This window comes from Monodelphis domestica, chromosome 4 (assembly GCF_027887165.1).
Source record: "Monodelphis domestica isolate mMonDom1 chromosome 4, mMonDom1.pri, whole genome shotgun sequence".
NCBI lineage: Eukaryota > Metazoa > Chordata > Mammalia > Didelphimorphia > Didelphidae > Monodelphis > Monodelphis domestica.
The window spans coordinates 393,384,859-393,455,704 of NC_077230.1; the positions used below are offsets into that span (position 1 = coordinate 393,384,859).

General features: G+C 45.4%; 2 protein-coding genes across 8 annotated transcripts; one reads left to right on the forward strand and one right to left on the reverse strand.

Moving 5' to 3' along the window:
* Positions 1–643: 643 nt before the first annotated feature.
* FAM131C (family with sequence similarity 131 member C) lies at positions 644–28,474 on the forward strand. Its single transcript, XM_007491657.2, has 7 exons — positions 644–1,819; positions 14,997–15,112; positions 16,765–16,800; positions 17,065–17,158; positions 20,131–20,313; positions 21,443–21,553; positions 27,185–28,474. The coding sequence occupies exons 1-7, from the start codon at positions 1,798–1,800 to the stop codon at positions 27,496–27,498; spliced, it is 876 nt and encodes a 291-aa protein (XP_007491719.2). The 5' UTR covers positions 644–1,797; the 3' UTR covers positions 27,499–28,474.
* Positions 28,475–29,709: 1,235 nt separating this feature from the next.
* Positions 29,710–59,746, reverse strand: CLCNKB (chloride voltage-gated channel Kb). 7 transcript variants are annotated; one of them, XM_056795726.1, is made up of 20 exons: positions 59,426–59,733; positions 57,818–57,929; positions 54,593–54,721; positions 51,565–51,693; positions 50,313–50,452; positions 50,109–50,186; positions 49,386–49,464; positions 47,991–48,116; positions 46,924–47,008; positions 46,708–46,809; positions 46,018–46,102; positions 44,118–44,291; positions 43,415–43,484; positions 41,850–41,963; positions 41,025–41,238; positions 34,519–34,652; positions 32,355–32,443; positions 31,412–31,495; positions 30,365–30,451; positions 29,710–30,105 (listed from the first exon to the last, which is right to left on the reverse strand). In XM_056795726.1, exons 2-20 carry the CDS (start codon positions 57,915–57,917, stop codon positions 30,058–30,060), a joined length of 2,067 nt encoding a protein of 688 aa, XP_056651704.1. In that variant the 5' UTR covers positions 57,918–57,929; positions 59,426–59,733; the 3' UTR covers positions 29,710–30,057. The 7 variants fall into 7 exon arrangements, with proteins under 7 accessions (XP_056651704.1, XP_056651707.1, XP_056651701.1 ...); XM_056795729.1 differs by lacking the exon at positions 51,565–51,693 and having other exon boundaries at positions 59,426–59,734; XM_056795723.1 differs by lacking the exon at positions 29,710–30,105 and having other exon boundaries at positions 30,112–30,451; positions 59,426–59,741.
* Between the last annotated feature and the right edge of the window lie 11,100 nt (positions 59,747–70,846).

Genomic DNA, 70,846 nt, shown 5'->3' on the forward strand with positions numbered 1-70,846 from the left:
CTCAGGCACTTAATAACTAGGTGACCCTGGGCAAGTCACTTCACCCGGTTTGCCTCTGAGTCCTCATCTCTAAAGTGAGCTGGAGAAGGAAATGACAAACCACTCCAGTATCTTTGCCAAGAAAACCCCAAATGGGGTCACAAAAGTTGTTGAAACACTTCCACAACGACAACATGTGCCAGGCACTCTGCTGGATACTGGGGATACACAGATGAAAATGAGAGCAGTCCCTGCCCTTGAGATGTTCCCAGACTAAATATACTTCAGAACTTTATGGCTCTGTAATGTCCTCAGGGCGGATATTCTCTCCAGAAGTACAGATTTCAGCTCCTCTGGAAAGCAGGAGATGGTCCTCAAGAGTTGCTGCTTCAGATGAAAAATTCATCACCCTCTGGCCAGCGTCTGGCCCTCAGACTTCCTCCCAGAGCCTTTGGAGCCTGATAGGACCTGCCAGCCCATAAACTCCCCAGGCATTGCCTGGGATAGCATAGTGAGGCATCAGAGCAGGACTTTAATGAAGGAAGAAATAAATGAAATGCCCGTAAATCTAATATGAATTAGCCTAGGAGAGATGCTATAAACAGAGCTTTAAGTGCTCCAAGGTCACATGAGGGAGGCATGGCTTTTGAGCTAGCAGCATCGGAGAAAGCGACTTGGAAGAGGTGACCTTCAAACTGGACCTCCATGGTGATGGGAGGAAGGGAGTTCATTCCTGCCGCAGGGAACTCATCCTCTCTTTCCGTTCAGCTGCGGGCAGAGAGTGCCTAGGCACCCCAAGCCCTATTCCTCATCCAGTTCCTGGATGAAAGGAGGCTCGCCATTCTTGACTCCCAAGCTGCTGGCCTTCCCAGTCTAAAGCAACAGGTGTAAGGGAGCTCAGTCCTCCTCCGCCTCCTCCTCCTCCGCTGCATCTGGGAGCTAGCTAGGCTGGGGCGGAGCCCTAGCTTTCTCCTCCAGGGAGCCCTCAGGGCTTTGCCCTGGTCCCCCAGGAGCGGTCCAAATCCCACCCGAAATGCTAGCAAAAGAGGAGGGATTCAGAGAGAGCGGCAAAGAGAAGGAAGAGAAGTGGGATAGAAAAAGGAGGGAGGAAATAGCAAGTAGAAAGTGAGACAGAGCAGGGAACGAAGCAGCGCAGGGAGGGCACAGAGGAGAGGGGAACAGATTAGGGAGGGTCAGAGAGCAAAGAGGGGCAGCCAGATCGGAGAGGGACAGACCGAGCAGAGGGGTCAGACAGAAGGGAGGGGCACACAGTAGGGAGGGCACAGAGCGGAGGAAGAGGGGCATAGATCGCTGAGGGGCACACCAAGCGTAGAGAGCACAGCGTGGAGAGGGAGCGAGGCAGGGCTGCGGAGAGGGATAGAGATAGGAGAGAAGGAGGAGGGGACGTGGCTACAGCGGGCGAATCCTCCGAGGCTTCCTGCCTGGCAGGAACCGGAGGCGCTAGCCGGGCTCCCCGTGTCCTCCGCCTCCTGCTGCTGCTGCCGCCGCCGCCGCCACTGCTACTCTTCGGCGTTCCCCTTTCACCGCCCGCGCGGCTCGTGCGCCCCAGTCCCAGCCCCCGGCCTCAAACTTCCGCGGGCCCCCCAGGGAACCCGCGAGAGCGCTGAGGGAGCCCGGGGCGCGGGCGGGGTCTTGCGCCTGAGCCTGGCCCCGTTGCTCGGGCCGCCGGGCCGCCCGGAGCCGGGGCCGGGGCCAGGGCCGCGGTGGCGGTGGGGTGGCGCTGCCCGGCCCGGGAGACATGAGCGGGCATCCCTGTCCCAGACGGAAGGAGAACGGCCGTTCACCGCTCGGCCCGTGATGGGCTCCTGCGTCTCCCGAGGTGAGGGCGCTCTGAGGCTGGGGGGCTGGGGTCCGAGAAGACCTGGGCGAGTGGGGAGGGGGCAGGGGCGTAGTGACCCTCGTCGCGTCTCTTTGGGGGAAGATCTCCCGCTTCCTCTCCGCCCACCCACGGACGGGGACTTATTTCTCTCGGGCCACTAAGCACGGGGTAGCTGCCCCCTAGAGTGCCAGGATGCCTCCCTCTTCCCTTGAGCTTTCCAGGTGACAATCGGCGACTGCCACCCGGGAGCGACTGTCCAGCCTTGGAGCTGCAGCTCCCTGAGGTCCGGAGTCCCAAGGGCCTTGGCGCCCCAGGCTGGGGGAGGGCTCCAGGGAAGTCGGCATGGTGCCCGACGCAGCGGGAGTTCTCGGAGGAGAAAAGCTGAGGTCACCCCCTGCCTACAGCGGTGGGACCTCGGGGACCCACGCTGGCAGCAGTACCCAGGGCTAGTTCCCTCTGAGAAGCTTGTTTTCCCCACCCCCACCTCTTTCTGCCTCTCCCTCCTGCTCTATACACACACACACACACACACACACACACACACACACACACACACACACACACACACACACACACACACACCACACACCACACACACACCACACACACACACACCCTAAGCCCCAGTCCCTCAGTTGACCCCTTTTTCCTGGGAGTGGAGAGTACTACAAGCCTGAAAAGCTTCTTGTTCCAGCCCTTCCTCTAGGGCATGGAGGACAGCCAGGGGTAGCACGGGGTCCACTTAAGATACGGTAGTTGTGGATTCTGGTTCAGCATCTTGTCCCCGACCCCGTTGTCCCCTCTCTGATCCATCCTCCTCAAATATTCCCAAAAGTCTGATTCCCTTCCTCTTAATTCCACCTTGGAATGGTTGATCAAGGGTTAAATTGAGGACTCTCACCCAGTTCCTTCCTAGACCTCCAGTTGTCAGAAAGAAGGCAGCAGCCCTTCTCCCTCCTCTCCAACCTTAAGTCATTGGGTTTGTCTTCCTAAAAGCTCCCTTCCCTCTCTTCAAAAACACAAAAGCAGCTCCGCTCCCCCCCCCCCCAACCATTTTAGTAGCCGCTTTTGTGGCCGTCTGTGAACCCAAGAATAAGGGGAGAGGGAGGCAAGATCAAGGGACCTGGCTTGTCACAAAGCACAAAGATTGGATTTGCTGCCCCCATCCTCATGACCACATCAAAGAATCAGGGGCTTATTCTCTGGAAGCAGCCTCCAGAAGAGGGTGGGGGTGGGGGTGGGGGAGGAGAGAGAAATCTTTCCCTAAGAGCTCAAAGAGGCCCAAGCTGACTGCTGAAAGATAAGTGGAGTCCTCCACAGAGACACTGGAGGCAGTGAGATGGAGGAGATGACCTCCAAAGATCCTCGCAGCCTCTAGGAGTCTTCAAATGAGGCTCTCTTTCCCCACCTCCATTTTTTGAGCTTCCCACAGTCCAGCTGAACCAGTCATCAACTTAGTCAGTTATCAATCAATGGCAAATCACCCAGAGCAGATTAGTCTAATGCCTGCATTGTCCGGAAGGTGTTATTGCTTGGGATTGTCATCCCTGGGGTTCTGGTCAGTATAGGAGCTTCTCTAGCTTCCAGTGACCCTCCTCTCTTTCTCCTCTGCTCCTCTCCTACTCCCTTCTCTTCTCCTTCCCTCTTTTCCTCCTCACTTTCCTTCTCTCCCCCCTTCTTTTTTCTCTTCCCTTCTCCATTTTCTTCTCTTCACCATCCTCCCTTCTCCTTGCTTTCCTTTCCTCTCTCTTCCCTCTCCTTCCATTCCCATCCCTTTCCTTCCCTCTCCTCTCCTCTCCTCTCCTCTCCTCCAATTCCCTCCCCTCCCCCTCCCCACCCCTTTCCTTTGAAGCAAGGTAACAACAAGGTTTCCAGGGTAACCACATTATTGGACCAATTTCTCAGGGCCAGCTTCTGGAACCATCTTACCCTGCCCCACCCCAAACCCCACTCCTATTCTACTTATAGGTACCTTAGAAACAGATCTTTGGGGGGGCTACCATGAGGCAACAGATTCTGGAGTTGCCTCTTGGTACCTGTTCGATTCCCCCAGGGCCATTCCTAGGATATAAGATTGTTGAAGACCACTCCATGAACTCCCTTTTTTGCCATGATGTTCTTCCCAGCAAAATCTGGTTATGGTGAACAGCCTGAAGGGGCTGAAAGTCTTGTTTAAGAAGAGTGACACCTGCTTAAATCCTAAATTATATGATCTAGTCATTTTCACTTCCCTGTGCCTCAGTTTCCTCATGCATACAAAGAGGTTACTAAGACTTGTACTTATCTACCTCACCAAGCTATTAAGAGACTCAAGTGAGATGAATGCCAAGAAGCACTTTGCAAGCTTTGAAATATAAGTTGTTTTTATTTAATGATGCATCCTACAGGGCCCTGGGGATGACTCTAAAGGCAGACCAATAATTGGCTAAAGATGGACCTAGACTCACTTTTACTGACAATTGATTGACAGACTGACAATTGACACCCTCTGACAATGGAAGGACCTTCACTAAGACCTTATTGTCTGACAGACTCCTAGCCAATGAGGGAGCTAATGAGTCACTTACTGCCTCTTGGCACTAGATTGAGAACCATGAGACCTGATTTCAATTCCTGTCTCTTTCACTCACTACTGGGAGCAAATCTTTTACCACTCTGGTTTCCCTTCAGGTCCAGGTTCCACTCTAGCCTTATATATTTTGGAATGTGGCCTTGGCTTGCATTTGGCCCTTTTTTAAACAAACCCTCTCTTTCTGTCTTAGTAACAACTCTAAGACAGAAGGGCAAGGACTAGGCAGAGTTAAGTGACTTGCCCAGGGTCACGTAACTAGGAAGTGTCTTGATGCCAGATTTGAATCCAGGTACTCCTGACTTAAGACCTGGTACTCCATCCACTGTACCACCTAGCTGCCCCGACAAATCAAGTTTTTATCCTAGGTCTTCTCCCCTCAGCAAGCTCATTGCAGTTAATAACAGCCAGTTCCAGGACTGAACTAGCTGTTACCTTCTAGTTCTAACAGTCTAGGGATTATCCACACATTTCTATAGCTCCCAAATTCTCATATAAAGGATAATTGTCAAAGGAAGGCTCATTTAAGCTGACTTTCTCTTTTTACAAAGGGAGAAACTGAGGCCCGGGGAGTGGGGGAAGTGACTTGGCCAATATTACACAATGACAGTAGAATCAAGAACTCGAATGTAGGCTTTTCAAGCCCCAGTTCAATGATGTGGTTTGCCCTGTACCTCATTGCCAATCCCGTGTAAATTACTTCACCTGGGTGGGACAGGAGAGCTCTCTTTGTCCCATCCTGCTCCCCACTGTGAGTCATCTGTAAAGATGATGTGGACCTCTTCTCACAGAATGAAGTTCTTGGGCAGAACCAAGTCTAGGGATTTCTCGCACCAGATGCTGGACTTTCTGGAGGACCTGTGGCACTAGGACATTTTTGCTTTCATTTGTAGCGCAGAAACCCTACTTCCCTCTTTCTGGATGATCCACAGGGATGAGCTGCACAACCTTTTCTCTGGCTCTCTCACTCCTCTCAATGACCCCCCCCATCTTCTCACTAGCTTCCCTGTCCTCACTGAACCAGCATCCCCATATGGATCTCTCCATCCTCTCTATTGAGCCCTCATCCTCCTGACCTCCCTTCACTGACCTCTCCATTCTCCTGACTGACTACCATTACTTTCCCTATTCTTCACTGAGACCCTAAGAAAGCCCCAGGACAGGAGCTATTTTACACTGCTGTCACATTCATGGAAGGCTCAACCCAAAACCTCCTCACACACTTCAAAAGGCCTCAGGCCTGGGATTATTGAGCATCTGCATTGAACTAAAGTTTATCTCATCCCAAGTCACCCACCAGAGGCCACATACCTGCTACTGCCTGAGAAATAGGGCTGTCGGTTACCCTTCTCTGTTACCTGGGCAGAGATTCCATCCTGCCTCGAGGGTCCTCCACCCTGTGGCTGGGGGCCTTCTTTCTCCTGCTAAGACAGTTCAGGCCAAGCTTCCATGGAAGGTTCCCTGGTCTCTGGGTTACATGCTATATAGCATCGTACCATCTGCTCATAGGATGGATGCCGATGAAAGACTCTGGACCAAAAGCAAAAGCAGAGATGATTATCCAATTGTCTAACTGTGTGCCTGGATGAATGCTTGAAGTGTTGAAGGGTGTTTCCAGATACAGTTTTGTATCCCATGATAGAGAGGGCAGATGTCATGGACAATCAAAAAGCTCATAGCACATAGCTCTCTGGGAATACAAAAGTAATATTTAGTCTTGGAACACACTCTATAGTAAAAACTCTTTGATTCAGACTCCCATGATTAACATCGAATCACAGAATGCTAGCGATGAGAAGGGACTTAGAGCATCAAATGTCAGAGCTGGGAGAGGTCTTAGAACATTAAATGCCAAAACTGGGAGAATTCTTAGAACATGGAATGCCAATGGAAATAGGTCTTGATAATTGACATGTATAAAACCCAGTGGAATTGCTCGTTGGCTATGGGAGAGGGGGGTGGGAGGAAGGGAGGGAAAGAACATGAATCATGTAACCATAGAAAAATATTCTAAATTAATTAATTAAATAGATCATGGAATGCCAGATCCAGGCCTTAGAACATAGGATTTAAAAGTTGGGAGAGATCTTGGAACATGGAATGCCAGACCCAGGCCATAGAACACAGGATATCAGAGTTGGGAGAGATCTTAGAACATGGAATGCCAGACCTAGATTTTAGAACATAGGATATAAGAGTTGGGAGAGATCTTAGAACATGGAATGCCAGACCCAGGCCATAGAACACAGGATATCAGAGTTGGGAGAGATCTTAGAACATGGAATGCCAGACCTAGATTTTAGAACATAGGATATAAGAGTTGGGAGAGATCTTAGAACATGGAATGCCAGACCCAGGCCATAGAACACAGGATATCAGAGTTGGGAGAGATCTTAGAACATGGAATGCCAGATTTTAGAACATAGGATATAAGAGTTGGGAGAGATCATGGAACATGGAAAGCCAGACCCAGGCCATAGAACACAGGATATCAGAGTTGGGAGAGATCTTAGAACATGGAATGCCAGATTTTAGAACATAGGATATAAGAGTTGGGAGAGATCATGGAACATGGAAAGCCAGACCCAGGCCATAGAACACAGGATATCAGAGTTGGGAGAGATCTTAGAACATGGAATGCCAGATTTTAGAACATAAGATATAAGAGTTGGGAGAGATCTTAGAACATGGAATGCCAGACCTAGATTTTAGAACATAGATATAAGAGTTGGGAGAGATCTTAGAACATGGAATGCCAGACCCAGGCCATAGAACACAGGATATCAGAGTTGGGAGAGATCTTAGAACATGGAATGCCAGACCCAGGCCATAGAACACAGGATAAGAGTTGGGAGAGATCTTAGAACATGGAATGCCAGATTTTAGAACATAGGATATAAGAGTTGGGAGAGATCATGGAACATGGAAAGCCAGACCCAGGCCATAGAACACAGGATATCAGAGTTGGGAGAGATCTTAGAACATGGAATGCCAGATTTTAGAACATAAGATATAAGAGTTGGGAGAGATCTTAGAACATGGAATGCCAGACCTAGATTTTAGAACATAGATATAAGAGTTGGGAGAGATCTTAGAACATGGAATGCCAGACCTAAGCTTTAGAACACATGATATTGGAGTTGAAAGAGATCTTAGAATCCATCATATCAGAACTGAAAGGGTCCTTACAACCCAGAATTTCAGAGCTGAGAGGGTCCTTAAGGACACAGAATGTCAGAGGTGAGAGGGTCCTTAGAACACAGAAGGTTAAGGCTGCAAGGGCTTTAAGGATAAAGAATATCAGAACTGTGAGGGTCCTTGGGATACAGAATGTTAAAGCCAAAAGGTTCCTTAAAGCACAAAAATCAAAAGTAGAACGGAATCTTAGAATGTCAGAAACAGAAGAAACTTTAGAACGTAGAATGTCAGAATTGGGAGGGGTGGCTCTTAAAGCATGTCAGAGCTGTGAGGACTCTTAGAACCCAGAATGTTAAGGCTGGAGGGGCCTTAGGACAGAGAACATAAGGGGTGGAATAGCTCTTGGAAAACACTGTTAAAGTTGAAAGGGACTTAGAATGTCAGACCTGGGAAGACCCTGAGAACACAGAATGTGAGAGCTAGGAGGACTCTTAGAACATAGAACATCAGATTTGGGATGGATTCTAGAACATAGAATTTCAGAGATGAAAGAGGTCTTAGTGTTCCTCTCATTTTAAACAGGCCTCAAGAGCTGAAATGACTGGATAAGAATCCAGGTCTCTGATTTTGAGAATCTAGACCAGGGATGGAAATGGACTCTGGGAATGAAATAGTTTCACTATGATCAAGGGCAAGGAAATAACAGTGAGGAGGAAGGAGAAAAGAAAGAGGTATTTGCCAAACAGATGTGCAGCGTGTACGTATGACTTGGGTTGAGATCGAATGCATTTAGCTTAAGAGAATTGCCCATTCGTGAATGCTTTGGAAGCACATCCCAGCTCCAAGTCCCTCAGATGTATGGCCATTTAATCAGGTCACCTCAGGAGCTCTCCTCATCCGTATTTAATCAGCCTGCAAGGACTTCCTTTTCCCCAAGTAATCAATAATTCAGATTTGTCACAGATTCTGATTGGCTTCCCTGCCATTTCCAATTCTTTGTCCCCAGTTACTTCCAATTAGGGATTAGTGAAGAGTTCTATGAGACTTCCATTTCCCTAAAGTGAGAGGTTTGGCCTAGATCAGGGGTCAGCAAATTTCAGCCTGGAGGCTCAATCTAGCCCAGCCTATTTTTGTGTGACCAGAAGCTAAGAATGATTTTTACATTTGGAAATAAAGTTTTATTTACTTAAAAGTACAAAATACCTTGAATGTGTATATATATATACATGTGGAATTTTAAAATATTAAAATATTCCTGGATCTTCAGGAGGTACAAAAACAGACAGTGGTCAGGATTTGGTTCCTAGGCAATTGGGGGGCCCACTAGACTAGAAAATCCAATGAGCAAGACTCACCCTGCCCTTAAAGAATGTTCATCTGATGGGAGAAACCCAGTTCCTGACCTCAGGGCAGTCCTGATTTTAGCTGGGGAAACTGGACATAACGTGTACACTCTAAGAAATGCCAACAAGAACAGGGATAAACCAGTCGGGTTCTAAGTACAATTCTTTGTAACACAGACTGAATCTTCAAGGGTTGTTATGAGAGCCTTAATTCAGATTAGTCCAAGGAGACTTCTTGGGGAGGTAAATTTAAAGTGGTGTTTTAAAGGAGGTGACAGGCAGGCAAGACATCATGGAGAAGGGGGCAGAAAGGATTATGTTGTTGTTCAGTTGTTCAGGCCTGTTGGACCCTATGTGACCCAATAGTCATTGTCCATGGGGTTTTCTTGTCAACGATATTAGGATTTGTGATTTCCTTCTCCAGGGTGTCCCCAGTTGAAGAGCTGAGGCAAATATGGGGTAAGTGGCTTGCCTAGAGTCACATAGCTAGCAAGTATCTGAGGTCAGATTTGAACCCAGGTCTTCCTGACTCCAGGCCCATTGCTTTACCCATTGCACCACCAAGCTGTCTCAGAATGGGTTCTAAAAGGAGCCAAAAATAAGCTGGTGCTAACACATTAATACGTGACATTTCTATAGTTTTAAGGTCTACAAGGTGACACGCAGACAGGCATCTCTTTGGTTCTCACAGCAATGCTGTGGGGGTCAATGCTTTGGGCATTATTATCCCCATTGTATAGATGAAAAGACTGAGTGAGGCTCAGAGATGTGGCATGATTCCTCCAAGGTCATGGAGCTAGTCAGTGTGAGAAGCCAGACTTGAATGGGGATCTCTAAAAACCTAACCGATTTAGAGGGGAGGGGGTGTTAGGGAGGGGAAACGGAGGGATGGGCAGCTGCTGCTGCAGAGCACTGAGCCAAGGGTTCTGAAAAGCCATAGGAACTGCTGGTGAGCAGCACAATCCCTCTATAAATATCTCTTCTCCAGGGCTAGGGAAGATTGGTAACACCCAGGCTGTTCTCAGCCAAGCCTCCACGCCAGGCTGGGTCTCTGCACCTGTGGCAGTGACTCACCAGGCAGAGGGAGGAGGCAGGCAGCAGCCACTCTGTCTCACGTGGGGGGCTGGGGGAAGAGGAGGGCAGAGATTGGCCCCATTGAGCAGAAAGGGAGACTGAGGGCTGAGAGACAGGACTGTGATGCTGACTGGAGCTCATGGGAATGACAGAAAGGCTCATGGCCCCATTTCCCATCTGGAAAGTGGAAGTGTGGCTCTCCTTTCTTAGGATGGATGTCCTAGGAGCCATCCTGTGAGAATAATCAACATCAGAGAGCATGAGTGACCCTGAGCTTCTGGGAGGAAACAGAAAATACAGTGTAGGGGAAAGGGGCTGGCTAGGAGTGAAAAGACCAGAGTTTGGATCCTGCCTTTAGCATCTTCTCAGCACCCAGACTAATGCCTTCACTTGAGAGCTTGTTGAGTTCAATGTTCATAGTGTGACCTTGGGAAAATTACTGAACCTTTCTTGTGCCTCAGGTTACTCATTGGGAAAATCAGAGGGTAGGATGGCATGTTCCATTCAAACTGGGCTGTTTTGTGAGAGACCTGAAGGGAGGTGGGAAGGAAGATTCTCTTCATATTGTGTGACTTGGGGGATGTTTATTCTCTCTGACCCTGTGATGAGAGAGAGACAGACAGACAGACAGATAGAGAGAGACAGAGAGAGAGAGAGACAGAGGAGAAAGGGAGGAAAGAGGGGGAGAGAAGAGAGAGAGGAGAAAGGGAGAGAGAAGAGAGAGAGAGAGACAGAGAGAGAGGGAGGGAGGGAGAGAAGAGGGAGGGGAGGGAGAGAGGTGGGGGAAGAGAGAGAGAGAAGAAGGGAGAGAGAGAGAAGGGAGGGAGAGACAGAGACAGAGGGAGGGAGGGAGAGAAAGAGGCAGAGTCTAGCCAGTGACACTCCATCTCACTGACCATTCAAGAAGAGAAGGAGGCTGAAGGCACCAAAGGAAGGTTTTATCTTTGACACAGAGCAAGAAAATGTGAGGCTAGACACAAGGAGGACGTCCCCAGATGAAGGAGTCAGTATATAGTGCAACAAATACACTGAGGAAATGAATAGGGTCTCTCTTCTCTGTTTCCTTTGAAATGGAAACTGCCCACTGGGGTGCAGGGGGACCTCTGAAAGGCAGGACCTCTAAATGCTCCCAACCCATTCTCAAGACTGAATGCAATTTTTCTTCTGACTTCTTTTTTTTTTTGAGGGAAGAAAGGACAGTTATTTATTCAGTTGATGAAATTTTTTAAAAGTGCCTACTATGTGCCTGACATACTACTAAGTGTTGAGGATACAAAGAAAGGCAAGAAGCAGGCAGGAGTCCAGGAAGGGGGTCTGTTACTGAGTTAGATCTGCCAAGGAAGTCAGAGGACATGAGTTCACTACTAATACTCTGAATGACCTTACACAAGTCACTGCCCTGCTCTGGACCTCAGGTTCTTCATCAGCTAAAGAAACTGGAGGCTAAGACACCCCCCCCTTACCTTCTGTTTTAGAATCAATAGTAACTATCAATTTCAAGGCAGAAGAACAGGGGCTAGGTCATTGGGGTTAAGTGACTTGTCCAGGTCACCTAGCTAGGAAGTATCTGAGATCAAATTTGAACCCAGGACCTGCCATCTCCAGACCTGGCTCTCTAGCCACTGAGTCACCCAACTGCCCCCCAGAGCCCTTTTCATCCTAAAAGTTCAGAGCAGCCTGGAGGAGAGAATGCAGGAGGGGCTCCCTGTCTCCCAGGGGCCAGAGCAGGCCAACCCAGGGGGAGATGGCCCTGAGCTAGGCTGCTGCCCCAGTCCCCTCTCTTCATCCCTCTCAGGCTGTGTTTTTCCAATGGCCAGTGACGTGGTTCCACTTGGTCCCAGCTGGGGAAGGAGGAGCCTGTGGCTCCGCCCAAGACTGGTTCATTACCTGATGTCTCTATGGCAACCACGAGTGACATCACCAGGGCTCAAGTCCTGAGGGGGAGAGGGAGGCAGGAGGCAACCAGCTGTAGCTTGGACCCTGGAGAGGAGACACAGGACTGGGGAGGGACCAGGAAAGGCAGCAGGCTAGAAAAAGCCTGGTGGGAAGGACTGAACACTCGGCTGGCAGGCAGAGGACCTGGGGTCTCACTCTGCTAGCACCTCACTGGCTTGTGGGCAGGCTATTCCTCCTCCTGGAGCCTCAGTTTTTCCATCATTCAAATGGAACCAACCCAGGTGGCTCCTCGGATCCTTTCCTCTCCTCTCTCCCTGCTCCCCCTTCAGCACTAGGAGGCAGGGAAGAGTGTTGTCACAGGACTAACAAGGGCCCTACTTAAGAGGATTGCAGCCATTGGAGCATCTTTCAGAAGGCCTGTGCAGGGCTCATCAATATTCCTTTCATCTTTAGAGATCAGCCTCTGTGAAAGTGAGATCATAGACTAGGAGAGCCTGGAGGGCCCTTAGGACATCAAGTGCTAAAAACACGGAAGGTCAGAGCTGAGAAGAGCCTCAGAACATGGAATGTGAGACTGAGAAGAGCTTAAGAACAGGAAAAGTCAGAACCGGGAGGGATCTTAAAGTCCAGAATGCCAAAACAGAAGGGCCCTTAGAACATCCAACTGGGAGAACCCTCAGAACCCAAAATGTCAGAGCTGGGAGAACACTTAAAACATAGAACATCAAACTGGAAAGACCCTCAGAACCCAGAATGTCAGAGCTAGGAGAACACTTAGAACATGGAACATCCAACTGGAAGGATCCTCAGAACCCAGAATATCAGAGCTTGGAGAATACTTAGAACATAGAACATTCAACTGGGAGAACCCTCAGAACCCAGAATGTCTGAGCTAGGAGAGCACTTAGAACATGGAATATCCAACTGGAAGGACCCTCAGAATCCAGAAGGTCAGAGCTGGTAGAATACTTAGAATCAAGAATGTCAGAGCTGGGAAGAGCCTCAAAACACAGAATGTTAGAGCTGGGAGAGACCTTAGGGAAGAATGCTTGATTAGAGATTGTTAGATTAAAGATATGAACCTGCCACTTACCATATCACCTTTGTGTTCTTGGGCAAGTCACTAAACCTCTGGGCCTCAGTTTCCCCCTCTCTAGACTCTACCAAATGACTAAATTCCCTTTCTAGTTCTCAGTGGAGTCAGACAATCTTTTCATTTTACAAAGCAAGCAATGAAGGCCAAGAGAGGAAAAGTGACTTGCCCAGAAGATTTGAATCTGGGTCTTCTGGGTCCCATTCTAGTGGAACCTCCCCTCTTCCATACCACACTTTCTCCTGTTCAAACAAAATAAACCTATGAAGGATCTAAAGGTAGTCCCTAGTACATAGAGGCTATTTAATATATACTTGTTCCCTTCCCTAAAAGCAGCAACCTTCTAGGCTGCAGCTGACTTCTCCAAGCCAGCTGTTTCTGGCTTGTCTCTACCTCTGGCAAGCCTTCATCTCCTTCTGTTTTTCTCAGCCCCTTCATGATTCCAATCCCTGTGGTGGAGAATTTGGAGGAAATTTGATCCAGCTTAGGAAAAAAATGCATGTTGGGCTCTGCCCTGGGGCATCTAGATTGACCCTGGGGAAGGAAGACATAGCTAGATTCTGGCATGAGTCTCTCTAAGAAACCTCCTCCCTGTTCTCCCATTTGGGCATCTGTCTCGCTGTGCCCATCACTGCCCTGGGGAGCACTGGAGTGGCTCTGAGTTGAGTCCCTCCTAATGGAAGATCTTTCTGCACATTGTCAGATTTCACCTTCTTTGAATAGTAAAAAAGTAAACTGAAGTCCAGGCCTGTTGCCATATTTTCCCGTCTCAAGACGAGTCAACAGCCCAGAGAGCTGATGTGAACTTAGCTGGAATGCAGAGAAGCTTAGTGTCCAGAATGGAGGAGGTCATGGTTCTGTTCTCTTCACTGGCCAGACCAGTCTGGGATATTTTGATCTGGACATAAGGCTGTAGGAAGAACACTGGTAGCTGGAGAGCAGCAGTCCAGAGCAGGGCCACTAGGATGGGGAAGGGAAGAGAGATGATGCCAAGCCAAGACTGGTGGAAGGCACTGAGGATATTTACCCTGGAGAAGAGAACACTTAGGGGGCACTTCTCCACTCAAGGAGTTGAAATGTTGTCATGAAGAGGAAGGATTAGCTGTTTTCTTCTTGACCCAGCTGGTAGAACTAGGAACAGTTGGGTAGATGTTGCCAACAGGCATTTTGTAGCTTGATAAAGTAAGGAATTTTTTTATCTGACTTTTAGAGATTCCCAAAGGTGGAACTGACTGTGGACAGGGGGTTTCATCACATTGGAGCTCTTTAAAAAGAGATTGGATGGGGTGCAGCTAGGTTGCTCAGTGGATTGAGAGCCAGGCCTAGAGATGGGAGGTCCTGGTTTCACCTCTGGCCTCAGACACTTCCCAGCTGTGTGACCCTGGGCAAGTCACTTGACCCCCATTGCCTAGCCCTTACCATTCTTCTGCCTTGGAGCCAATTGACTCCAGTATGGAAGGTAAGGGTTATTAAAAAAATAAAATAAAAAGAGATTGGATGAGGGGCAGCTAGGTGGATTGAGAGTCAGGCCCAGAGACAGAAGGTCCTGGATGTTAATCTGGCTTCAGATACTTCCTAGCTGTGTCACTTAACCCCCATTGCCTAGTCTTTATTGATCTTCTCCTTTGGAAACAATATATAGTATTGATTCTAAGGCTGAAGGTGAGGGTTTTTTTTTTTTAGAGAGAGAGCATTTGGATAGCTATGTCAAGGATGTTGAAGCGGGGACTTCTATTCCTGCAGGGGGAGGGAGGAGAGCTCCATGATGGTGGAAGACCTTGCCCAATCCAAGATTCCATGAGTCTCTCTCCTTGAGCCTTGTCTTCTCTTTGGATGGAAATGCCACAGCAAGGTCAGGCTTCCCTGAATTCCCAGGGCAGCATTCAATGGCTCAAACCTCCTTCAAGGAAAGGTACTAAAGGAGCAGGAAGCCAGATGGGGAATTCAGACACCACCATGGGCTGCATCCCCCACCACACACATAGACACCTCTTTCTCTGCCTATAGATGCTGCCTTCCTCCGCCTCAGTCTGTTCCTTTAACTCATGCTCTTTCTCCTTCCAGAATTGTTCACAAGTGCCCACAAGGACTGCCCTTTGCCCAGGGGCATAGATTGCCCAGCCCCAGGCCTCCCTTCTGGCTGCCTTCCCTCTGATGCTCCAGACCATGTCACCAGTAAGGTAAATGACACTTCAGTGTTCTTCTATCACATACCCCAATTTGCCTATACTCCCAGGCTACACCCCAATCCCCCTTAAGGGGGACACCATTCAGAGTATGTCTGGCTCTGATCCTCTGCCAACCTTGATAATTCTGCCATTTTAGACTTCTTACATCTATGATTGAGTAATGTGCTGAAACAGCTCAAGGATCTGAGTCTGAATCCTGTTTCTGCTATGGACTTGCTTTGAGATCCGGATATCCTTATCTATAAAATGAAGTTCTGAAAAAGTTCCTGGTATGAGGAAAATACTGTACACAGTAACAGTAATATTGAGGGATGATCAACTGGGACAGATTTAGCTACTCAGTAATACAATGGTCCAAGACAATTATTTTTTTAATTAATTAATTACTTAATTAAGAATATTTTTCCATGGTTACATGATTCATGTTCTTTCCCTCCCCTCTTCCCCCCTCCCATAGCCTACATGTAATTCCACTGGGTTTTACATGTGTCATTGATCAAAAACTATTTCCGTATTATTGATATTTGTACTAGGGTGATTGCTTAGAGTCTACGTCCCCAATCATATCCCCATCAACCCATGTGATCAAGCAGCTGTTTTTTTTTCTGTGTTTTTGCTCCCACAGTTCTTTCTCTGGATGTGGATAGTTTTCTTTCTCATAAGTCCCTCAGGATTGTCCTGGATCATTGTATTGCTGCTAGTAGAGAAGTCCATTACATTCAATTGTGCCACAGTGTATCAGTCTCTGTGTAAAATGTTCTCCTTCTCCTTTCACTCTGCATTGATTCCTGGAGGTCATTCCAGTTCACATGGAATCCCTCCAGTTCATTATTCCTTTGAGCACAATAGTATTCCATCATCAACAGATACCACAATTTGTTCAGCCATTCCCCAATTGAAGGGCATCCCCTCATTTTCCATTTTTTTTTGTCACAACAAAGAGCGCAGCTATGAATATTCTTGTACAAGTCTTTTTCCTTATTATCTCTTTGGGGTACAACCCAGCAGTGGTATTGGGTCCAGGACAATTCTAAGGGACTTATGAAAAAGAATGCTTTCCACCTCCAGAGAAAGAACTGTTGGAGTCAGAATGCAGATGAAAGCAGATGATTTTTTCTTTGTTTATTTGAGTTTATGTTTTGTGTCTTGGATTTTATAAGATTACTTACTTGCAAAAATGATCAATATGGAAATATATTTTGTGTGATAATACATGTCTAATCCAGATCTAATTACCTGCCAGCACTGGGAGGGGGGGGGAGGGAGGGAGGGAGATAATTTGATCATATAAAGAGAGAAGAGACGAGATGGGACGGGACGGGACGGGACGGGAAGGGAAGGGAAGGGAAGGGAGGAGAGGAGAGGACAGGAGAGGACAGGAGAGGACAGGAGAGGACAGGAGAAGACAGGAGAGGAGAGGAGGGAGGAGAGGGGAAAGAGAGAGGAGAGAGAGAGGGAGGGAGGGAAGGTGGGAGAGAGAGAGAGAGAGAGAGAGAGAGAGAGAGAGAGAGAGCAGATGAAGGAAGAATATAAAAAGGGAGTGCACCAGGAGCTTAGGGGGACCAGGAGAAAGTGGGACTTGAGTTGTTTGATTCTCTTTTGGAATGCAGATCTACCTGAATCCTTTCTTCATCTCATTTTAGGAAAAACAAATGGATTTCTGTTGGGATCCCTGGCAGGTCAGTTGACTTGCACTGATCTCCTCCCATCAAGCCCTTGTCCCACATCTGGCCCCTTGGCATGCTGTCACCCTTCACATGGTCCCCTTTGGGTCCTGTGGGAAAATTTGGCGCATAGGGGACCTTGACCCACCAGTCCTGGGATATTCCCTCCTGGGCATCTCTCACTCTATGGCCCTGGTCCATTGGCATAGGAGAAGGCAAAGATGTGGTAGGACTAGGAGGGGTCTGCCCACTGACCCTCCTTTTCTCTTCTTCCTTCAGAAATGCTTCCGAACTCCCAATGGCTTCCTCTCTGAGTCCAAGGCTTGTTCGAGTAACTACAATGTGGCCGCCCTAGCCACCTCATCCCTGGTGGGTAAGTGACTTGAAAATTTCAGCACCTAGGACAGATGCCACAAGACTGAGTTCACCCCACCAAGGCAGACACTTACTACATGAGTAGGGAAGGGGGTGCATTGTGGAGCTGGGCTAGAAAGGAGTTTACTGGTAGACACTGTCACAGGAAGGCAATTTCCTATTTTACCTAATTATTTTTTTTACATAGGTACTAAACTCAGCTGTTTCAATTATCCTGGGAGAAAGCTACACTGAGTGTTAAACTCAACTTTTTCTGGCTCCCTCTAAATTTTGTTGCCTAGACCAAAGGTCCAGATGACCCACCCTATGGATGGTTCTGTACAGACTCTTGAGTAGATCTGCTGCTTTCCCTCCTCCTCCACCAGATACCCTAGAAGGTCCAGGAAGCTGGCCCTCCAAGAATCAAGTCAACAGTAATTTATCAAATCTCTACAATGTGCCAGGCACTGTGCTAAGAGGGTAAAGGAAAAGGATATGGGCATTTCATGCAGAGGCAAAGACAGGGAGGCATATATGAACCACTTTTTAGCTTTGGGGAGGAAGAAGAGGAGCTGGGCCCACCAGGACACAGATCACATGCCTAGGAGTCCTGAGAGACAGTCTTCCATCTTTCCAAAACATGAACCAGACTCATTCCTGCTGCTATCCTTTGCTCATGCCATTTTCTCTGCCTGGGATGTCCTCTTCATTATCCTTTATCTATCTATTCTTAAAGGCTAAGTTTAAGCTCTGCCTCAACTCCCTTCAACACCAGAAATTTCTCCCTTTTCTAAAAGAAAATGTGGTATGATATAAAGGACCTTGGATGGAAGAGCTAGACTGGAATCCAAGCCATTCTTCCTCCTACCTATGTAACCTTGGGCAAATCACTCTACCCATCATGAACTTCAATTTTGCATCTTTAAAATGGAGCAATTGGACTTAATAATTTCTAAGGTCCCTTCCAGTCTTAAGTCTATAAATCCATACAGAACTAGCTGTCTATTGTGTTCAAAAAATTGCATGAGGGTCCATTGATAGGCACTGTGGCCAATTATGCAATAAACTATGATAAAAACTCACTTATTATGCATAAAGCATGAACTCACTGCATAGAACATCAGTGAGTCTCAAGCTATAGTTTCAGTAACATTTTTTTAAAAATTATTTTTTATTTTTTTAAAATATTTTTCCATGGTTACATAATTCATTTTCTCTCCCTCCCCTCTTCTCTTCCCCCACCCAGAGCCAACAAGCAATTCCACTGAGTTATACAAATGTTATCATTTGATACCTGTTTCCATATTATTCATTTTTGTAATAGAGCAATCTTTTACAACCAAACTTCCAAATCCTATACCCATATAAGCAAGTGATGCCATATGTTTTTCTTCTGTATTTCTGCTCCCACAGTTCATTACCTTGATGTGGAGAGCATTCTTTCTCATTAGTCCTTCGGGAATTTCCTGGATTATTGCATTGTTACTAGTAGTAAAGTTCATTACATTGGATAGTTCCACAGTGTTTCACTTTCTGTGTACAATGTTCACTTAGTTCTTCTCATTTCACTCTTCATCAGTTCATGGAGATTCTTCCAGTTCATATAGAAATCCTCCAGTTTATCATTCCTTATAACACAATAGTATTCCATCACCATTATATACCACAATTTGTTCAGCTTTTCCCCAACTGAGGGACACCCCCTCATTTCCAATTTTTTTGCCACCACAAAGAGTGCGGTTATGAATATTTTGTACAATTCTTTTTTATTATCTCTTTGGGGTACAAACCTAGTAGTGGTATTGCTGTACCAAAAGACATGCATTATTTTTAAATCCTTTGAGCATAATTCCAAATTGCCTTCCAGAATGGTTGGATCAATTCATAACTTGACCAACAGTGTAATAGTGTTGCAATTTTACCACCTCCTCTATAGTAGGATTCTGGTTTTTAATCCATTCTGCTATCCGATTCCATTTTATGGATGAATTCATCCCATTCCCATTCAGAGTTATGATTACTAACTGTTTATTGCCCTCCATCTTATTTTCCCCTTTTGGTCCCCTTTCATTCTGTTCCTCCTTGCCAGTGTTTTGCTTTTTATCACACACACCCACTTCCCCCCTCCCTCCAATTAACTCCCTCTGCCCTTTTCTTAGTCCCCTTCTACTTCTCTGTAGGGTAAGATATAATTCTATACCCTGATGAGTATATTTGTTTTTCCTCTCTGAGTCAGTTATGATGAGAGTAAGGTTTAAGCACAGCTTCTCTGCTTTACTCAGTCATCTTGGCTTCACCCCCAAAACTTCCTCATCAGTTTCAGTAACCTTCTACGGGGTCTATTGTCCATTGTTGGGGACAATAGAATTTCGAAAAGTAAATAAGGGAAGATGATAATTTACAGACAAAAGAACAGATGGCAGATGGGTAAGACTCATCAGGTAAAACAAAACATTAGCCAGTGAACACCAGACCTGTAGCTGATATTTCAAGCTGTAAATCTGCAGACAGGCAAGGCAGGAACTAACCAGATAATAGTAGGGCTACAATTGGTGTCTCAGCTTGATTTTACAAACTCTAGCTATTTCTGTGACCTACTCATCTTAATTAAATGGTGGACGAAAGTTAAGCCAGAAATTCTCTTATTACACTACTCTACCTGGTCTAGTATTACACACACAACATTTTTGGCATTTTTTGATGGTGGTACAAGGAATATTGCCATATAGAATCAAGAACTCTGGTTATGAGGGTAGGAAACCTGGGTTTAAATTCTACTTCTGGTGCTTACAACCTCTATATGACTTGGAATAAATCGTCTCCTCTCCCTGGATCTCAATTTCCTCATTTGTTAAATGAGGGGCTGGGACTACATAGCCTTTGAGATCTTTGTAATTTCACACCTGTGATCCATGATCAAGTGGGCATCAATGGACATAGGTGAGTATAGGAGGGAGGGAGACAACTGACTCAACTTTTCTACATGTCCAGGTGTGGTACAAAGCATCAAGGACCACATCACGAAGCCAACAGCCATGGCCAGGGGCCGAGTGGCCCACCTGATCGAGTGGAAGGGCTGGAATGCCCAGCAGTCTGGCTGGGACCCATCTCCAGCAGAGGAGGAACATTATAGCTACCTACCTGATGAGCTGAGGGAGGCCCGATTTGCTGCAGGTCAGTGGAAACAGGGCAAGGAGGCTGAAGCCAAGGGGCAAAGGACTTGAATGAGGACTAGTACCAGGTCAAGGCTCTATGAAGCCTGAGATGGCATTGTTATTCAGTTTTTTCAGTTGTACCTGACTCTTTGTGCCCCATTTGGATTGTTGTTGTTGTTGTTGTTTTTGCAGAGATACTAGAGTAGTTTGCCATTTCCTTCTCCAGCTCATTTTATAGATGAGGAAACTAAAACCAACAAGGTTAAGTGACTTGTTCAGGGTCACATAGATAGGAAGTATGTGAGGCTAGATTTGAATTCAGGAAGGCGAGTCTTCCTGAGTATAGTCCTGGCATTCAATGCCCTGGATAAGATCAAATGACCTGTATTCAAATCCTGCCTCTCTCATCTGCTTTGATCTTGACACTTCACTTTCATCAGCCTTGCTTTTCTTATCTACCAAATGAGAATAATTATAACTAAGCTACTAATCTTACAGTATTGTTGGGAAGCAAATGCTTTGTAAATTTTACACTACAGAAATGTCAGTGATTATTATTTGGTGATACTAGATCATTAGATAGACTACAGATCATTTGATGGATGTAAGTTTTTGTATGGGCATAGGATGGACATCCTTAAGATGAAAAGTAGACCATCAGATGCACATAGTATCTTTGGGTGAGTGAGTACTAGTCCACTGAATGAGCATAATATCATCAAGTGGGCATTGAACAACTATAAGGACACAAGATCATCATGTAGGCATAGGGTTGTTAGGTGGGCATTGAACCATGAGTATGGTTGGAATAGGAATTTTTCTAAGTACTAAATCATTGAATCAGAGTAACATCATTAGATGGCCATAGGTGGGCATTGCACCATGGGTGTAATTTCAATAGGATTTTTGCTGGACACTGGATCATTGAATCATTGGGTGGGCATTGGATCATGGGGTAGATATAGGATTGCTAAGTGGGCATTGGACCATTGAGTGGGCTTAGGATCATTTGACAGGCAGGGGAAAGAATCTAGGGAGATAGCTGTCTACTATTCTCCCTCCATTGAACCTCCCCATTGCAGGTACCAGGGGAACCTGGGACAGCATCTACCACCACCACCAATTCTGGTCTCTCTTTCTCAATACAGGGGTTGCTGAACAGTTTGCCATCACAGAAGCCACATTGAGTGCCTGGTCCTCAATAGAAGATGAGGAGATGTGCCAGGGAGAGAGTTCCCAGGATGTCATCCCACTGCAGGGTATGTTCCCCTGGGTGGGGGAGAGGGAACCAAAGAAGAGAAGATGGATGATTACTTTGATTTAATTCAGAAAGGATTGATTAAGTGCCTTCTATGTGCCAGGCACTGGGCTAAGTCATGACCAGACAAAAATGAGACAGCCTTTGTCCTCAAGGAGCTCACATTCTACTGGAGGATGGGGGGTTGGGGGGGTGGAAATGATATGTACATAGACAAGTAAATATAAAATACATAACAGATGGTATGGAATAATTTTAACCCCTATTATCTTCCCTCTTAGAATCAGTACTATATATTGGTTCTAAAGCAGAAGAGTGGAAAGGGCTAAGCAATGGGGATTCAGTGACTTGCCCAGGATAGAAACTAGAGACGAGAAAGTGTCTGAAAACAAATTTTAACCCAGGACCTCCCATCTCTGAGACTGGCTCTATATCCACTGAGCTACCTAGCTGCCCCCTGCGGAATCATTTTGTGATGGAGAGATCATAGTTATGGGGTTCAGAACAGTATGTGGCTTTTGAGCTGCCCCCAGACTGGGATGAAACCTGTGCAAATTCTTAGGAGATGGCAATGGCATATCCTGCTGCTGATACACCTTGCCCATACTGTGTGCATGCTAATTTGCATGAGGATAACTTGGTCAGTTCAGATGGAATGGAGGGAGCATGCCAGGAAACAATGTGTAGACAGCCTGGAAAGGGAAGTTAGAGCCAAATTGTGGAGGGCATTAAATGCCCAGGAGTCCGAGGAGTTAATATTTTTCATCTGGACGGAATACAGGGCCATTGAAGCTTCTTTCTTTTTCTTTTTCTTTTTAAATTTTATTCAATTGATTAAGAAAGTTTTTCCATGGTTACATGATTCATGTTCCTTCCCTCCCCTCCTCCCACCCCCCTCCTGTAGCCAACAAACAATTCCACTGGGTTTTACATGTGTTATTCACCAAGACCTATTTCCATATTATTGATATTTGTACCAGGGTGATCGCTTGGAGTCTACATCCCCAGTCATATCCCCACCGACCCATGTGATCAAGCAGTTGTTTTTCTTCTCTGTTTCTGCTCCCTCAGTTCTTCCTCTGGATGGGGATAGTGTTCTTTCTTATAAGTCCCTCAGAATTGTCCTGGGTCATTGAATTGCTGCTAGTAGAGAAGTCCATTACATTCAATTGTGCCACAGTGTATCAGTCTCTGTGTACAATGTTCTCCTGCTTCTGCTCTTTTCACTCTGCATCAATTCCTGGAGGTCGTTCCAATTCACATGGAATTCTTCCAGTTCATTATTCCTTTGGGCACAATAGTATTCCATCACCAACACATACCACAATTTGTTCAGCCATTCCCCAATTGAAGGGCATCCCCTCATTTTCCAATTTTTTTTTGCCACAACAAAGAGTGCAACTATGAATATTCTTGTACAAGTCTTTTTCATTATTATCTCTTTGGGGTACAAACCCAGCAGTGCTATGGCAGTCTTTTAGCACCCTTTGGGCATAGTTCCAAATTGCCCTCCAGAATGGTTGTATCAATTCACAACTCCACCAGCAATGCATTAGTGTCCCAATTTTGCCACATCCCCTCTAATATTTATTACTTTCCTTTGCCATCATGATAGCCAATCTTCTAGGTGTAAGGTGGTACCGCAGATTTGTTTTGATTTGAATTTCTCTAATTATAAGAGATTTAGAACACTTCTTCATGTGCTTATTGATAGTTTTTATTTACCTGAAAATTGTCTATTCATGTCCCTTGCCCATTTATCAATTTGGGAATGGCTTGCTTTTTTTGTACAATTGATTTAGCTCCCAATATATTTGAGTAATTAGACCTTTGTCAGAGATTTTTGTTATAAAGATTTTCCCCCAATTTGTTGCTTCCTTTTTAAATTTGGTTGCATTGGTTTTGTTTGTACGACACTTCTTAAATTTAATATAATCAAAATTATTTATTTTACATTTTGTAATTTTTTCTCTCTTGCGTGGTCTTAAAATCCTTTGCCAAAGATCTGACAGATATACTATTCTGTGTTCACCTGATTTACTTAGTTTCCTTCTTTATATTCGTCATTCACCCATTCTGAATTTATCTTGGTGTAGGGTGTGAGATGTCAATCTAAACCTAATCTCTCCCATACTGTTTTCCAATTTTCCCAGCAGTTTTTGTCAAATAGTGGATTTTTGTCCCTAAAACTGGAATCTTTGAGTTCATCATAGACTGTCTTGCTGAGGTCATTTACTCCAAGTCTATTCCACTGATCCTCCCTTCTGTCTCTTAGCCAGCACCATATTATTTTGATGACCACTGCTTTATAGTACTGTTTAAATCTAGTACTTCCCCCCTCCTTCACATTTTTTCCTATTATTTCCCTTGATATTCTTGATCTCTTGTTCTTCCAAATGAACTTTGTTGTAGTTTTTTCTATGTCAGGAAAAAAGTTTCTTGGTAGTTTGATAGGTATGGCACTAAATAAGTAAATTAATTTGGGTAGGATGGTCATTTTATTATATTAGCTCATCCTACCCATGAGCATTTAATGTTTTTCCATTTGTTTATATCTAGTTTTAATTATATGGAAAGTGTTTTGTAGTTGTGTTTATATAATTCCTGTGTTTCTCTTGGCAAATAGATTCTTGAGTATTTTTTATTGGCTAGGGTGCATTGAAGCTTCTTCAGACCATATGAAGTGGTGAAAAGAGTATTGGCCTTGGATCCAGAAGGGTCTGGATTCAAATCCTGGTCTAGGCACCTACTAACTGTGTGATCTTTCTCTGAGACTCAGTTTTCTCATCTGTGAAATGGAAATAATAATGACTCCTATCCCAGTGAGGTTCTGTCAGGACCTGGTGAGATACCATGTAAAGTATTTTGCCAGCTATTGAATGTTAGCTATTGAGAGAAATCATGGGACTATGGATCATGGATTTGAAGTCAGTAGATCTGAGTTTAAATCCTGGCTCTGCTACCTACTATCTGTACAAGTTTGGGTAAATCAGTTGCCCTCCTGGGACATCAATTTTCTTATGTGTAAAACTAAGGGATTAGCCTAGCCCTTCCTTTGTCAGTGACTCAATTTCCTCAAAGATGAAATGGGAACAATATCTTGTTGGTGACTCACTATCCTCATCTATGAAATGAGAACAATAGACCATGACCCAAACACTTTACAGGATAACAGTTAGGTAGCACAGTGGATGGACTATTGGACTTGGAATTGGGAGATCTCGAATTCAGAAGTCAAACAAGGCATCAGATACTTACTCTGTGACCCTGAGCAAGCCACTTAACCTCTGTTTGCTTATTTCCTCGTCTGTAAAATGGGGGTGATGCTAATCCATCCCTCACAGGGCTGTTGTGAGAATCTAACATGCATAAAGTGGTTTGCAAGCCTTAAAACGTGATTATAATTAGTAATAATAATGAAACATGTGATAGTTAATGTGAAAAACCCATCAAACACTCAGGGAATGAATGCCCAGGCGCCTTCTTCTACGTGAAGGCTTAGAGGTCTTGTCAGAGCCTACATCCTGGTAACTACCCAGACAGATTCTCATAGTCCCTTCCCCAAGCCCCAAGCCCTGATAGACAGACAGTCTCTGGGAGTCACTCACTGGGTCTTAAAAACCCCATCCCCCCAGGGCCAGCCCTCTGGTGACCAGCAGCTCTGGGCTGAGTGGACTCTCCCATGTTTGACGTGGTGCCAACTTGCTAAACCCTGCCAAGTCCACAGTCCACTGGCACAGCCTTGGCGAGCCCAGGGTCCCCTCCATGCCACCCTGAGGCATCAGGAGGATGACTGAAGATGATGGCAGGATGAGATTGTTGACAAGGATTTTGTCTTTAACTCTGATGTGTGTCCTCCAGCCTAATTGTCTGTGGACCTCCTCAGTAGAAGGCCCCCTTTAGGAATGGACCAGGGAGTTGGGAGAAGAAAGCTGCAGGGAGGGGCAAGACCAGCCTCAGGGCTGCTCCCTTTCATCCAGGTGCCAGTCACCAGGCAACATGGGGTCAGAAATTGCCATGAGCCACAAGCAAAGACCCTCTAGGGTTGGAGGACCAGGGCTGGTTGGGATCAGGGTGGAGAAGAGCAGAGGGGGCCTAAGTAAAGAGAGGGAGGGTGGGAGCATGGGAACATGGCCTGGGAAATGCTTTGGGACCTTCAGAATTCTTACTGACCCAGCATTACCCACCATCCCACTGCCCCTCCAGCTCCATGCTAGCAAGCAAAGCTGGGTTAGTAATAGAGCCTAGCCTCAGTCTACCTATACAGGGCATACTCTTCATGCACTCATCAGTCCAACCAAACTGGCCTCACATAGGGTCAGGGGTATTGTGAGGCTCAGAGGAGATCATGAATGTCAAATACTTTATAAACCATAACGTGCTCATTTCTTAGTATTAGTATTATACTCTCAGCTTATTATTATATTACCAGCTAGATGCGGCTCAGGGAATAGAATGCTGGATCTTGAGTCAGGAAAACCCAAGTTCAAATTTGATCTCAGACAAATTAGCTGGGTGACCTTGGACAAGTCATTTTTTACCTCTGTCTGGAAATCTCAAAACAAGACGTCATCCTGATTCAGAGGGTTTCTGGGGTGTCAATGAAAATTTCACAATGGGTCTATTGAGTTAGAGCTCGCTCCTGCCCTGGGATGGCTCAGTTTCCCTGTGTGATGCTGAGGATTCAGTTTGGATTAGGTGAGTCCAGTTTTACTGGATTCTGAAGCTTAGCATTTTTTAAATCCTTGCCTTCCATCTTAGAATCAATACCTGTATTGGTTCCCAGGCAGAAGATTCAGTAAGGGCTAGGCAATCAGGGGTAAGTGACTTGCTCAGGGTCACACAGCTAGGAAGTGTCTGAGGTCAGATTTGGACCCAGGACCTCCCATCTCCAAATCTGGCTCTCATTCCACTAAACCATATTGCTAACCCTTTAAGCTTAGGAAGTGAATGATGAAGGTAATAACTCTGTGTTAGAGAAAAGGTTCCACTCCCTCCCTATCCCTGGACAAGAAGATGTTTGCTAGAGTAATAACATCCCTCCAAGTGTAAGGAGCCCCTGATCTGCTGGCCTGGGCACCACTCCTAGAGCTGGGCACCCACACTCTGCCTCTGCTGCAGCCTCCAAAGATGAGGGATTTCCCTGGATCATCCAGGATATGTGTGTGGTGTATCTCCTTCCCTCCTCACATCACTCGATTCAGAGCCTCAGCATTTCTTCAGGGGGAGGTTCTGGGCTACCAGCCTCAAGGACAAAGGCAAACACAAGACAGCCCCTGCCCTCCAAGAGCTTCTAATGCCCTGAGATGGATAAAGCACAAGGCTATTTAAGTAGACTAAAATGTAAACTGAGGCAGGTGATAGCACATACATCTGAGAGACTGAGGGATGGCTTCATAGAGGAGTGGTACCCAAGACCAGTCTTGAAGGAGGACAAGGATTCTGAACGGTGCTGATTAGGAGGGAACGGATGTACGGGGAAAGGGGGCAATAAATAGTAGACTGCTAGTTTGAGGAGACTGGAGGAAAGGGAGGGGATCCCAGCTGAGAAATAGGGAGGCTGTGTTGGGAAAGGGGGAGCAGGGTCAGAAAGTCGAGCCCCAATGCTAATCTTCTTCCCTTTGGCTTCTAGACCTTGGGAGCATGTACCTGCAGGACAGCCTCCTGAGTGGGCCCTTGCTGGACAGCAGCCTCCAGGCCTTCTCCTCCTCACTCTCTTCATCCCTTCCTGCTCCTGGCCAGCCTGCTGAGAATTGGGACTCACCTGAGGAGCCATCCACAGTGGAGCCATGGCCTCCCAGTCCTCAAAAGCAGCAGCTGCTGCTAGAAGTGGAACCAGAAGCTGTTGAAGATCAAACCCAAGCAGAGCCCAAGACCCAGCTCCACAGTTCTCTGCGCTATGTGGACAGCAGCTCCCTGTCAGAGGATGAGGTCTTCTATAACTGAGGCTGGGCCCTAGGCTGGCACTGGGGTGGCCCAGAGAAAGACACCAGGAGAAGGAAGGAGGATAAGGGGCCCCTCCTTTCTTCACTGACCCCATTGACCTCCCTGCCCTGATGCTCATACCATACCAAGGGGTGCCAACAGGGGCCTGCTTGTCCCTATCAGCTATGGCTTGGAACCCATGGTGCATCAGAGTTCCCAATGTCTAGAGTTGAGGGCTGTAGTGCTGGACCTATGGCTCTCTTTGGGTCCTTTGACATCTTGATGGGATGAGCAAGTTAGGAAGTGGGTAGGCATGGGGCCATGGTGGAGTCACAAAGGAAGACTCCTTAGGAAACCAATTGGTGCCTCAGTTTACCCCCCTGTTCAATGGGAGCCATATCTTCCTGCCCTTTCCCTTTCCCTTTCAATTTGGGGGGTAAGACTGGACAGAAGCTGGCTCAGGGGTCTCCTCTATGCCCCCCATTCCCACTGCCTCTGACCTTCCTTAGCCTCTCCTTAGGGCCCAGCAGGATACTGAGCTCTGTGACATCAAGAGTTGTACCTGAGAAATCTTCCATGGAGGCATGGAGGGCACTTGAAGATAGCAAGTGATTGAATGGGGGGAGGGTCTGAAGCCCTGGATTTCACTCTCAGTTTCCCCCCACACCTCACACTTCTATCTGGGATAAGCTGTCTAACCCCTCCCTCCCTCAATGCTTCTTCCTGCCCCCTTCCGCCAGCCCTCCTGCTACAAGGTGGGAAACCCCTCCCCTGGCAGCTAAAGGTCCCCTCTCGTCACTGTGAGTGTCTGTCCATTCTCACACCATAGCACTTCCTGGACACCCCAGGGATTGGTTCCCAAGTTGCTGGAGAACCTTCCCTGAAGTCTCCCAACAGGGCCCCCTTGGTGGACAGTCGTCCTCTCTTTCCACTCTATCCCTCCTCTCCCCTTCCCGCCATGTTCTTGAAGACATTAAAGTGGTGGATTTGTCCTGTAGCTAGCCAGCTTGATCTCTTGGGGGTGGGGGTGGATGGGGATAATTCTTGTGTCCCTGACTCCATCAGAGAACCTCCCTGTAGACATTACAGACACCAAGTCTGAGAGCCAGTCATGGCCAGAGCTATAGCTTGTAAGGATAACTGATCAGCTGAGGCTTTATTTCCTTGTGTAAGGACACTGACCTTCTTAGCTCCATTTTAGTGTTGCCAGGTGGGACCAGCAGCAGGATAGGGGGCAAAGACTTCCTAATACCTGAGGACAACCCTTATGCTGAGAAAGAGAATAAATAAGGTTCCATCTGCCAAGGCCAGAAATCTATATGAAGGAAGCTAGGAACCCAGAATTTCAGCTTCATTTTCCTTAGCCACAGAACTTGGGGGAGGGCAGTTGGGTGTGTGAGGGGTGAGGAAAGACTTTATTATTATTATTTATTATTTTTTAACCCTTGCCTTCCACCTTAGAATCAATACTGTGGATTGATCCCAAGGCAGAAGAATGATAAGGACTAGGCAATGGGGGTTAAGTGACTTGTCCAGGGTCACCCAGCTGGGAAGTGTCTGAGGCTAAATTTGAACCCAGGACCTCTTATCTCCAGGCCTAGATATCACTCTACTGAGCCAACTAGCTGCCCCCTAGGACTGGTCTTTTTTACAAGGTAGGTAAGGAGGCACAAGCTGCTGAGCCTCACCTTTGGCTCCTCTCCCTGGTGACAGTGCCAGAAGTATACAATGGACAGAGGCTCTTGGTTCTGACTCCAAGTATCCTGGAGTCCTCCCTTGAACCATGTTGGTAAACCTATGGCACATGTGCCAGAGGTGGCTGCTCCCCTCCCCTTCTCCACATGCACCTGAAGACATTTCTCTCATCACTGCCCTGTATCCAGTAGCCTAATGGGAGTACTTCCTTCCTCCCCTGCCTGGGGTAAGGGAGCCACTCATGTGCTGTGTGAGGGTACAGTTTGGGTACTCAGGCTCTAAAGAGTTCCCCATCACTGCTCTAGAACATGTCCTATCCTGGAGGGACCAGTGCAGCTAGTGGAATGAGACAGTATCAGCTCTAGCAAGAAAACAAAAAAGCATTTGCTAAAGCTGCAGAGGGAGCAGGGTGATTGTGATAGGGTGAAAAGAAGTCAGGGGATCTAGATTCAAATCTTGGTCTCTGCTACCTCCCACCTTGCATGACTCTGGTCAAATGACTTAATTTCAGTTTCACAAATTTGGACAATAAGGGTGTTCCATTTAATTCATCAAGAATTTATTAGGCATGTACAAAGCATAGTGCTAGAAACAGGGACTCTACAAACAAAAGAGAAAATGATTCTACTCTTAAGGAGCTTACAGCCTACTAAAATGGGTGAGATCACCTCTGAGGGCTTTAGCAACTCTAGATCCTATGACCCAGTGGAGATGGGACTAGGCTAGGGATGGGGCTCGTGTCAGGGAACTGAGTGTGCTATGATGAGCCCAGGGGCTATTGGGAACAACATAGGGGGTGGTAGTAGAAGCAATAACATAGATCTTTGATCAAGACAACAGGATGGTGCTGGGGAACTCCACACCTTTCTCCTCCACCATGCCACCTTATTTAGGAGCTGGGGGGTTTGCCAGCTCAGCAATGGCCTTCTTCAGCTAGAGGAGAAGAGAAGAAGATTGGTATGCGGTGTTTGGGGATGGAGGACATTACCCAAAGACCAAATAATGGCGCCTCTCTGTCCCCAACTTCTTTTTTTCTCTTAACTTGGCCTGGGACCTAGAACCAAATCTTGGAATTGAATTCTTCCTGGGAACCCCTGAGACCTGAGCTGTCCCTTGAACTGACCCACTCTAGTTCCTTCAAATCACTGTCCACTGTCTTCTGTCTAGTTCCTCCCTTCCCCTTCCCTGGTACCTCCACCCAGGAGATGAAACCCACAACTCGACCCATTGATGTCACCAAAATCCTCTCCATTTTCAAGATTTCAAAAAGGTGGTGGACCTGAGGGAAGAGAGAGAAGTTCAATATTGCACAGGGTGGGAGATGGCAGGGATCCTGGAAGGACGAGTCTAGCAAAGCCCCATGGGAGAGCTGAACAACTATAAGAGAAAGGACTCTTAGGGCCCCTTGAACAAGTCGCTCATTCACACTGTTCCTTGATTTCCCCAGCTTGAAGAGTTGAGGATAGGGGTGAAGGAATGAGACATTATCCTATAGTTCCCAAACTGGCCACCAGAGGGCAACCTGCTCCCGCATAAGAACCATCCCAGATGTAGGCAATTGGGAGGCTGGGAATTGGACCCAGGGTAGAGAGAGGAAAGGGACCTTAGAAGAATGTCTAGCCCAACCTGCCCCCCCCCCCCCAATTTTACAGAGGTGGAAAGAGAGCCAGAAAGCTGAGATGACTTGCCCAAAGACTAAAGTGTACAAACGTGAGGAGGTCCTTACTTCTGACCTAGGACAGGTCCTTGACTCCATGCCAGCAAGCATTTATTGAGTACCTACTGTGTGCCAGATGCTATGCAAAACACTGTGGGTACAAAGAAAGGGAAACACCTTCCCTGCCCTTGAGGTCCTCACTCTCTAATGGGGAGACAACATGTAAATATGGAGTTATAAGATAGTAGCCAGTAGATAACAATCTCTCCAGGGGAGAGGGAGGTGGAGGTACTATATGCCAGGCACTGTGCTATATGCTTTATAGTCCTCTTATCTGATCTTTACAAAAATTCATGGAGGTAGATACTATTATTCCCAATTTACAGCTGAGGAAACTGAGGCAAAAAGTGTTAAATGACTTTCCCAGGGTCACACAGCTAAGGAAGAGACTGCTCCTGAATCCAGGTTCTCTTGAGACTCTAGATACACACACCTTCAATTAGTTCTGACCCTCATCAGAAAGCACCTTCCTCCTATCACACTGCTCTCTTGGTTACCCCTACCACATGTCCATTTACTTACCTGGTATAGAGAGGTCTGGGGTGACAGCTGGAGGGTCACAGGCTCGACAGGGCAACCCCCAGCCAGGACCTCATGGAGATGCCACTGGCAGGGTGGGGAAATGGGTGGTGAGGGAGCAGCAGCCAAAATGCCCTACTCACCCCACCCACAATCAGACTAAACTAGATAGAAAGGACATGATAGAGTTTCCTCCCTCCATCCTTCCTTTCCTCCCTCCCTCCCTCTTTCTTTCTCTTCCTTCTTCCCTCCCTCTCTCCTTTCCTTCCTCCTTTGTTTCCTCCCTCCTTCTCTCCCTCCCTCCCTCCATTCCTCCCTCTCTTTCTTCCTTCCTTCCTCTCATTCTTTCTTTTCCTCCCTCCCTCCCTCCCTCTCTTTCTCTCTCTTCCTTCCTTCCTTCCTTCCTTCCTTCCTTCCCTCCCTCCCTCCCTCCCTCCCTCTCTCTCCCTCTCTCTCTCTCTCTCTCTCTCTCTTTCTTTCTTTCCCTGTGATTTCATCATCTAGTAGATCCTCATAGAGAATGCAGAGCTTATACATTCTTTGCAACTTATAGTCAATCTAGGCAATGAAGAGATCATGACTTGCCCAGTCACATAATCCATATTTTCTCAGAAGTTGGATTCAAATCCAAGTCTTCCTGACTCCACTGAGAGCTCTGGGTATATTATGCCACACTGCCCTACCCATAGTGGAACTTTTGGACAGGTTGCAAGTTAGGGATGGTGGGGAGGTCCCCTGCTCCTCCATATCTCAGTCCATCCTTCCCTCCACACCTTCTGGAGTCTGCCAGCCCAGGCCCTCAAGCCCCACCCTGGTCTCAGTCTTTTCTCTCCACATTTTACTTCCTCCATTGGAAGCCTAACTTAGATATGTTCTCCCACCATCCCCACCTTGGGTAGCATTGAGTCTTGCCACCTTGCGTATTGCCTCCAGCACTTTCACCTACCTGGTGTTTGGGTCCTTGGATAGCTGGCTCTGCTTGGAGGAAGGGCAACAGTTGGGCCTTATGTATTATGCCCACCAAGAGCTGGGATTCTGGAGCAGGAAAGAGAAAGGGGTGGAGGAGAGAGGAGCATTGGGTTGGGGTTAATTGTCAATGAAACTGAGTGGAAGAACAAGTCAAAGCGATGTGTCAGGAGAACCACCGGAGCTGTTAGGCAGTAGGAGGAGATAGGATAGTCCATTAAGAAGGGAGATAGAGAATTAAGGGGAGGGGACGTTTGTGGAAAGACCCAGCATGCTTTCCTTTCAGGTTCTTACCAGCCTTACTAGCCCTGGTTTTGAATTATAGAATATCAGAGCCAGAAAGGAGCTTGTGATCATCTAGTCCACTTATGTCAAACTCAAATAGAAATGGAGGCCTTGACACATAAAGATCCCTGAAGATACATCTTGACTTAGAAACGCACATATTTACATCATGTGCATTCTATTGCGTTTTTGTTTTGTTGGATATTTTCCTAGCACATTTGAATCTAATTTGGTCCTGGACAGTAATGTTTAGTGCTTGCTACCTTTGATCTAGTCCAATCTCATCTAATGGTAAATGAAACAAACTGGATGAATGTCCATCTAATGGTAAATGAAAAACTGAGAGATATGTGGATTTTCCATAGGCACACAACTGGAATAGAATTCACCAGAACCTCTTTAATTGACTTTCCTGCCTCCCATCTATCCCCTTTCTAATCTGTCCCTCAGCCCACTGTTCAAATATTCTTTCTAGTCCTCTGTAAACCTGGAAGTAGAACATAAAATGTTAGCTATTGAAGAGAGAGAATGGAACAGTGAAACAAATGTTGAATTTGGTGCTATGAATCTGTTTTCAAATCCTGATTCTGTCCCTTGTATCTCAACCTGTGAAAATCTGGTCAAGTTATTCATCTTTCCTTGGCCTCAGATTAGTTCTTCATCATTCAGAAACTGGGCAAGACATCCTAATTGTTTTCAAATCACTCTCTTGACCATCATAAGATAAACAGAAGCTCCTGGCTCAGGTATCTATGTGCTAAATTTTAGGGAGCTAATTTTTTATCTTCTCCCTTGAACATCCCCAAACATCTCTAATTGACAATCAGATAATTCAAAGATGGTCTGTCAGGCCCTCAGCCCTTCCCCAATATGATAGGTGAGATTTTGCACTCACACCAGAAAAGTATCATTGTAGAACTTTCCTGTTAGCCAGAGTTTGCAAAAAGACCACAATTCTCAAAACAAAGATAATTCAAAAATCTACAGACTCAGAAATTCTCCCTAATATACAGGAACTGATTTGGGGACTTTTTGATCCAGGACTATGATATAGAAATAATACAAGATATGAAAAATAAATTCTGATACTACCCATTGCTCCTACCTGCCATTGCCCTCAGAGATGAGGAAGAGTAAGGCTAATCTGGGCTAGGCCATGACCACACTGGAATGAAGTTCCCATCTCCATCTGTGGAAATGCTTCCCTTCTTTCAGGAGTCAAATCAGGTACCAGGGACTCCTCCATGAAGGCTTCCCTGACTAGCCTTCTTCTCTACCAGGAGAAAGGTAATTTCTCCCTCTTCAAATTCCTTATTACATAATTAAGCCCAAAGGGTCATAACACCAGTCATTGTAGATATAGAGACAAAAATGGTCCCCAGAAGTCACCTAATTTAATACCTCCTAATTTTATAAAGGAGGAATCTGAGGCCCAAGAAGTTTTAGTGATTTAGAACCATAGGCTCATAGATGCAGAGGTAGGAAGCCATCAAGTCTCACTCCTTTTCACAGAGGAAGAAATGGAAGCTTAAATGACTCAATGAAGTCACCAATGTATTTGGCATCTCCAGGTGAGATTTGAATTCAGGTCCTCTGACAAAACTTACTATAATATTTGGACCTCTTAATTTCACTCTCCTTATATCCTAGTTATGTGTGTATTTATCCTTCTCTCCTCATGAGCAAATTCAGTGCTGTATCTATCCTGGTAGCCTGATGTTACCATGGTGCCTTGTATACAATAGGCACCTAATAAAGGTCTCTCCTCCTTCCATCCCCAACATGCTCTCCTCCAGGGTAGGGGAATAGAGGGAAAATAAAGAGAGTACCCTACCCACCCTCTCCCTCCCACAGATCACCTTCACTCTCCACCAGTGGGTACTCAACAGCTCCTGTAGAGGTCACGGTCTTGACTACCTCATCCAAGGTGGAGTCTTTGGCCAGAGTGGTGATATTTGGGTTCATGAAAAGTTCAGCAGTCACCTGGTCAGAACTGAGGGCAAAGGAGAACCAGTCAGGGAAATAGCAAGGACTGACCCTCTAGACAGAAATACAATCTTTTTGTGGCCATTGGAATCTGGGAGAGGAGGATACCATGTCCATAGAGGAAAAAGACTTCCTTTGGTATAGGCCAAAGATGGAAGATGTAGGGATCACCAGAGCTGTGTCAGGATGATTAAAACTGGAAGAGCATTTAGAACAGACTGTCAGAGCTGGGGGGCGGACCTTTGAACACAGAGTATCAGAGATAGGGAAGCCCTTAGAAGATAGACTATTGAGGTGGAGCCAAGATGGTGGACTAGAAGCAGGGAAAGCTTGAACCACCATGAGAATTCTTTCCAATAAAACTTAAAGTAATGCCATAACACAAATATTGGAGTGAAAGAACCAATAACTTTCATGAAGAGAACAACTTGAAAGGTAGGCAAAGAACATCTGGTTCACTGGATGAGAGGGGAGCACATGCAGAAGAAGGCTACAACAAGGAATAAAGGGAAAGCCAACAGCAAGCCCCACCCCCACCCTACCTTTATTGTTCCAGGTTCAGAACTTGGACCAAGCCAACATCTAGACCCTGAGTCCCTTCCTAAGTCCACAGCAGTGCAACCCAATGCACAGCATGTAACATTCCAAGCAAGCCTGCATTAAGGTCAGGAATTCCAGTGTGAGGGAGGCTATGCTTTGTGTCTTATCTATGTAAGGCAGAGCAAGGCCAGGAGCCCCAGCTCAAGACTATAGTGAGGACCTGAGTTACAGTTTGAGGCAAATTGTGCAGCACTCTGTGTTGGTATAAACTCAGAGCTAGCCCTGATCCCCAGCAAAGACAGTCTCCAGGGTCATAGCCTGTAGGAGCCCACTTATCAGGCTTTTACCAAAGCCCAAGGTGGAGCCTCAGGGCAAGGCAGTCCACAATGTGCCTGACATGATCAAGTCAGAGTGAGGCCAAAATCCCTCACTAAAGGTTGAGGCTAGGCTTTGAGTCCCAGCACAGGGTAACTCACAGAGCTCTGAGCACTACAAGCCATCAGCAGTCTCAGGGTGTGATTGAATCAGCAATGAGAATGGCTTTCAGAGCTCCCAACCCACAGGACATTATACCTCCTTGGAAGAACTGAAACTTGTAAAAATCTAGAAATAAGATTAAGGGTAGCATCAAGGAAGAAATAAGTTTCAGAGAGTACCCTTTCCTCCATGAGAAAAGAGCCTACCTTTAAAATAAAAGTGAAAGTCAAGAAAAAGTCTGGTAAAAATGAAGAAAAAAATCCTAACCATAGAAAAATTTTATGGTGACAAAGAGCAAGGCACAGACACAGGAGGGGACAGTGAAAGCAAAGCAAACACATGCAAAAAATATGAATTGGTTTCAGATTATGGACGAGTTCAAAAGAATAAAAATATAGAAGAAAATATGAAATATCTCATTGAAAAACATCTGACATAGAAAATAAATCCAGAAGAAACAATTTAAGAATTATTGGAGGGGCAGCTGGGTGGCTCAGTGGATTGAGAGCTAGGCCTAGAGATGGGAGGTCCTAGGTTCAAATCTGGCCTCAGACACTTCCCAGTTGTGTGACCCTGGGCAAGTCACTTGACCCCCATTGCCTAGCCCTTACCACTCTTCTGCCTTGGAGCCAATATACAATATTGACTCCAAGACGGAAGATAAGGGTTTAAAAAAAAAAAAAAGAATTATTGGACTACCTGAAAGCCATGATCAAGAAAAAAAACTGGACATCATAATTCAAGAAATTATCAAAGGAAACTGTTCTAATAATCTTGAACAAGAGAGTAAAATAGAAACTGAAAGAATCTACAGATCTCCTCCAGAAAGAAATCTCCAAATGACAACTACCAGGAGTATTATAGCTAAAATCAAGAGTTCCTAAGCCAAAGAGAAAATACTACAAGCAGTCATAAAGAAACAACTCAAATATGATGCAACTCCAGTCAGGATTAGATAGGACTTAGCAGCCACCACATTAAAGGATTGGAAGATGTGGAATATGATATTCTGAAAAGTGAAAAATTTAGGTTTACATCCCAGAATCACCTATCCAGCAAAACTGAGTATTTTCTTTCAGGGGTGACATGGTCATTCAATAAAAATAGAAGACTTCCAAGCATTCTTGATGAAAAGACCAGACCTAAACAGAAAACTTGATGTCTAAACACAAGACCCAAGAGAAGCCTAAAAGGGTAAATTAGAAAGAGAAAATTTAAAGGACTCAGTAAGTTCAAACTGTATGTATTTCTGCATGGAAAGAAGATACTTATAATTCTTTAAAAATTTATCAGTGGTAGAGCAGTTAGAAGGAGTATAAATAGACAGAAGGTGTAGAAGTAAGGTGATTAGGGTGACATGATATGCAAAAATAATCAAAGAATGAAAAAGAGGTTTATACTGAGAGAAAGGGGAAGGGAGAGATGGAATGGCATAAATTATCTCACCTAAAGAAAAATGAAAAACTATTAGAGTGAAGGGGAGGATGAGGGTGGTGATGGACAATGCTTAAACCTCACTCTCATCATAACTGTCTCAGAGAGGGAATAACAACCATACTCATTGGGGTAGAGAATCCTTTCTTATACTATAGAGAAGTAGGAGGAGACTAAGACAAGAGTGGAAGGGGATTGTGGTAATAGAAGGAAGAGGGAAGTGGGGGGGTTGATAAAAAGCAAAACACTGGTGAGGAGGGACAGAGTGAAAGAAAAAAGAACTGGATTAAAAGGGGGAAATAAGATGGAGAGGAATACGCAGTTGATAATCATAACTGTGAATGTGAATGGGATGAACTCACCTATAAAACAAAGGCAGATAGTAGAGTAGATTAAAAACCAGAATCCTACTATATGATATTTACAAGAAACATATTTGACAGAATGACACAGACAGGGTAAAGATAAGGAGTTAGAAAGAATTTATTGTGCATTATCTAAAGAAAGAAAAGAAGTAGTAATCATGATCTCAGACAAAGCTAAAGCATAAATAGATCTGATTAAAAGAGATAAGGAAGGAAATGACATCTTGCTAAAAGGTACTATAAACAATGAAGAAATGTTATTACTAAATATATATGCAACAAATGATATAACTTCTAAATTTTTAAAGGAGAAATTAAATTAACTTCAGGAAGAAATAGACAGTAAAACTATACAATGTGGGGGACCTCAGCTTCCCCTTTTCAGAACAATATAAATCAAATAAAAAAACAAGAAAGAAGGAAAGAAAGTGAATTAAATCTTGGGAAAATAGAACTAATAGATCTCTGGAGAGAATGGGAATAGAAAAGAGTATATCTTCTTTTCAGCAGGACATGTCTCCTACACAAAAATTGATCATGCATTAGGGCTGTATTGGCAAAGAGGTGGCACACATGCCCTGGCATGCTAGAGGAGGCTACTCCATTGCCCCTCTCCATAGTGCCTGAAGACATTTTTCACATGCCCTGCCCCTCCACTCAGTAGCCCAATGAGAGCACTTCCTCCCCCCACCCCAATCTGGGGTAATGTGGGGAGCTCATAGGCATATTGAAGCTAAAAGGTTTGCCAACACTGTAACCAAATGTAGAAAAGCAAAAATAATAAATTAATCCTTTTCATATCATAACCCAATAAAAATTATAATCAATAAAGCTCCATGGAAAGAAACATAAAAAATTAACTGAAAACTAAATAATTGAATGCTAAAAAGGGGGCAATTCAAAGAACAAATTACAGAAACAATCAATAATTTTATTAATGAGAACAACAAGGAGGAGACAACATATCAAATTTATGTGATACAGCCAAAGCAGTACTTGGGAGAAAATTTACATCTCTAAATGCTTACATCAATAAAATAGAGAAAAATGCAGATCAGTGAATTGGGCATGCAACTAAAAAAACTAGAAAAAGAACAAATTAAAAATCCTCAATTAAAGACTAAATTGGAAATCCTAAAAATTAAAGGAGAAATTAATAAAATTAAAAGTAAGAGGACTATTAAATAAAAAAGAAAAAGAAACAAAGAAATAAAGAAACACAGAGAAAAGAAATAAAAAGAAATGAAATGAAAAGAAAAGAAAATACAAGTGACCTGGAAAACAGATCCAGTAGAGACACTGAAAATTATTGGATAATCTGAAAACCTAGAACAACCTCAAAAAAAGCCTAGAAAACATATTAAAAGAAATTATCCAAGAAAACTACTCTGATATTCTTGAACAAGAAGGCAAAATAGACATTAAAAGAATCCACAGATTACCCCCTTACAGCAATCAAACTACCAAATAGTTATTTTACAGAACTAGGGAAAAAATAACAAAGTTCATTAGGAAGAACAAAAGGTCAAGAATATCAATGGAAATAATGATAAAAATGTGAAAAAAGGTGGCCTAGCAGTACCAGACTTCAAACTGTAACAATCATCAAAACAATCTGGTACTAAGAAATAGAATGGCAAAAGAATGGAGTAGATTAGATATACAATATACAAGTGTAAATAACCTTAGCAACTTAGTGTTTGATAAACTCAAAGATCTCAGCTTTTGTTAGAACTCACTATTTAATAAAAACTATTGGGAAAATTGGAAAACAAAAAGGCAGAAGCTAGGTACAGACCAATATCTCATACCCTATACCAAGATAAGGTCAAAATGAATTTAGAAATAGTGATTCCATAACTAAATTATGGGAACATAGAATAGTTTACCTGGCAGATATTTGGAGAAAGGAAGAATTTATGACCAAACAAGAGATAGAGAGTATTATAAGATATAAAATGAATAATTTAGATTGTACTAAATGAAAAAGCTTTTGTACAAACAAAACTAATGTAACCAAGATTAGAAGAGAAACAACAAACATGGAGGGAAAATTTTGCTTACAAATTTCTTTGCAAAAGGTCTCATTTCTCAAAATTTTAGAGAACTAAGTCAAATTTATAAGAATACAAGTTATTCCCCATTTGACAAATGGTCAGAGGATATGAACAAGCATTTTTGATGAAGAAATCAAAGCATCAATAATCATATGAAAATGTTCTAAATAACTCTTGATTAGAGAAATGCAAATTAAAATAATGCTGAGGTACTACCTCACACCTATCATATTTTTAAATTTTTTTTCAAGTTTTGGAAATTTTTATTTAATTAATTAATTTAGAATACTGTTCCATGGTTACAAGATTGATGTTCTTTCCCCCTCCTCCCTCCAACCTCCTCCTGTAGCTGATGCGCAATTCCACTGAGTTTTACATGTGTCATTGATCAAGACTCATTTCCAGGGGGGAGGAAAAGAAAATGATCCTTGTTTCCAATGAATAATGTTTGGAAATGACCAAATAAAATAATGTTAAAAAAAGACTCATTTCCATATTATTGATATTTGCACGAGGCTCACACCTATCATATTGGCCAATATTGCAGTAAAGGAAAGTGGTATTGGAGAGGATGTGGCAAAATTGGGATACTAATGCCTTGTTGATGGAATTGTGAACTGATCCAACCATTCTAGAGGGAAATTTGATACCCAAAGGGCTATAAAACTGTGCATACCCTTTGATCCCATGATATCACTATGGGTCTCTATCCCAAAGAGATCATTAAAAAGAGGGAAAGGACCTACTTGTACAAAAATATTGATAGCTGCTCTTTTCATGGTAGAAAAGAATTGGAAATTGAGGGAATATCCATCAATTGGGGAATAGGTGAACAAACTGTGGTTCATGTATATGTTGGTGATGGAATACTATTGTGCTATAAGAAATGATAAGCAAGATTTCAGAAAAATTTGGAAAGATCTGAAAGAGCTGATGCAAAGTGAAATAAGCAGAACTGGAAGAACATTGTAGACAGTAACAGCAATATTGGACAATGATTATCTGTGAAAACTTGGCTATTCTCAGTCATGCACTGATCTGGGACAATCCTGGAAGACTAATGAAGGGGAATGCTTCTCCATTGCCAGAGAAAAAACTGTTGGAGTCATCTTTCATTTCAGTGTATTTGTGGTTTTATTTTGGGTTATGTTAGAGTGTGCTCTTACAACAACGACCAATATGAAAATCTGTTTTGCATGGCAATCATTTTTTTAATTTAAAAAGAAGGTAGCATATTAGAGCCAACAGAATTGTAGGATAATGGTTCTAGAGCTAGACAAGATTTTAGAGATTCTCTAATCCAACAAACTCATTTTATAGGTAAGGACACTGAGGAGGAGAGGAAAGACTTGCTCTAAGTTACGCAGATGGTCAGTGGCAGAGATGGGGCCTGGGCTCAGGTCCTTAGACTCTACTCCAGGGCTTTTGCTGGAACAAGCCCAGCTGTGAGGGAGTCTTGGACCTTCCTCCCAGCCCATCAGTCAGTTGACAATGGTTAGGACTCACTTGAGTTTTCGACCTCGGACCCGGGGCAAGTATGGAAGCTTCTTAATGATGATGGCATTCTCATAAAAGGAGGGCTGACAATTCTGAGACACAGCATTGGCCATGAGCACAGCCATCAGGACAGGGAGCACATGGACAAATTGGCCTGTGAGCTCGAAGGCCAGCAGGGCTGTTGAGATGGTTTGGGTCACACTTCCGGAGAAGGCAGCAGCTCCTGTCAAGGAGTTGGTGGGAAAGCAAACCACAGGCTAAGTTGGGAGTCAGATTCAGAATTCCCAAACTCAACCTCCTCTCTATTTCTTGGAATTTCTGATACTGGGAGCAATAATAAAGCACCTGGCCTAGAGATTGGATTCAAATCCTGGGTTTGAATCTAACCTTAGACATTTCCTAGCTGCATAACCCTGGGCAAGTCACTTAACCCCAATTGCGTAGCCCTTAGCATTCTTTTGCCCTGGAACCCATACTTGGTGTTATTCCTAAGACAGAAGGTGAGGGTTTTCTTTTTCTCTTTATAAAGGGGTAGCAGAGAGGAGTCAATACCCAGGACCTAAGACCCAAGTCAGAGGGAGGCTGAGAAGCTCCCAGAGAAAGGAGGACACTTTGAAACAGGACTTTTTTTTCTTCACCAGGATTGGCTTGAGACCATTTCCATGGAAGACCTTTGAGCTGAGCCTGTCCCAGGTTCAGATTGCTTTGCCTCTGAGGCCTGGCACAGCATGCTATAGCTTGCTTACCAATCCCTGACCATGGCCAGGTGCTCCTTAAACTGCCCCCAAAGGCTCAGGCTTGGCTGATGTTCTTGGGTCACTTGGGGAGATTTACCTGCCAGAGCGTATGCACCAGGTATGATGACATTGATGACCCCATCATCTGTCTTGATACCCTCTGGGAAGATGGTAGCTAGGATCTCACCAAAAATTCGTCCAATGGCAGCCCCTGGCAAAGGTTGGGAAAGGGATGAGAAGTGAGGCAGGATCTGACCAACTGCCCCAGAGTCCTCAATAGCTTTGCATGTACCCAAACCATCCTTAAGATAAAATAATAGAGGGGCAACTAGGTGGCTTAGAGGATTGAGGTCAGGAGATTCAAATCTGTCCTTACATTTCTTAGCTGTGTGACCCTGGACCAGTCACTTAACCCCAACTGCCTATCCCTTATCACTCTTCTGCCTTGGAATCAATACTTAATATCAATTCTAACCTAGAGGGGATTTAAAAAATAATAAAGATTTTTAAAAAAACAGAGGAGAATAGTCTAGATCAGTCAATTCTCCAGAGCTCTACTCCTTGGAATCACAGAAATATAAACTCATAGCTTTAAGAGTTTGGAAGGATTTTGGAAACACTGAATCCAACACCCTTTATTTTAAAGATGGGAAAAAGGTCTGTTAATTAAATTTAAGTAGGTTGGATCATAGCTTTAAAGATGAAAGAGTCTTAGAGATCATTCAATCCATCCCTCTTGTTTATAGAAAATGAAGGCCAGAGATTCTAAGTGACTTGCCCAGGATGATACAGCTGAGTGCCTGAGACAGGAGGCTAAGATTTCCTGCCTCTAAGCACAGCATTTCTCTCCACTCTGGTGTCTAGTACATTCTGCCAGAACAGGAGTCCTCCCTACCATACATACCCTCTACCCCTGGGTTCTTAATTTCTCCCCCTGGAGCCAAGCGAAATGGGTTTTTCTCCTTCCAAAGGACAGCCCTATAAATACTTGATGAAGTTATCATGATGCCCGGAGCCTTCTTTTCTCTAAGTTAAACATCCCTAGTTCTTTCAACCAGTCATAGAATGGCAACATCTCTGGTCATCTCCTCATCACTCTGGTTGTCTTCCTCGGGATATGTGCCATGCTGTTTTTCTTTTTTTTCCATCTTAGAATCACTGCTGTGTATTGGCTCCAAGGCAGAAGAGTAGTAAGGGATAGGCAACTGGGGCTAAGTGATTTAGCCAGGGTCACCCAGTTGGGAAGTGTCTGGAGCCAAATTTTAAACTAGAACATCCCAGGTCTAAGCCCAACTCTCTATCCACTGAGATTCCCAGCTGCCCCTGCGATATTCTCCATTTGGACATTTTCTCTGTAATGTGGTGCCCAGAATTGAACAGAATATTCTAGGTTTGACTAGGACAGAGTGCATTGGGACTTATCACCTCCCTCATTTTGGATGTTCTACCTCTGTTAAAGGACCTAAAGTCACATTTGCCTTTAAAGCTGCCCTATTTCTAACCCACAGGACATTTTCTGCAAAGGTTTGCTGAGTGAATGAATGGCTTTTCAGGGCATTTTGAGGTTTCAGGCCTCTTCCACACAGAAAGGGCACAGGGGAAAGTAGCTTTGCAAGTTAAGGAGCAGACAGTACCAACCACCTCTGGGCCCTCCAGACTCACCATAGATAAATACAGGCATGAAGTACCCAGCTGGCATGGGAATTGTAGTGGCCAGAATCACCATCCAAAACTGTGGGCAGAGTGAGGACCCCAGGGTAAGGGCATGCTAGTCTAGGGGGCATGCCCAGTAGGTAGGAGATGGGGAGGGGGGAGGGAGAGGGCTGAATGGAGGGATGGTCTTGGGCTGGAAGCAGGCAGGATAATGGATGTAGGGAAGGTAGGGAAGTGTGCCATGAGGGAGGAGGCTAGGGACAGGGAATGCCTGTCCAAGTCATGTCCTCCTTTCCACATGGCCCTGGTAGTGAAAAGAACAGTACCAAGAGACCCAACACCCACATGGAGACCATCCACCTCATCTCTCTGAATAGTGCTTTGGCTCATTAGAGCAGAGATCTAAAGCTGACAGGAACCCAGAGGCCATGTGCTCCAGTCCCCTTCTGGTGCAGATGAGGAAAGGAGACCCAGACAATGAAATGACTTGGCCAGGGTCAAGAATTCACTTTCAGAGATGGGTTTCTAACCCATGTCCTCTGGCTCCAGAGCCCTAGGTCTTTCCCCAAGTTTGCCCCAGGCTGGCCCAGCTGCAATGTAAACCAAGGTAGCCCTGAGTGGTCAGGGAAGCAAGTGGGTGGAAAAGTTGCAGAAGTACCAGGTTAGAGTGAGGTGGCAAGGAAGTCAAGGGGGCAGAGGTGGGGACACTTACCTTCATGGCCAGGAAGAAGCAAAGGGTGCCAAAGATGGTAAATTGGGGATGGTACCATTCAAACCACAGGTTTTGGGGATCTACTTCTTGGGGCCATTCAGGGGAGGAATTCCGGGATAGCAGAGCCCAGGATCGGTTGTCAAGCAGTGAATTCAAGTATAAATTCATAGACAACTGGGGGTGGAAATGGGAAAAATAATAATCAAATACACGTCCCTCTTTGCTCCCCCGCACCCTCCTCTCTTTCTTTATCTCTCCCTCTCACAGGGTCTCCAAACTCCTCCAGAGAGGTTTCCCTGGCCACTTCTACTGACCCCTGATTACAGTAATCTTGACTTCCTCTGAACTATTGTACCCATCACTGTCTGTGCTCCTCACACCTAGAATCAGTTAGAAAGACCTGGGTTCCTGAGGTATCACCTCACACCTAGTAGACTGGCTAACATGACAGCAGTGGAAAGTAATGAATGCTGGAGGGGATGTGGCAAAGTCAGGACATTAATGCACTGCTGGTGGAGTTGTGAATTGATCCAACCATTCTGGAGGGCAATTTGGAACTATGCCCAAAGGGCACTAAAAGACTGTCTTCCCTTTGACCCAGCCATACCACTAATGGGTTTGTACCCAAAAGAGATAATGGGAAAAAGACATGTACAAGAATATTCATAGCTGCGCTCTTGGTGGTGGCCAAAAACTGGAAAGCGAGGGGATGCCCTTCACTTGGGGAATGGCTGACCAAATTGTGGTATGTGTTGGTGATGGAATACTATTGTGCTCAAAGGAATAATGAACTGGAGGAACTCCATGTGAACTGGAACGACCTCCAGGAAGTGATGCAGAGTGAGAAGAGAAGAACCAGGAGAACATTGTACACAGAGACTGAGACACTGTGGTACAATCGAAGGTGATGGACTCCTCTACTGATGGCAATGCAATGACCCTGAACAACATAGTGGGATACAGGAGAAAAAACACTATCCACATCCAGAGGGAAAACTGGAGTAAAAACACTAAAGAAAAACTACAGCTTAATGACATGGGTCAAAGGAGATATGAATGGGGAAATAGACTCCAAATGAACACCCTACTGCAAATACCAACAACATGGAAAGAGGTTCTGATCAAGAACACAGGCAATACCCAGTCAAACTGTGCATCGGCTATGGGAGGGGTGGGGGAGGCGAGGGAGGGAAATAAAATTATTTTTGTAACCAAGGAACAATGTATGAAATTAAAAATTAAAATAAAAAAAAAAGAAAGACCTGAGTTCAAATCCAGAATCCGATACTTATTAGCTATGTGGTCCTAGACAAATCACTTTACCTCTGTCTGCCTCAGTTTCCTCAATTATAAAATGGGGATAATAGTGAAACCTGCTTCACAAAGTTGTAAGAATTAAATAAAATAACATTTATTTTACCTTCTGTCTTAGAACCAATACTAGGCATCAGTTCTAAGCCAGAAGAGAGGTAAGGGCTAGGCCATGGAGGTTAAATGACTTACCCAGGGTCATACAGGTAGGAAGTATCTGAGGCCATATTTGAACCCAGGTCTTTCCAACTTCAGTTCTGGTGCTCTATCTACTGTGCCATCTGGCTGCCCTTCAGATAATATTTGTAAAATGCTTATCAAGTGCCTGACACATAGTAGGAGCTTAATAAATAAATGTTTGTTTCCTTCTTTTCCCCTCAATCATCAATTAGCATGCACTATATGGTGTAATTGGTGCCTATGAGTCCTATCTCTCCATCTAGACTGTAAGCTCTTTGAGGGGAGAGAGCCTAGATCATACTTCTTGGTAATAATGTCTATAATAATGCCCTTGGTGAGATATGAGGGGAGGGAGAACATGAGGGTTAGGGTCAGAGGACCTAGTTCTGCCGCTTGGTTTCCGTCTTACCCTAGAAGCCATGAATCGCCCCAGGCTGTGTGGGTAGGTGATGGAGGCCAGCACCAGTGCTACCAGGGCAGAGTACAGAGGTTTGCTGGAAGAGAGAGCAAGGTGGCCAGGATCACCCCATTCTATCCCCTATCCAGGGACCAGAGAGGAGATTCTGGGAGTCAGGGGCCATCCAACAATGTACTAATGAGTTACCTTCACAAGAGTATCTTCCATCTACTCAATATAGACCTGGTCTCTACCTAGACCTTCCCTGTTATTGTCTCCCCCCCCCCCCCCACCAATTTGAATGTAAGCTCCCTGAAGGCAAGAATTCTGGTTTTTGTGTTTCTTTGTATCCTGGGTCCTTAGCACAAAATTTGTCATCCAGTCAACCATAAATGCTTCTTGACTGACTAACTGGGCAAGTTCCAACCCCACCCCACTTTCTGGATCCCACCTCCCTCTCTACCTTTTCTCCCATTGGAATGTGAGGGATAGGGACAGTTTTTTCTTCTCTTTGTATAGCCAGTACTTAGGACAATGCCTGGCACATAGTAGGTACTTAGTACATGTTGATTGATTGATTAGGCTAGGTCCTTGAATAAGAACTGATCAGGGCTGGGGGCTCAAAACTGAGGAAGAGTTTTAGCAGAAACCACTGTTCCATACCCACCCCTTGCCAACCCCAACCCCTATTATGGTTCCTACTCTGTGGCAAGCAGCTTTTTGGTAATCCAGTTTGCTCGAATAAACAACACAAATTTGCGATGGCAGAAGAGGTAGGCACAGCCCATGATCCCACAGACAAACCTGGAAAGAGAGGCCAAGAGGAGCCATGACTCCAGCCTACTGTTAGGATCCCCAGTGCCCAGCCCAGAGCCCACTCATCCTTCTGGGTCTCTGCCCCTTTTTATACCTACTCACCCAAGCAGTACAAAGAAGAAGATCTCTGGTAGGTCGAAGGGTATATCTACTCTGAATCTGGTCTTGAAGAGGGAAGCAATGGTCTCTGGGAGAAAGGTGGGGTAGAGAGGAGTCACCAGCAGACTTTGGCTTACCGGACCCTGCCTCTATCCCACTATTTCTCAAGCACTTGCAATGGTGTCTCCCAAACCCTTTAGCCTGACATTCAAGGCCTCATACATCTTGACTCCTGTTGGCCTTGTATTCCACTGTTTCCAGAGAAACTCAGAACTGGAAGACACATTAGACGGTATATAGGGGGCATCTAGGGAGCCCAGTGGAAGAGTGCCAGGTTTGGAGCTGGGAAAACCTAGGTTCAAATCTGGCCCTCAAGGACTGGGGCAAGACCCTTAACCCCAATTGCCCACCCCTTAGGGTTCTTTTGCCTTAAAACCAATACTTAGTATGGATTCTAAGATGGAAAGTGAAGGTTTTTTCTGTTGTTGTTGGTTTTTTTAAGGACATTAAGATCAGCTTAAATACCTGAGCAGGTAAACCCTCTACTATATCCTAAACAAACAGTTATGCTTAGCTTATGAGTGGAAAGCTTCAAAGATGAGGAACTCACTACCTCCCTTCCCCATTCTACTTGGAGCTAGCCCTAATGGTTCTGGCCTTTTTTCTGACATCAAGTCTCTGTGGACTCCTTTGTCCCTTCTGCCAAATCATTGCTCCTGGGTCTATCCTCTGGGGCCATGCATCACAAGTCAAATCCCTCATCCACCTGCTTAAAGAAGGCCCTGGGGCAGCTAGGTGACTCAGTGCATTAGAAAGTCTGGCCCAGAGTCAGGAGGACCTGGGTTCAACTCTCAGACTCTTCCTAACTGTGTGACCCTAGGTAAGTCACTTCACCCCCAACTGCCTAGCTCTTAGAAATGTTAGTTACTAAGATAGAAAGTAAGGGTTAAAAGAAGATGAAGACTCTAAAGACAGTAAAGGAGAAACACACCCAGTAGCCCCAAACATGTAGCTCTTGGGTCTTTTCCCCAGAAAAGTCTCTCTATTGGAGATTCTCAATTTCTGCTCACCTTGCTCACTGTTGAAGACAGCCAGGAGACGGAACATGAAGGCCCCACAGACTGCAGAGAAGAAGCCTCTCCAGTAATCCCATACAGCAAAGTGGGAGGACATGACCTCGATGCTGAACAGGACCCCTGTTCAGGGAGGGACCAGCCATGAGAAGCTCAAACCAGCCTCTCCACTGGATCTGGGAGCTCATGGCACCCATCCTACCCAATGCACCCCAGTAGGAATTCCCAGCTAAGGGGAAGTCTCCTTCCCACTCCCTGACCAAAAAGAGCAACAAAGATGCAAAGAGGACCCTAGAGTGAGTGGCGCAAATCCCACCTTCCCCAGGAAGCCCTCTCTGATTAAACCCTCTTTGAAGTACAGCAGAGACCCTGAGCCTAGAGTTAGAAAATACAAGTTTAAATGATCAAGTCATAGCTTTAGAGTTGGAAGGAAGGGACCTTCAAGGTCATCAGATGCAATCCCATCATTCTACAGATGAGGAAACTGAGACCTAGAGAAATGAAGCCGCTTCCCTAAGGCCAGACATGGTAAGAGTAGAAGAACCAGGATTGGCACTCCTGTGACCCCAAAGCTGGTCAGCTCTCTAGCTCTGGCTCTGCATTTAGTTGTGTCACTTTAGAGAAGTCACTTCTCCTATGCATTAAGAGTCAGAGGACCAGGGATTAAATCCCAGCTCTACCCCTCACTACCACAGCAATTACAGATGAGTAGTAGGCTTATAGGGGCATGGATTTAGAAAAGGAGGGTACCTTACAGGTCCTCAAGACCAACCCTTTTATTTTTCAGATGAGGAGACTGAGGCCCAGAGAGAAGAAATGATTTGCCCAGGGCCATATTGGCAGTCAGGTAGTCAGAGTCAGTTGTTGAGTCCTAAACTGCCAGACTGAGATACTCTGGCTTCAACCTCCTCATCTGTAAAATGGGGATAATAATCCTATTCACCATCAGTACCATGGGCATCAAATGAGGAAAGTGCTTTGTAAGGAGCAAGAGCAATGGGGCTTATTTATTCTACATTTCTACAATGATTAGCGTCTACACCAGCTAATTTAGAACTCAGATCTAATGTGGTCTTTTATTGAGTCTTGTCTTAGCTTGCCCAACTAGGTTATAAGCCCATCAGGGGAAGGGACTTCATCTTCACTTTGTCTCCTGCAGAGGTGTGGGCATGTACCTATTAGCTGGACTCAAGCAGAACCCAGTTCCCAGGGTCCCAGGCAAGAGGGTAGAGGTGGGAATCTGAGTGCTCATTCTACCCTAGAACTAGGAAAACCAAGAAATGGGGGCCCATGGGTGTTGGAGAGGGAGGACCTGGGAGGAAGGGAGTGAGAACAGGAAAGGAAAACCCAAGGGAAGGGGAGAGGAAGGGGTTCTTCTGTTCTAGGTCTCACCACTGAAGGGTGCCCCGAAGACAGTGGCTACACCCACTGCTGCTGCAGCCACTAACAGTTCATTCTGTTTGATCTTGTTCTGGGGGGACAGGAGAGAAGAAAGGCAGAGCTGAGGCATTGGTGGTCTTGTCCCCTTCCCTGCTTCCAAACATCCCCAGTTCCAATCATCCCCATCCTACTCATAGAAACCTAGAACTAAAAGAAGCTTTAGAACATTGAATGTCCAGGAAGCAAGAAATCTTAGAACACAAAATTCCAGGGCTGAGAGGAATGTTAGAAGAGAAAATGTCAAAGCTGTAAGGGATCTTAGAACACAGAATGTAAAAGAAATCCAAGAATATAAGATGTCAGGGCAGCCTAGAATAAAAACTGGCAGAACAAAATGTCAAATCAGGAAGGGATCTTGGAATAAAGAATGTCAGAGTTGGGGGGGGGTGGATCCTTAGAGCACAGAATGTGACAGCTGGAAGAGGCCCAAGAATACAGAAAGTTACATCTAGAAAGGAGCATGAAATGGAGAATGTCAGAGCTGGGAGGACCCTTAGAACACAGAAAGTCAAGGCTGGACAGGAGCTCAGACTAGTTCGATCTTGCAGTTTCTCTGAACTGTCCTACTTTTACCCTCTTTCACAGTCTCTCCAGCCATACCTGAGGGATTTCTACAGAAGAGTCAAATCCCTAGAGAAGATGAGCATTGGCACCTCTGAAAGCTCCAGAACTTACCTCATACTCTCCAAGGGCTGAAATGCGCACCCTTCCCATGTAGGCAGCAATCATGCTGGTAAGATGTGTGAAGGGGCCCTGGAAGGAAGGAGTAGATGAAAACTTGCCCTTCATGCCAAGCAGTCCCACTCTTATCCCAGAGGCATATATAGAAAGCGTTCTCTGCCCACCCATCACTGCCTCTCCTATCCTAGGGACACGTACCACTTTGCCAAGGAAGATAGTGCTGCCTGTTGCTAGGGTACAACTGAGGCCCACTACTTTGGCCCCAAAGTTCTTGATATCCAAGTAATCCTCCAGGATTATGCCTGATAAAATGACCTTCATTTCTGGTAGTCCAGAGCCTGGCAGTAGGGAGAATGTGAGAAGTAAGCAGGTAAGTGGTTTCATTGGTCCATTGAGCAATCAAAAAGACTAAAATCCTCTATCTACTAGTTACATGCCTGGGGCAAAAACTGAGAGGGCTGAGAGTGGTATTTCCTAATTCACTCTTCTCCCACCATATCCACACATAAACCAACACATAATTTCAGGGAAGGAATATGGTATGGCCTCTGGAATCTGAGGACCTGTATTGAAATCCTACCTCTAGAATTTGACCACTCTAGGTCTCAGTTTTTTCATCTGTAAAATGAAAGGGTTGGAACAGATGGTCTTTGATGTTCTTTTGAGCTCTATTGCTATGTTTTCTGTAGTCCAGCTCTCCTCATTTCACAGATGAAGAAACTGAGGACTGGAGGAGTAAGTGACTTGCCCAAGGTCATAGAGAAAAGGATCTGAATCTGTGTCCTCTGACTCTAAATCATATTTTTTCTATGAAGACATCCAGGGCTCCTGTAAAGGCTGCTGCCATTAGGCCTCCTCCATTTCTGCAGCCTTCCAACTTTGCCACCCAAGCTACATAATCACCTTCATCAACATCCCCCAATATATCCTATAATAGTGCAGTAGATTAATAGAATAGAAATCAAGAGACCTGAGTTTTTGGTCTAGTCCTAGTCTAGTCTAGTCATTGACTCAATAGATGATCTTATCTTGGGAAAATCTTATCTCCATCCATCCCATTCCATAGTTACCCAGTCTATAAAATGGAGATAATGATATCTATGTGACCTTCTTCACTGAGATGCTATGCTGGCAAATATCTTGCAAACTATAAACCAATATGGAAATTCAAGATACTACCATTGGTAGGCAAGCATAGGATAAGATGGAACATGAGTCCCATTGGGCTTAGAGTCAGGACACCTAAGTTGAGATCCTAGCTTGCACACTTATTAGTTGTATGACTATGGGTAAACCACTAACCTTCCTTGGGCCTCAGTTTTCTACTCCATAAAAAAATTGCTTACTCTGCCTTCTTCACAGAGAATTCTATAGAAACATCACCTCTCACTGTTATTATTGTTATTATCACTTTCCCAAGGAGGAGGGGACTTCAGGTCAGGGTTCTTACCTCCAGAGAAAGGGGTGATGCTCTGGGAAAAGCCAGTAGAGAAAGAGACCAGGGCTATGGGATACACAGTCCAAGAAAGGTAACGAAGCAGATGGTTGTCTCCGATTTCTCGATACAGCCACATGTGTGCTAAAAGAGGATCATGGAGGTTGCTGGGCCAAAAGGCCTTGCCAGCCTCCAGTGTGGTGTTTGGGAAAATGCCCTGTCTGCCATTCTTCAAAGAAGTACCCCTTAGCTCTTGGCTTGAGTGGGTGAGTCAGTGTCAAGAATCACCAAGAACAGGATAATGTGAGGACTGGGGACATAAGTGATAACAAGGAAATATGGTCAGCTTCCCACTGAGGATGGGGGTGTCTACCTATGACTTCAGGAATGACTTTGAGCAAGTCACTTGCCTTATCTAGATCTGCTTTCCTCTCCTTAAAATGGGAAAGATTGATGACTGGACATTTTGTGTTCTAAGATTACAGAATCCCTGAATTGATTGGAGCTTCAGAGGCTTTGTAGTCAAACTCCTGCCAGAACAGGAGTTTCCTCTACAACATCCTTAACAAGTGGTTGACCAACCTTTGTTTGAAAACCTCTTGATGGGCAACTCACTACCTGACCCAAGGCAGCCTAAGCTGCTTGGAGATAGTTCTAATTGTTGGGAAGTTTTCTTTACAGTGAGTCAAAATCTGCTTCAATGAACTTCCCACCACTTGCAAATTCATTCAACCTTCTGGAACCAAACAGAAGTCTTTAAATCCCTTCTTTATTGGAAAGCTCTAAATATAGAGATTCCTTCCCCATCGTGATCTTCCCATCACGGGTTTCAATATATCACAGGGCAGCATAAGAAATTATATGGAAATGGGGGGAGGAGGTTATGAAAGATGCAGATGACACATGAAGACCAACAGATGACACAGAAAAAGTTTAGAAATGCATCAAATGTATATATAGGTATCCCTCCTACATTGTGGTTCTTAGGAGTGCGGTGCCCCCCAAATCTGGAAAATCTATATAAAATTTTTTGGTTCTAGCTTTGTATCCGAAAAAGAGTCTGAAGTTTTTCTTTTTCTTTTATATGGCATTTACAATACTTCATTGTAAATTTTGGGTTAAGTATGTATTTTTGATTTACCAAACTTTTTCTGTGTCTTCTGTTGGCCTTCATGTGTCATCTGAAGCTTCCACAAAACTCCCCCCAAAATCCCATTTAATTTTCTATGCTGACCCTTGATATATCAAAACCACAATGGGGAAGGTCATGATGTGGAAGAGATACCTGTATATTGTTGTAAAAGATCAATACAGGTTATCTTTTTATATAAATATATATAAATTTATGGAGATAAAATAGTAAAAAGTTAAAGTTTGCAAAAATAACACAAAAGCTAACAGACAACACACAAAAGCAAGAAATGTAGAAAGATCTTAACATTAGCCTATATATAATGTATGACCTAATACTTAACCCAAATTTTATAATAAGGTGTTGTAAATAACCCATAAAAGACAAAGAAAGAATTCAGACTTCTTCTCTGGTATGAAAGGAGGGCCAAAATGTTTCATTTGGATTTTCCAGATCTTAGGGCACTGCATAATTAACCCCATGTAATGTGGAAAGGATACCTGGCCTGGCAGACAGCTCTTATGTTCTCCCTAAATCTCCTATTCCCTGAGCTTCACAATCCTAGATCCTTCGACCTCTTCTCTCCTAACTTGGTCTCCAGTCGTCCTGCCATCTTGTTTGCTTTCTGCTGAATGGGACCAGATTTCTCAATGTCCTTATCATCTGGCATCCAGAACTTCAACCAACAGCTCATCTCTACCCTCAACACACACACACACACACACACACACACACACACACACACAAACACACACACACACACAGACTGTGTCTCATCAGAGAAGAGTGAGGCACCAATATTCTATATTTTAACATTCTGTGTTCTAAGAGCATTCCTAGCTCTAATATCTCAAGTTCTAACCCCAAGTTGTGACATCCTGTGTTCTAAGGAACCTCCAAGCTCTGATATTCTCTGTTCTAAAGGTCTTCTCAGTTCTGACATTCTTTGTTCTAAGGTCTCTCCCAGCTCTGACATTCTCTGTTCTAAGGTAAATTCCAGCTCTGACATTATGGGTTCTAAGGTTCTTCCCAGTTCTGACATTCCATTTTCTAACATCTCTCCCATCTCTGACATTCTTTGTTCTAAGATCCCTCCCAGCTCTGACAGTCTCTGTTCTAAGATCCCTCCCAGCTCTGACATTCTCTATTCTAAGATCAACCCCAGTTCTGACATTCTGGGTTCTAAGGTTCTTCCCAGCTCTGACATTCCATTTTCTAACATCTCTCCCATCTCTGACATTTTCTGTTCTAAAGTCCCTCCCAGCTCTGACATTCTCTGTTCTAAGGTCTCTCCCAGTTCTGACATTCTCTGTTCTAAGATCTCTCCCAGCTCTGACATTCTCTGTTCTAAGATCAATCCCAGCTCTGATATTCTGGGTTCTAAGGTTCTTCCCAGCTCTGACATTCCATTTTCTAACATCTCTCCCATCTCTGACATTTTCTGTTCTAAAGTCCCTCCCAGCTCTGACATTCTCTGCTCTAAGGTCTCTCCCAGTGCTGCCATTCTGTGTTCTAAGATCTCTCCCATCTTTGACATTCTCTGTTCTATGGACTCTCCCAGCTCTGACATTCTCTGTTCTAAGAATTCTCCCAGCTCTGACATTCTCTGTTCTAAGGTCTCTCTCAGCTCTGCCATTCTGTGTTCTAAGCTCTCTTGCAGTTCTGACATTCCTTGACTCCAAATCTACTCTAAAGCTACTCTTCTGGTAGGGAATGGGGAGGGTTTCCCATGGGGGGTGATAAAAGGGAAGGAGGAGGGGCATATAGTGATGATGTGAGGGGGCTATGGCACATCTCCCCACACCAGGAAACCCAGCTGAGAGATGGTACCTACAAAGCCCCTGGGCCAGGACCTCCACCCCAGAGATATAGAAGGACAGAGCTGCTCAGGCTGGCAATGCCTATAGTTACCATGGACGACTCTGGAGACAACGAAGTTCATGGCAAAACTGATGATAGCCATGAGCACTCCTAGGCCAACCAAGAAATACCAGTCTTCACCCACCCGGAACAGCTGCTTCTTCACTCTCTCCAGAAAGTCTACACAAACGAAAGAAGCATGGTCAAGATTAGAGCATTCAGGGCATCGGGATCTGGGGGGCTTGGAAGACAGTGGTGTGAAGTCTGGCCAGCCGGAGGCCAATCACAGTGAGGGAGGGGAAAGCCTGGAGAAAGTCTGGGCCAAGGTGGTACAGCTTGCCAACCTTAGGGCAAATGTGTCTAGTCTCAGGTTTGAGAGAGTCAGTGGTATGGCTGGAGAGAGCAAACACTGTAGGGAGGCATCTTGCCAAGCTAAAGGTGGCACAACAGTAGGCACAATGCCAGGGTGGCAGCTTTCTACCCAGTCTCAGGGCTGGGAGAGCCAGTGAACATGAATGAGGGGAGCTAGGACTAGGCAAGGGCATGCTGCCAGGCTGGAGAAGGTGGCACGGTGGGAGATACTGTGGCCAGCCAGCCATGGGGTTATGCTGGCATGAGGACAGGTGCCATGGCTACTTCTGCACCCCTCCCCCTGCCCCAGAGCACTGCTGTGATGGGGTATTTATAGCCTGATGAGGAAGAGGGAGGCAGGCCCTCAGTGTCCACTCCTGCTTGTCACAAATCTGGAGCCAGTGCTGCTGCTGCCAAGAGCAAACAGGAAAGCAAAAGTCATCCCACAGAGGGGTCCTCCAAGCACAGAGACTACACCGTAGGACTGGGAGACAGCAGGAGACAGAGGGAGCCTCTGCCCATCCCAGAGGCCCAGTGGCTCTCTTCCCTACTGGAAAGCCTGGCTTCAACCCCTTCCCTGACCTCGAGCCCTTTACTAAGTGCCCAGGGGAGCCCTGCCATCAAGGAGGCGCATCTTCCACCGTGGAGTCCAACAAAGACTCTGAGCTGTCTCCAGGGAAGAGCTCAAGTCTCCCAGGAATCTACCACTAGTGCAAGTTCAGAACCCTTTGTCTGGCATTCATTCCAGGGTCAGCCCATCTTAGTTCTATTTCCTAGGATTCCCTCACACACACATACACACACAAGCAGAGCACTTGGCCACTGTGCCTGGCATGTGGTAATCACTCAATGTAATTCACACACACATTTACACATATATACCCTCTATGCCCTCAGGCTATCCTCTACACCCAGAATGCTCATCTTTGCCAGCTGAATTCCTGCTCTCCTTGAAGGGCCAGTTCTAAAGCCACATCTTCTGATGTTGGTTTGGTATAATACCAAGAACAATAACAGTATTTATGTAGCATTTTATACACTTGCTAAGCACTTTACAAAGATTATCAACTCAAATAGTACAAATCAAGTACTTATCTTGTACTATCAAATAGTACAAAGATAAGTACTATTATTATCTCTGTTTTACAGAGGAAGAAACTGAGACAGTCAGAGATGAAGTGACTTGCCCAGAGTCAGGCAGCTAGTCAGTGTCTGAGGCTGGATTTGAACTCAGTTCTTCCTGTCTCCAGCTAGGGCCAGCACTCTTTGATTTATCCTGCCACTCAGCTCTCTCTGTAAGGTATAGAGAATGGAACCCCAAGTCCCTCATGTGCATTGATGTGGTTGCTCATATCCCCAGTCACACTTCATTTGGGGACTCTCTGTTGGACTTATACTTAATAGCCTGTATCATGCCTACAACAATGCAGTCTTATCCCCCTCTTAAACAGGAAGCTACTCAAGGGAAATCTCATCTTCACTGACTCTGTTGCCCAGCACTGAACTCTGGACTCTTGACAAAGAAGTAGGTGAGCCCAGGTTTGGCCAAGAGAACAGGATGACCCTGCAGATAGAGAGCAGAGCTTCAGACACCAAAGATCTGAGTGCAAGTCCTGACTCTGACCTTCACTGGCTGTGGGACCTTGGGCAAAACACTCAGTGTCCCAGGCAATTTGATCAGAATATGAAATTTCCAAGCAGTAGCCAATCTATACTGGCAAAGGGGGTTTCCTCCCCTGGAAGTTCTCTACATGGATGAAATCACATCCCCCACCCTACCTCAACCTAAACAAGTGCTGATTGAAAATGTCATTTTCCAAATATTCTCTCTCCTTCCTCTCTCTCTCTGTCTCTGTCTCTCTCTGTCTCTCTCTCTGTCTCCCTCTCTGTCTCTCTCTGTCTCTCTGTCTCTCTGTCTCTGTCTCTCTCTGTCTCTCTCTGTCTCTCTCTGTCTCTCTCTCTCTCTCTCTCTCTTTGTCTCTCTCTCTTGGTCTCTGTCTCTCTCTGTCTCTGTCTCTGTGACTCTCTCTCTCTCTGTCTGTCTGTCTATGTGTGTGTGTGTGTCTGTCTCTCTCCCTCTCTGTCCCTATCTCTCTTTCTCTTTCTCTCTCCCTCTCCCTCCTTCTTTCTCTATCTCTCTGCCTCTGTCTCTGTCTCTCTGTTCACCCCTCACTGGCCTTGGCTGTTTAGTTACCCCCAAGGAGAAGGAAGTAGAGTTTCAGGCTCTCTTGGCACATGGGACCTCATGCCACCCAGCCTGCTGCTTAGAGTGACCACTGTGGTGCCACCCTGGCTTTCCCAGAGAGGGGATTAGCACAAGTGGGTGAAGAGGCAACACCTCTCACTGTTCCATGGTACCCCAAAAGCCTAGCCAGCCAAAGAAGCAGGTGGGGGAGGGGGGTGGGAGGGGGCAGAGAGGTGGGAGGCCAGATAATGCCTGACTCTAAAGGACAGAGACCTGTTACCACTCCCTCCCTGTTCTTGCAGGCAACCTCGGAAAGCTGGGGAGCTCCCCTTTTCCTTACTCCCAGGAGATACATGCCAGGCAGTGACAGTGCAGGGGGCAGATGAAAGGGGGCTGGCAGCTTGCCCGTCTGTCCAGCTCAGGGGCTGAGATTACAGGCTGGGTCCTAGGGGAGGGGATATTTTTAGGAGTTGAGGTGGCCTGAGAGAGAGAGAGAGAGAGAGAGAGAGACAGACAGACAGACAGACAGACAGACAGACAGACAGACAGACAGAGAGAGAGAGAGAGAGTTATGACAGGCCACTAAAAAAGGCAGTAGGGAACGGAATTCCTGTTGGAGGGGAAGGGTAAAAGGAAGCAATACTGGGAGAGAGAAGTGGACATGTCAGAAGAAAAGGCAGGACCCAGACCCCCCATGACCCTGGCCTTGCTCCCTTGGAGAGAGTTTGGCTGTCTCTTACCTCTGATTCGGCGCTGGGCCCTGGGGCAGGGACCCCAGAGCTCTTGCAAGGCCACAGGACTCCCTGAAAACCCCTCACGAAGTCCCACTAGATCTTCCATCAGAGGACCCTGCTGGGATAGAGAGGAGAACCCCAGTGGGCAGCCCACCTCCTGGGAAACAGGAAGGGGCTGGAGCCACCATTGCTGAGGCTCCTTCACATTACGCAGTCTCTGGTCTAAGACTCTGGGATTCCGGCCTCCCAAGGAAGGCCCACTTCAGAGCCTGCTCTGGTCAGGCTGTAGACTCCCCAGAGGACAGACAGGAGGCTCTGTACTTCTGGGTATGTGGGTAGTGGGGGCAGGGGGGCATCTCGGGAGAATTCTCTGGATGGGCCCCTCCAGGCTGGCAGCAGGAAGAGCAGCCCTAACATACAGAGTGGGCCAGGCCACCCAGGCTCCCTGGGCCCCCGACCCCGGGGGACTGGCCTCCTGGCTCCCTCCTGGCTGTCTCTGCCCAGCACAGACGGCCTCTTGGAGCTGGAGAGCTGTTGGACAGACTAGACTGAGTGCCGGACTAAAAGCAGACGCCCCCTTCTTCCCAGTGGGGTGGGGGTGCAGCTTGGCAGGGGGCAGGATCTACAGAAGAGCTCTGCCCATCTCCCCTTTAACTCCAGGGACAAGCCTGTCAGCAACCAAGAAATGTCTGGGCCAAAGTTCTGAGCGGAAGCTCCAAACTTTAATTGTGGTGAATGAAAGCCGGGGGTCTCACCAAGGCCAGCCCGTGGCAAAGACCCCTTCCAGAGCCTCCGCAGTGCTTCTAGGTTTTTGATAGCTAATTGGCAAACATTCTTATTAATAGGACAGACGGCCCCTGGGACGTGGGCGACGTGCCGTAGTGCTCGCTGACAAGGCTTTGGGACGTTTGCCACAAAGTCAGAAGACCCAGACAAGGTTAAGATAAGAGAATTTAATTAATGCCCCAGAAGTGCCCCACTGGTTAGGGCAAAGTAACCTTTCCTGGCCACCATCGTCCCCGGAGTTGGCATAAGTCTGCAAAGGATCAAACTACACCTGGACATGCCAAGGTTGTTTTCATATGATCTCATCAGGCCAGCTGTACACTCTCCATTCCCCACAAGCCTGGCTCCTCGTGCCTGCACTTCTGCTTCCCTACGGAACTCCACAGCCCTAAAGGATTATTCCTCCAACAGAAATCTTCACTATCGATAATTGCTGAGCTATTCTAGTACGCCAAACTACGTCCGTTCCAATACTGTGGCCAACATTCCCCTATTCTAAGCGATGCCCCATGCACACGTCGCTAAATACCTCTGGGTCTAACTCTTCCTAAAAATCATCATCGCAGCGACTTCTCTAAAGGATCATAGGGGACCCTTGAGTCGTGATCAATAATAGAAAGGTGATAAAACGATTTTCCTTTCACTCCCCAGGCTTCTTTCTATCTCTCCTCCCTCAACTTCCCAGAGAGCAGAAACTTGTTCCAGAACAAAAATGATATGGATTAGACCTAAAAAGGAAACTAGAGCCCATCTAGGCCAGCTCTGTTTTTTTTTTTTTTTATAAATATACAGGAAGAATTTGAGAACCAGAGAGTGGAAGAGACTTACCCAAGGTCACACAGCTAGCACCCAGCAAATGTGGAGTCAAGTCCAAGTGTCCTGATCACAGCAGCACCTTTTGAACAGCTTTCTCCCTAAACTACTTCATACACACACACACACACACACACACACACACACACACACACCACAATGCTCCTCAAAAGGTCCCTGTTTCCACAGTGTTATTAGTCATCTGCCCCTCCCCCCAGGACCACCTCTGACCACCTCACCCTCTGTCCTTCTGGCAGCATAAGCCCTCTGCTCAGTCGTCCCCTCCAGCTCAGCTGCACCTGGACAGGTGTGAGCTCCACCAATCAGCCTCTTTTCCCTCTTCCCCCATCCCCAAAGCCCGGGGAATGTACACTGGCTTTTTGGAATGTCCTTGACAAGTCAACCTGAACAGGATATGCCTGTTACTCCAGGTAGCAGCTACAAGAAGGAAGCTGAGGGTCTGGGGAAGAGTTCCCAGCCTGGCTCCTGGCTGCTGCAGGGCTCAGCCTCCTCCAGAAGGCGATGAATCAATTGGCCCACCCAGCCCACAAGACCCTCAGCATCAGTTCTGTTCAGAAGTGGACGACCCAAAACACCGGAGGGGAAGCCAAAGGGCGCCATATTCCAGGACACGGAATCCAGATTCAGAGACAGATGAGGAGATAACCAGGTCTAGAGAATGGAGGGATTCATCCAAGGTCACATAGGTAATAGAGCAGAGCCCAGAGAGTCTAAGCTAGTTCCTCTGACATGAGATGCAGTGAAGTGATCTGTGCAGGATGGAATGATTTAGCTCACAGTGTGTCAGAGCTGGGAAAGAGCTTAGAACAGAGAATGTCAGAGGTGGGAGGGTCCTTAGAACAGAGACTGTCAGAGCTGGGAGAGACCTTAGAACAGAGACTGTCAGAGCTGGGAGGGACCTTAGAACAGGGAATGGCAGGGCTGGGAGAGTCCTTAGAACAGAGAATGGCAGAGCTGAGAGGAAGCTTAGAAACCAGAATGTCAGAGCTGTGAGGACCCTTTAGAACACAGAATGGCAGAGTTGGCAGAGACTTCAGAGATTTTTAAGATTGTTGAAACTTCTTTACATCAAACCTAAGTCCACTTTTCTTAGTTCCTCTCTCTTCTCCCCTCTTGCCCCCCCCCACTTCTAGTTCATTGCTCTGAGGTCAAACAAGACTATCTACTCATCCCACAAGCCAAATTCTTCTCCCAAGTGGGTCTGAACCAGATTAAAAGGTAATTGGGAAGCATTTAACAAGCAAATAAAAATGCAGTAAGACATAGAGAACATGCCATTTTAAAGATGTCAATCTGTGGTAGCAGGGCTCCTGATGTAGGAATTGGTGGTCCCCATTTCTCTTTGAGTGTTCTCTGATTTCATGACTATCCTCTGAATCTGTGTAGACAGCTCTCACAGCCCTCTCAGTCTTTCCTTTTCTAGGTTAAACATCCTGAGTTCCTCTAGTTGAACTTCTTATGACCAAGCCCTTTGCCATATTGCTAACCCTTCTCTGGAGGCCCTCCAGCTTATCCAAGTCCTGTTTATAATACAATGACCAAAATGGAACCTACACTCCTGGTGAGACCTAGTTGTTGGAGATAAAAAGCAAAATTCAGTGGGAAGAAGGTTGGCTTTAGTCAGAGAACCTGAGTTCAAATACTGCCTTGGGCTTTCTACAGATATGATCTTAAATAAGTCATCTCCTTCCTCTGTGCCTCAGCTTCCTCATCTATGACCTGGAACCCAACACTCCAGGGGAGATCTAAACATTGAAGATAGCAAAATTGAAGGCTGGCTTTAGAGTCAGAAAAACTGCATCCAAATATGGCCTTGGACATTTCTATACTTATGACCTTGAATAAGTCACGTCCTATCTCTGGGTCTTGGTTTCCTCATCTATAAAGTGAGTCAACTGGACTGAATGGTCTCTAAGGTCCTTTCCAGTCTAAATCTAGGATTCTAGGTTAATAGCATCTTATAACCTTTCATCAAAATCTCCCAATGCCACCCAGATTGTCTTAGCTTGAAGAGGTTGCTATATCATACTTCTGATTCATCTTGAGTTTGTTATCCCTTAAAGTCCCAGATTATTTTTCAGAAAAACTCTGGCTTCACCACATTTCCCCTGTATTGACCTAGATAAGGTAACTTTTTTCAATCAATGTATAAGAGTGTTCATTTGTTGTTGTTGAGTCATTTTTCAGTCATGTCTAACTTTATGGCCTCATTTGGGATTTTCGTGACCAAAGTACTGGAGTGTTTTAGCCATTTCCTCCAAGTCAACTAATCCAAAGTAGAGTAGTTCTACCCATTGACTATAGTGGGACAGAGGCCCAGAGTGGGCAACAAATGAACTAGTGGTCACAATAAGCCCTTGGAGTTCCTTGCTTGAGATGGGGCCACTGGGCCTCAGAGTTTCCCCTCTCCTATCTCTCTTTGGAGTGTCCCCAGTCCAATGAGGAAGATATTCCCTGTCCTTGAAGAACCCTCATCTTGTAGGAGAAACCAAGTTCTTGCCCTTAGGGAACTCTGAAATTTATATATCATATATACTCCAGGAAAATGCCAACAAGAACAGTGATAAATCAGCAATTTGTAAGTTCAATTCTTTGTAACAAACTGAATCTTATGTCGTTATGATTGGCTTAAGTCAGATCAATCCAAGGAGACTTCTTGGAAAAGGTAAATTTCAAGTAGTATTTTGAAGGAGAGAAAATCAAGACATTATGGGTATGGGAGGCAGACTAGGTTACATTATTGTTCAGTAGTTCAATCCTGTTCAATTCTATGTGACCCAATAGTTGTCCATGGAGTGAGTATAACTGATTGGAGTTTGACTGAAGAGACAATGAGAACAAAGTAGGTTAGCAAAGCTTTAATGGAGGAGGAAGCAGCAAGGGGGAGTCTGATGCCAGTAGACATGGCTTCAGAGTCCTACCCAGGTGGGGGAATTATGAGATCTTATAGCATTCAGAGGTTTCAAGGGCAATACAACTTGGGTCACCTCTATTGGTTGTCTCTAGGGAAGGTGAGCTATTTGGATTAACTTCACTGGATGTTCCTGAGACAGGTGGAAAATTGTAGAATATTGTTGGTAACCATGTTGCCTAGCTAGGGTCTGTTGGTTCCCTGTTGCCTCGCTGTTGTCTGTTGGTTTCCTATTGCCTAGCCAGCATCTCCAGGTTTATCAAAAGGAATTTTCTTGTCAACGATATTAGGATTTGTGATTTCCTTCTCCAGGGTGTCCCCATTTTGCAGTTGAAGAGCTGAGGCAAATATGGGGTAAGTGGCTTGCCTAGAGTCACATAGCTAGCAAGTATCTGAGGTCAGATTTGCACCCAGGTCTTCTTGACTCCAGGCCCATTGCTTTACCCATTGCACCACCAAGCTGTCCCAGAATGGGTTCTAAAAGGAGCCAAAAATAAGCTGGTGCTAACACATTAATACGTGACATTTCTATCATTTTAAGGTCTACAAGGTGACACGCAGACAGGCATCTCTTTGGTTCTCACAGCAATGCTGTGGGGGTCAATGCTTTGGGCATCATTATCCCCATTGTATAGATGAAAAGACTGAGTGAGGCTCAGAGATGTGGCATGATTCCTCCAAGGTCATGGAGCTAGTCAGTGTGAGAAGCCAGACTTGAATGGGGATCTCTAAAAACCTAACCGATTTAGAGGGGAGGGGGTGTTAGGGAGGGGAAACGGAGGGATGGGCAGCTGCTGCTGCAGAGCACTGAGCCAAGGGTTCTGAAAAGCCATAGGAACTGCTGGTGAGCAGCACAATCCCTCTATAAATATCTCTTCTCCAGGGCTAGGGAAGATTGGTAACACCCAGGCTGTTCTCAGCCAAGCCTCCACGCCAGGCTGGGTCTCTGCACCTGTGGCAGTGACTCACCAGGCAGAGGGAGGAGGCAGGCAGCAGCCACTCTGTCTCACGTGGGGGGCTGGGGGAAGAGGAGGGCAGAGATTGGCCCCATTGAGCAGAAAGGGAGACTGAGGTCTGAGAGACAGGACTGTGATGCTGGCTGGAGCTCATGGGAATGACAGAAAGGCTCATGGCCCCATTTCCCATCTGGAAAGTGGAAGTGTGGCTCTCCTTTCTTAGGATGGATGTCCTAGGAGCCATCCTGTGAGAATAATCAACATCAGAGAGCATGAGTGACCCTGAGCTTCTGGGAGGAAACAGAAAGTACAGTGTAGGGGAAAGGGGCTGGCTAGGAGTGAAAAGACCAGAGTTTGGATCCTGCCTTTAGCATCTTCTCAGCACCCAGACTAATGCCTTCACCTGAGAGCTTGTTGAGTTCAATGTTCATAGTGTGACCTTGGGAAAATTACTGAACCTTTCTTGTGCCTCAGGTTACTCATTGGGAAAATCAGAGGGTAGGATGGCATGTTCCATTCAAACTGGGCTGTTTTGTGAGAGACCTGAAGGGAGGTGGGAAGGAAGATTCTCTTCATATTGTGTGACTTGGGGGATGTTTATTCTCTCTGACCCTGTGATATGAGAGAGACAGACAGACAGACAGACAGATAGAGAGAGACAGAGAGAGACAGACAGAGAGAGAGTGTGTGTGTGTGAGAGAGAGGAGAAAGGGAGAGAGAAGAGAGAGAGAGAAAGAGAGACAGAGAGAGAGGGAGGGAGGGAGAGAAAAGGGAGGGGAGGGAGAGAGAGGGGGAAGAGAGAGAGAGAGAGAGAGAGAGAGAGAGAGAGAGAGAGAGAGAGAGAGAGAGAGAGAGAGAGAGGAGAAAGGGAGGAAAGAGAGATAGAGAAGAGAGGAGAAAGGGAGGAAAGAGGGAGAGAGAAGAGAGGAGAAAGGGAGGAAAGAGGGAGAGAGAAGAGAGAAAGAGAGAGACAGAGAGAGAAGGAGGGAGGGAGAGAGGAGGGAGGGGAGGGAGAGAGAGGGGGGAAGAGAGAGAGAGAAGGGAGAGAGAGAGAAGGGAGAGAGAGACAGAGACAGAGGGAGGGAGGGAGAGAAAGAGGCAGAGTCTAGCCAGTGACACTCCATCTCACTGACCATTCAAGAAGAGAAGGAGGCTGAAGGCACCAAAGGAAGGTTTTATCTTTGACACAGAGCAAGAAAATGTGAGGCTAGACACAAGGAGGACGTCCCCAGATGAAGGAGCCAGTATATAGTGCAACAAATACACTGAGGAAATAAATGAATAGGGTCTTTCTTCTCTGTTTCCTTTGAAATGGAAACTGCCCACTGGGGTGCAGGGGGACCTCTGAAAGGCAGGACCTCTAAATGCTCCCAACCCATTCTCAAGACTGAATGCAATTTTTCTTCTGCCTTCTTTTTTTTTGAGGGAAGAAAGGACAGTTATTTATTCAGTTGATGAAATTTTTTAAAAGTACCTACTATGTGCCTGACATACTACTAAGTGTTGAGGATACAAAGAAAGGCAAGAAGCAGGCAGGAGTCCAGGAAGGGGGTCTGTTACTGAGTTAGATCTGCCAAGGAAGTCAGAGGACATGAGTTCACTACTAATACTCTGAATGACCTTACACAAGTCACTGCCCTGCTCTGGACCTCAGGTTCTTCATCAGCTAAAGAAACTGGAGGCTGACACCCCCCCCCCTTACCTTCTGTTTTAGAATCAATTGTAACTATCAATTTCAAGGCAGAAGAACAGGGGCTAGGTCATTGGGGTTAAGTGACTTGTCCAGGTCACCTAGCTAGGAAGTATCTGAGATCAAATTTGAACCCAGGATCTGCCATCTGCAGACCTGGCTCTCTAGCCACTGAGTCACCTAACTGCCCCCCAGAGCCCTTTTCATCCTAAAAGTTCAGAGCAGCCTGGAGGAGAGAATGCAGGAGGGGCTCCCTGTCTCCCAGGGGCCAGAGCAGGCCAACCCAGGGGGAGATGGCCCTGAGCTAGGCTGTTGCCCCAGTCCCCTCTCTTCATCCCTCTCAGGCTGTGTTTTTCCAATGGCCAGTGACGTGGTTCCACTTGGTCCCAGCTGGGGAAGGAGGAGCCTGTGGCTCCGCCCAAGACTGGTTCATTACCTGATGTCTCTATGGCAACCACGAGTGACATCACCAGGGCTCAAGTCCTGAGGGGGAGAGGGAGGCAGGAGGCAACCAGCTGTAGCTTGGACCCTGGAGAGGAGACACACGACTGGGGAGGGACCAGGAAAGGCAGCAGGCTAGAAAAAGCCTGGTGGGAAGGACTGAACACTCGGCTGGCAGGCAGAGGACCTGGGGTCTCACTCTGCTAGCACCTCACTGGCTTGTGGGCAGGCTACTTCTCCTCCTGGAGCCTCAGTTTTTCCATCATTCAAATGGAACCAACCCAGGTGGTTCCTCTGATCCTTTCCTCTCCTCTCTCCCTGCTCCCCCTTCAGCACTAGGAGGCAGGGAAGAGTGTTGTCACAGGACTAACAAGGGCCCTACTTAAGAGGATTGCAGCCATTGGAGCATCTTTCAGAAGGCCTGTGCAGTGCTCATCAATATTCCTTTCATCTTTAGAGATCAGCCTCTGTCAAAGTGAGATCATAGACTAGGAGAGCCTGGAGGGCCCTTAGGACATCAAGTGCTAAAAACACGGAAGGTCAGAGCTGAGAAGAGCCTCAGAACATGGAATGTGAGACTGAGAAGAGCTTTAGAACAGGAAAAGTCAGAACCGGGAGGGATCTTAAAGTCCAGAATGCCAAAACAGAAGGGCCCTTAGAACATCCAACTGGGAGAACCCTCAGAACCCAAAATGTCAGAGCTGGGAGAACACTTAAAACATAGAACATCAAACTGGAAAGACCCTCAGAACCCAGAATGTCAGAGCTAGGAGAACACTTAGAACATGGAACATCCAACTGGAAGGACCCTCAGAATCCAGAACCTCAGAGCTGGTAGAATACTTAGAATCAAGAATGTCAGAGCTGGGAAGAGCCTCAAAACACAGAATGTTAGAGCTGGGAGAGACCTTAGGGAAGAATGCTTGATTAGAGATTGTTAGATTAAAGATATGAACCTGCCACTTACCATATCACCTTTGTGTTCTTGGGCAAGTCACTAAACCTCTGGGCCTCAGTTTCCCCCTCTCTAGACTCTACCAAATGACTAAATTCCCTTTCTAGTTCTCAGTGGAGTCAGACAATCTTTTCATTTTACAAAGCAAGCAATGAAGGCCAAGAGAGGAAAAGTGACTTGCCCAGAAGATTTGAATCTGGGTCTTCTGGGTCCCATTCTAGTGGAACCTCCCCTCTTCCATACCACACTTTCTCCTGTTCAAACAAAATAAACCTATGAAGGATCTAAAGGTAGTCCCTAGTACATAGAGGCTATTTAATATATACTTGTTCCCTTCCCTAAAAGCAGCAACCTTCTAGGCTGCAGCTGACTTCTCCAAGCCAGCTGTTTCTGGCTTGTCTCTACCTCTGGCAAGCCTTCATCTCCTTCTGTTTTTCTCAGCCCCTTCATGATTCCAATCCCTGTGGTGGAGAATTTGGAGGAAATTTGATCCAGCTTAGGAAAAAAATGCATGTTGGGCTCTGCCCTGGGGCATCTAGATTGACCCTGGGGAAGGAAGACATAGCTAGATTCTGGCATGAGTCTCTCTAAGAAACCTCCTCCCTGTTCTCCCATTTGGGCATCTGTCTCGCTGTGCCCATCACTGCCCTGGGGAGCACTGGAGTGGCTCTGAGTTGAGTCCCTCCTAATGGAAGATCTCGCTGCACATTGTCAGATTTCACCTTCCTTGAATAGTAAAAAAGTAAACTGAAGTCCAGGCCTGTTGCCATATTTTCCCATCTCAAGGCGAGTCAACAGCCCAGAGAGCTGATGTGAACTTAGCTGGAATGCAGAGAAGCTTAGTGTCCAGAATGGAGGAGGTCATGGTTCTGTTCTCTTCACTGGCCAGACCAGTCTGGGATATTTTGATCTGGACATAAGGCTGTAGGAAGAACACTGGTAGCTGGAGAGCAGCAGTCCAGAGCAGGGCCACTAGGATGGGGAAGGGAAGAGAGATGATGCCAAGCCAAGACTGGTGGAAGGCACTGAGGATATTTACCCTGGAGAAGAGAACACTTAGGGGGCACTTCTCCACTCAAGGAGTTGAAATGTTGTCATGAAGAGGAAGGATTAGCTTTTTTCTTCTTTAAAAGAATATTTATTTATTTATTACCAATTATATTTAAAAAGAAATTTACGCACACATTTTTCTAAGTTATATGATCGAATTGATCTCCTTCCTTCCTTCCCTTCCACCTCTCAGTGCTGGCAGGTAATGCAATCTGTAAAAGCATGTATTATGTAAAACATATTTTTCTATTGTTCATTTTTATAAGTGAGTAATCTTATAAAATCAAAACCTGAAAATATAAACCCAAATAAACAACTGAAAAACTATCAACTTTCATCTGCATTCTGACTCCAACAGTTCTTTCTCTGGAGGTAGAGAACATTCTTTTTCATAAATCCCTCAGAATTGTCCTGGATCATTATATTGCTGAGAATAGTCAAATCTATCACAGTTGATCATTCCACAGTTACTATATGCAATGATTTCCTGGTTCTGCTTATTTCAGTCTGCATCAATTCATATAAATCTTTCCAGCTCTTCCTGAAATTATCCTTTTCATCATTCCTTACAGTATGATAGTATTCCATCACCATCATATGCCACAATTTGTTCAGCCATTCCCCAATTGAGGGACATTCCTTTAGTTTCCAATTCTTAGCCACCACAAAAGGAGCAGCTATAAATATTTTTGTATAAATAAGCTCTCCCCCCTCCCTTTTTTTCATCTTGGGAATATAGACCTAGTAGAGTAGTGATTTTACTGGATCAAAGGGTAGGCATTTTTTTTAAAATATATTTTATTTGATCATTTCCAAGCATTATTCGTTAAATACATAGATCATTTTCTTTTCCTCCCCCCCCCACCCCCCATAGCCGACGCGCAAGTCCACTGGGCATTAGATGTTTTCTTGATTTGAACCCATTGCTTTGTTGATAGTATTTGCATTAGAGTGTTCATTTAGAGTCTATCCTCTGTCATGTCCCCTCAACCTCTGTATTCAGGCAGTTGCTTTTTTCTCAGTGTTTCCACTCCCATAGTTTATCCTTTGCTTATGAATGGTGTTTTTTTCTCCTGGGTCCCTGCAAGTTGTTCAGGGACATTACACCACCACCAATGGAGAAGTCCATTACGTTCGATGATACCACAGTGTGTTTGTCTCTGTGTACAATGTTCTCCTGGTTCTGCTCCTCTCGCTCTGCATCACTTCCTGGAGGTTGTTCCAGTCTCCATGGAACTTCTCCACTTTATTATTCCTTTTAGCACAATAGTACTCCATCACCAACATATACCACAGTTTGTTCAGCCATTCCCCAATTGATGGGGGTAGGCATTTTTAATAGCCCTTTGTACATAATTCCAGATTGGCCTCCAGAATGGTTGGATCAATTCACAGCTCCCATAGCAATGCATTAGTGTCCCAACTTTGCCACATCCCCACCAACATTTATCATTTTCCTTTACTGTCATGTTAACCAATCTGACAGGTGTGAGATGATACCTCAGAGTTGTTTTAATTAGCATTTCTCTAATCAAGAGGATTTTTTGGGAATATCTGAAAACTGACTATTCATATCCTTTGAGCATTTGTCAATTGGGGAATGACATATTCTTATAAATTTGATTTAATTCTTTATATATTAGAGAAATGAGACCTTTATAAGAGAAATTTGTCATAAAATTTTCCCCCATTTTGTCATTTCCCTTCCAATCTTGGATGCATTCATTTTGTTTGTAAAAAAAACTTTTCAAATTTAATATAAGCAAAATTATTAATTTTACATCTTTGTAATGCTCTCTATCTCTTGTTTGGTCATAAATCTTTCCTTCTTCATATTTTTGGCAGACCAACTATTCTATGTTCTATGTTCCCTTAATTTATAATATCACTCTTTATTTTAAAGCATATATCAATTTTGACCTTATCTTAGTATAAGGTGTGAGATATTGATTTATACCTAATTTTTGCCACACTGTTTTTCAATTTTCCCAGCAGTTTTTCCCAAGTAGTGAGTTCTTATCACAAAAGCTGGGATCTTTGGTTTATTAAACACTAACTTGTTTAATAATGTTTCGGGGTCATTTACCCCTACTCTATTCCATTGATCCACCCTTCTGTTTCTTAGCCAGTACCAAATTGTTTTGATGATTACTGCTTTATAGTACAGTTTGAGATCTGGTACCCCTAAGTCACCATCCTTAACATTTTTTTCAATTGTTCCCTTGATAATCTTGACCTTTTGCTCTTCCATATGAATTTTGTTGTTATTTTTTCTAGTTCTATAAAATCGTTTTTGGTAGTTTGGTATGGCACTGAATAAGTAAATTAATTTAGGTAGGACTGTCATTTGTATTACATTAGCTCAGCCTACTCATGAGCAATTAATATTTTCCAGTTGTTGAGATCTAACTTTATTTGTGTGGAAAGTGTTTTAGAAATGTGTTCATGAGAAATGTTAGGAAGGGGAGTCAAGATGGCAACTTAGAGACAGCAACAGCTCAGACCTCCATAAACCCTTCCTCACCCATCAAAAACACAATGCTTCAAGGGGACTAAAAACCAAATTTAGCAACAGAACAGAGCTAGGGAACCCTCCTCCTAGACCCAACTTAAAAGGTATGCCCCCCAAAAAGCCTAAACTCTAGAAATGTGGGTGTAAGGGGAAGGAAGAATGAAGGTCCCAGGACTCCTCCCCCACCTATACCACTGAGCCTCCAGTGGTGGCTGGCATCTCTGGGTGGGCAAGGGTGCTAGTCCAGAGGGAGTACCTTACTGGAAAAGCTATGCCAGGCTCAGAGTGTAGAACATAGGTGGTGTAGAGGCAGCTGCAGGAGAAGAGTAGAAGAGGAAGCCCAGTTGCAGCCAAGACATTCCATCTTGCCCCCCTATAGGTTTTGGCCTTAGGGCACATCCAGCTTTTCAGACCAACTCTGCCCTGGCTCAACCTCAACAATAGGGCAGATAAGAAGCCTTCAGAGGGCAGGGAAGCTCAAGCTCCAACACCCCTCTCCCATAGACTTATCTGAGAGTCTTTCTGATTAAGCTTCATGGGAAAAAGTTGCAACAAACTACAGATAACAACCTTAACAACAGGGTGGGGAGCCCAGGTCCTTTTCAGCTTCTGCTGTCAGCCAAAGAATATCTGACTAACCTGATCAAACAGCAGAACAGAGAAGAAGCCCCTTCAGGACAGAACAGTCCAAACCCACAGATCCAACACATAATAAGAGGAGCAAGATTACAGGCAACTACAAGGGGGAAGGAAGGGGGAAATATGAGTAAACAAGAGAAAAAGAAATTACAATTGACAACTTCTATCCAGGCAATGAACAAAGAGCAAATGAAACAGAGGAAGATCGAGGAACTCCAAGCAAAAACACAGAAACTCCAGTGAATTGGACACAGGCTTTGG

What these genes read in the sequence shown, in the direction of transcription:
- FAM131C (XM_007491657.2), top strand. Translation starts at nt 1,798, where the DNA reads ATGGGCTCCTGCGTCTCCCGAG. An exon ending in CAGACCATGTCACCAGTAAG is followed by an intron (nt 15,113 to 16,764) that starts GTAAATGACACT and finishes ATCTCATTTTAG; the next exon opens with GAAAAACAAATGGATTTCTG. An exon ending in GGAGGCCCGATTTGCTGCAG is followed by an intron (nt 20,314 to 21,442) that starts GTCAGTGGAAAC and finishes TTCTCAATACAG; the next exon opens with GGGTTGCTGAACAGTTTGCC.
- CLCNKB (XM_056795723.1), bottom strand. Translation starts at nt 57,917, where the DNA reads ATGGAAGATCTAGTGGGACTTCGTGAGGGGTTTTCAGGGAGTCCTGTG. An exon ending in CTATCTTCCTTGGCAAAGTG is followed by an intron (nt 50,187 to 50,312) that starts GTACGTGTCCCT and finishes CCTTCCTTCCAG; the next exon opens with GGCCCCTTCACACATCTTAC. An exon ending in TTCTTCTTTGTACTGCTTGG is followed by an intron (nt 46,810 to 46,923) that starts GTGAGTAGGTAT and finishes CTCTCTTTCCAG; the next exon opens with GTTTGTCTGTGGGATCATGG.